General features: G+C 28.6%; 6 protein-coding genes across 6 annotated transcripts; 3 read left to right on the top strand and 3 right to left on the bottom strand.

Annotated features, from left to right (window-relative positions):
* Positions 1-464: 464 nt before the first annotated feature.
* On the bottom strand, positions 465-1,985 carry MKS88_004992 (nucleolar GTP-binding protein 2; the record flags this gene model as incomplete). Its single annotated transcript, XM_067218212.1, has 1 exon — positions 465-1,985. One exon carries the CDS (start codon positions 1,983-1,985, stop codon positions 465-467), a length of 1,521 nt encoding a protein of 506 aa, XP_067071368.1.
* Positions 1,986-6,549: 4,564 nt separating this feature from the next.
* Positions 6,550-9,603, top strand: MKS88_004991 (ankyrin-repeat protein; the record flags this gene model as incomplete). Its single annotated transcript, XM_067218210.1, has 1 exon — positions 6,550-9,603. One exon carries the CDS (start codon positions 6,550-6,552, stop codon positions 9,601-9,603), a length of 3,054 nt encoding a protein of 1,017 aa, XP_067071367.1.
* A 2,114-nt stretch (positions 9,604-11,717) lies between these two features.
* On the top strand, positions 11,718-29,781 carry MKS88_004990 (uncharacterized protein; the record flags this gene model as incomplete). The annotated part of the gene is made up of 28 exons (XM_067218209.1): positions 11,718-11,937; positions 12,167-12,981; positions 13,176-13,241; positions 13,383-13,437; positions 13,626-13,699; positions 14,132-14,161; positions 14,484-14,543; positions 16,118-16,364; positions 16,904-17,042; positions 17,201-17,327; positions 17,745-17,840; positions 18,234-18,359; positions 18,603-18,682; positions 18,970-19,130; positions 19,354-19,434; positions 19,631-20,148; positions 20,570-20,727; positions 20,867-21,174; positions 21,436-21,792; positions 21,979-22,082; positions 22,276-22,380; positions 22,588-22,748; positions 23,158-23,247; positions 23,670-23,751; positions 23,975-24,017; positions 24,183-24,262; positions 24,506-29,656; positions 29,746-29,781. The coding sequence occupies 28 exons, from the start codon at positions 11,718-11,720 to the stop codon at positions 29,779-29,781; spliced, it is 9,570 nt and encodes a 3,189-aa protein (XP_067071366.1).
* An 885-nt stretch (positions 29,782-30,666) lies between these two features.
* MKS88_004989 (uncharacterized protein) lies at positions 30,667-35,342 on the bottom strand (the record flags this gene model as incomplete). The annotated part of the gene is made up of 3 exons (XM_067218208.1): positions 30,667-30,761; positions 31,072-31,348; positions 31,506-35,342. 3 exons carry the CDS (start codon positions 35,340-35,342, stop codon positions 30,667-30,669), a joined length of 4,209 nt encoding a protein of 1,402 aa, XP_067071365.1.
* Positions 35,343-39,944: 4,602 nt separating this feature from the next.
* Positions 39,945-43,443, top strand: MKS88_004988 (calcium-dependent protein kinase; the record flags this gene model as incomplete). The annotated part of the gene is made up of 9 exons (XM_067218207.1): positions 39,945-40,045; positions 40,450-40,738; positions 41,338-41,394; positions 41,929-42,000; positions 42,167-42,231; positions 42,475-42,580; positions 42,820-42,882; positions 43,035-43,098; positions 43,406-43,443. 9 exons carry the CDS (start codon positions 39,945-39,947, stop codon positions 43,441-43,443), a joined length of 855 nt encoding a protein of 284 aa, XP_067071364.1.
* Positions 43,444-44,776: 1,333 nt separating this feature from the next.
* MKS88_004987 (uncharacterized protein) lies at positions 44,777-50,668 on the bottom strand (the record flags this gene model as incomplete). Its single annotated transcript, XM_067218206.1, has 1 exon — positions 44,777-50,668. One exon carries the CDS (start codon positions 50,666-50,668, stop codon positions 44,777-44,779), a length of 5,892 nt encoding a protein of 1,963 aa, XP_067071363.1.
* Between the last annotated feature and the right edge of the window lie 2,616 nt (positions 50,669-53,284).

The raw sequence follows: 53,284 nt of genomic DNA, 5'->3' as shown, positions 1-53,284 counted from the left end.
TTATTTAATTTTAACTTAATTCTTTTGCGTGCCGCTCGAACATGTCAAGTCTCCGTAAGGACCAAACACAAACATAAATATATATGTATACACACACATATACACATATATATATATAAATATATATGTATACTCGTGCGAATTGGCAGTTTTTTTTTTTTTTTTTTTTTTGTTTCTTAATGTGTGCAAATTTAGCCATTTCGACAAAAATCGGAAGAAAAAAAAAATAAAATATTACATGTTAATAATATAACGTGTTTTCCTGAGTGTATTTACCTGACTTAATCATGTAAAAAGCGCATTTTTAAGATTAAAATAAATACGTAAAATTGGAAGATTTATATTTACAAGTTTTTAAAACATCCATTAATCAGATATTAAAAAAAAAGGGAAATGACAAATTTGTCACTGCGAGCAAATAAATAAATGGTCCATTCTCTAAATTGGTCTACAATCTATTTTTCTCATTTGTCCTCCACATATTTCTCCCCGTTACTTTCGTTGCATTTGTCAAATTCCTCCGATTCTCCCTCCTCAACTCCTATCTGCTTTTCTCCACTGCCTTCCCTTAAGTACGTGTCTGGGTTGACGAAGTAGGGGATCTTTCCTTTGATCCAGTCACTTATGATAATTTTCGAAGCAGCGGTGATATCAGGTTGTCCACCCTTTAGAAGCTTTCCCATTTTTTTGGCCAAAATTTCAAGGAACTCCTCTGAATTTTCGAATGTTAAGTCTTGTGGTAGTTTATAAATATTTAATATATATTTTTTGTTAACAATTTTTAAAATATCATCAATATAAAAATGTGGGTTGGTAATTTTTTCAAGTCTCATAGTATTCCTAATAATTTTATCAGAATCTTCAATATTGTATGGTACAATTCCTGGAGAATCAATTAAATATATCTTAGTAGTCAACTTTATGAATTGCCAATATTTAGTTTGACCTGGTACAGAAGCTGACACACAAACAACTTTTTTTTTTAGTGAATTAATTATAGCACTTTTGCCTACATTTGGATAACCTATTAAACCTATATGAATATGCTTCTTTTTTTGATTTTTATAAAATTGAGAAAACTGTCTAATAATATTAAATAAATCATCTTTTCCAAATGGTTTATTAATACTTGCATGATATGCAATAGTGGGATATTCTTTTGAAAGAAGCTTTATCCATTTCTCTGCTACTGATGTAGGTATTAAATCAATTTTGTTAATAAGTAAAATAATATGTTTATTTGATCTATGTTTTTTAATATTTTGTTCTACTCTTTTACATCTTGTTCCAACTGGATCTCTTGCATCTAATACTTCTAATATAATGTCTGAACTGTCTATTACTTTATATAACTCAGTCCATATTCTTTTGGATTGACCTATTTTTAATAATTCATCTCTACTATATTTTTTTTCTCTTTCTTTATTTTTATTTTTTTCTTTTTTTTCAACTAGGGATGTATCTTTTTCTGTTTCGTATTTGCACAATTTCCTTTTAGCATTATTTGCAAATTCTTCCATAGTACATACATTTAATTTTGGTTTTTTTCTTTTTTTTTTTTTACTAAATACATCATTATAATTTTCAATTCTTAACAAATTTTCATTTTTATATTTTTTGGTTACACAATCCTTTTCATCCTTTAACAATTCAAATGGTATTTTTGACCTTTTAATAACAATACTGAATGGGTCATGTGTACATTCTTCTAATTTATTTCGAAAAATTTCCAATTTATTCTGACTAATAATTCGTGAATTGTTAAACCATTTTATATTGGGTTCTATTCTTCTTACTTCGTTAATTTTTTTGTTCATTTTTTTTAAATCCGCTTTCTTCCTATACATTTTTAAGCGTTTCTGCTTTTCCTCCTTTTTCTTTCTTTCATTTTCTTTACTTATCGAACGACTGTCAAGTTTTACGTTGCTCACGTTGCTCCGAGCAAGTTTTAGGTTTTTCAACCTCAGGTTTCCCCTCCTCACCATTTTTCACGCAACTGAATGACTGACACTTCCAATGGGTGGGAGTATATATATGCACATATATATATACACATATATATATACACAATATATATATATATATATATATATATATATATATATATATATATATATATATATATATATATATGTAACATGCTCATACATGGGGGTATTTGTTACATCACAGTAACCACTTACTCCTCTGCGTACTTCGACTGTACAATCTTTCTATCAATATATTAAACTTCGCTTTGAGTTCAAAAGTTATTCAGTTTGTATTTTTGCTATTTTTATGGTATTTTTTTATTATTTTTTTTTTTTATTAGCTCCCAGAGTATTAGCACATTTGCATCATCATAAGGAAGTATATATATGAGTACATACGTACATATATGTACGTATATTCATATATATGTAAATATTGAACGAACTGCTAACTGCTTTAGTGACATAACGTTAAATCAGCGTTTCTAATTGGTAAACTTTTATGTGTTCGACGTTTTAAAATTTTGTTTTTCCTTTTGCCTTTCCACACTTAACATTTTCTTTTTCTTTTTCTTTCTCTTTTTCTTTCTCTTTTTCTTTCTCTTTTTCTTTCTCTTTTTCTTTACTTTTATTTCTTTATTTCTTTCTTTTCTTTTTTTTTTTTTTTCCTTTCTTTTCTATTATTTCCGCTAAATTTTATCTCTTTATTTTTTACTCTTAATTTTTCCACTTTTTATTTGTTAGTTTTACAAAAATGAGGGGTAATGGAGAAGAATTTTGCCTTCTTTTTTTTGTTGAAAAATTGTATTTGCTTATTTTTGAAAGTGATCCTTCTGAATATACATGCATACGTACAAGTATATGTAAATGTAAGTATATTTATGTACATATTTTACATATTTTTTTAACGGAAGCAACGTTCGTTCCAACGACCCAAGGAACCGTTTCCCAAGCTGCCCATTTATTTAAAGTTGTACATATTAAAAATAAAAAATTTGAAAAAGGGTATTACTTACTACTGCTTAAATTTATTAAATATTTAATTCATGAAAAACGGGAAAAATAAAGTCCCACGAAAAAAAAGATTACCACGAAAAAAGAGAACCACGAAAACAAAAGAAAGAAAAACATATCTCCTACTCCTGTGATAATAAAATTTATTTTCTTTCATATCCAAAAGGACAAACTAGTATACACTACTTCACATGTTTGTGCTCGTATAAAATTATGCGAGTCTGTGTGATATAAAGTAGAATGTCCTATGATTATTTTTTTTTATAAACTTGTAAAGCTTCCGAGTGTGAACAAAACAAACATTTTGCTCAGTGAGTTGACCAAGTAATATTCCGCATTTTTACTTTTCTATGTAAACGTGTTTGTTCTTATTTACATGTATATATATAATATAATACATAATGTGCAAAGGCAAAAAAAAAAAAAAAAAAAAAAAAAAGTAAAAAATTTAAAAGTATAGATCCCATTTTTGCTAAAAATTCTTTTTTTTTAATTTCTCTTTTTTTTTTTTTCCGACATATGTAAGCATTTTCAAGATTAATTTAAATTTTGCATAAAATTCTCTTTTGAATAAAAAAATTTATGGCAAGAATGATACAATATATGTTTCTTTTAATTGAGCATATTTTCATTTCATTCGTATTCCTCTTATATAATTTTTTTTTTTAGCTAAAATTTATGAACAGTTCATACAAAAATAAAAAAAAAAAAAAAGGCAAAAAACTGTACAATCATTTTTACCTTACTAATATAAATTTATGATTCGTGGGGCATAAATTATTCTCATTTATGGCTTTTAGAAAGAATGTCTGAATTTTTTTTTTTTCGCAAAAAATTATGAACAGTTCACGTAAAATAAAATAAATACATATATATATTTGTATATGTACGTGCGTAGGTATATAAATATCACCTGTATTGTGGCAGATTTTCTTTTTGTTGCTACTACAGTAAAAGCCCATTTTTGAACGAAATATACATTAACCGTATACTTCATATCCGCATTTCTATTATTTTGAGGTACTTTGAAAAATTCAGATTAAAATTATTGTTGAACACTGTATACTGTTTGCGGATAAAAGGAAAACCTGTGCGCAGTGAAGTTAAGCGTATTTGTGCCATTCATACGTACGGATAAGTATGCATATATACGCATGTGTATGTGCATGTGTATGGTCATGTGTATGTATATATGTGTATGTGTATATATGCATGTGTATGTGTATATATATATATATACGTTTATGAATAAATTCCCTTCTGGACTGGAGCTACCTTTACTTTGTCATATATCATGAGGATAACTTCTCATTTTGTTTGGTTAAATTAGTAACAATGTAACTGCAGATTAGGTTAAAAGTTCCGCCAGAATTATAAACACATGACTAAAATATAGTTGCACAGAAAATGAGAAACTAAAAGAGATTGCAAAAGAGTTGTATGTACGACTTTTATGTATAGAATGGAATAGCTACCTCTAAAATATACAGCAACTACACATATAATAAAATTAAACTGGTAAAATATAAAAAAAGAAGAAAAAGAAAAAAAGATAGATCAAAAAAAGATAGATCAAAAAAAGATAGAACAAAAAAAGATTGAACAAAAAAAGATAGATCAAAAAAAGATAGAACAAAAAAAGATAGAACAAAAAATGAAAGAACAAAAAAAAGGAAAAACAAAAAATGAAAGAATATAAACAAGGAAAAACAATATGCACTTTCAAAGCACGAATCTTGCGAAACAAAACAACTTTTATTTACATTTTTGCAAAAACTGAAAATTCACATACTTCTTGCTTTTACTTTCTCACATAACAATATAATTATAGTGAAAACATTTCGACTAGTTCTGAATAGTTAAGCAAGAATTTTTGTTTATTCATTAGGGAACAAATTCTGTCTTTTTCGCTTTTTTTTTCTAAAAAAAAAAAGCAGCAAACCTTACATGTCCGCATTGACTGCTTAAAGCACCTTAAAATGTAATATCCATGATTTTATTTTCTGTAATTTCACTTGTTCTTTATTGCATAAATATGCAGCACTGAAAGTACATGTGTGTATATGCGTGTATATACGGATATACGTTGTATGCGTGAGTATGTATACATGTACATAAGCGTGCGTATAAAATTACCCATACAATTACAGTGTCTTCTTCTCATTCTACATCGTTCGCATACATTTTTTCTTTTCTTTTACAAAAAAGGAAGAGAAAATTTTTTAATTGTCTCTAGGTAAATTTCCTACTCGTTTAGTGGCAAAAAGGAAAGATTTACGAAAGTCCACGTATTATTTTGATGTACTTTTAATGCATTTTTCTTAATAAAACAAAAAAAGAAAATACACATAGAAATGTGAAAACCTGAAAGAATAAAAAAATTAGTACCACTTCTGCATCACGCACATTCATTTACCGTAAAATATTTTATTTTATTTTTACTTTTTCTTCATTTATTTTTATCGAATTTATGTACTTTCCAATTTTCTATATACGCGTTTTATTCGCTCTGTGTTGAATTGTAAATGATGAACACAAAAAAATAGGTTTTTTGTTTTTAGTTTTTCCTCACGTTTTTTGTTTGTTTGTATACCACTTTGCGCAACTGTTTGCCAGAATATATACTCGAATGTTTGTTTTTAAATTATATGTTATATGGTTATATATATATATATATATATTTTTTTTTTTTTTTTTTTTTCTAGCCAAACTAGCCATTGGGGGGCAGGTCAGAATATTTAAGTTTATATTTTATCATTTTCAGATTAATGCGCATTCAGCTTGTCACTATTTGGTGTTCACCATATGTTCTTTAGCACTTTATTTTTAGCCATAAACATTTAATATATAACTTTGGACATTTCGTATTAATTTAGAAAAAAAAAAAAAAAAAAAGGTACAAATTAAAACGTAGCAGAATATGCGAAATCGAAATGCTTTTTACATATTTAAAACCTATATGTTATTGCCTCTCGCTATAACAGCAGTGTGTGTTAGTAGTCTATGTATATGCACACCCTCGTGCCCATGTATATCCATATAGACACATACATACTTATGAATGTACATATGAATGTACATATGAATGTGTATATATATATTTATATGCTTACTGCTTGTCTTCCATATTATATTTCCGTACTTCCATTTCTTAATTAAGATTTTTTTGTTTTTTTTTCCACATCAAATATATTTTTGTTTTGTTTAAACTTTTATTTACTGTGGACTTATACCACACCCTGGTATTACTGATGACTCACTTGTCTTTATTTTTTTTGTACGTATATATAAATGCAGACAAACTCCAAGGGTTAGGAGAAAACGTGTTATAAATTGTTGTTACGAGTGTGCACGCGCGAATATTAAATACATACACGTACAAGTAAGTGCACATTTACATATAAACGCCCACTTACCCCACCACGCACACATATATATATATGCGCTGCATAATAGGGGAAGCTGACTTGTACAGGCAAAACTTCTCCCATTTTAACTAAAAATAAATACACCCACAATACACACACACACACACACATGTTTAGACGCTCCTGGGTAACAAAAGATGTTTAAAAAAATTCACCTCAGCTTGAAGAAAAAAGAAAAGAAGGACATGCATTTACACAAATTAAAAAAGATATATTCTCAATTAAAAGTTATCCGATATTTTATGTATATACATAATGATGAAATTAAATATATTTTTATTAAGTTGTTATACAAGAAACTTTTTCACTCGAAAACCATTTCTGCTATTATAATAGATGACCTGACCTTGTTCATAAAAAAATGTAGGGACAAAGTTGTAATTGATGGAAATACAATAAGTGAAAAATCTGTTTTAAAAAATTCTCAATGTGATGAAGTATTTAGTATTTTAAATATAAAGACTCAATTAAATAATCATTTAACGTTTTTAATTAAAAAAATTAGAAATTCTTCTTTGGAAAAAGAGGGAAGTTATAAGAAAGATTATGTCTTGAAAAACTATGATACGAAGAGAAACAGACATATTTTGTTAGGTGTAATTAAATGGTTGTTATATAGCTATCGAAAGAGGGAAAGGTCAAAAGTGAAAAGGGATATCAGAGTAACTGAAGAGGAAGATCGAATAAGCGGAAGGCGGCTCATCTGGATGAGTAACAAAAACGACGGTTTTTCTCCGTCATATGGGCATAAAATAAGTGGTAGGAAAAAAATGAGTAAAAATTACCTGAATGGATACAGGATAAATAACAAAATAGGAAATACAAAAATTTTAATGGGAGCGGTAAAAAGTAATTTAAAGGTAAACAAAAAATGTTCAAGAGAAAGGAGTACTACATGTTTAAGAAATAGTAACAAGGATTGCTATTTTTCTATGGAGAAAAAGAATATAACAGCATGCTATCCGTACCTCTCAAAATGTACGGATCATGATGTTTTTTCTGGTAATTTATACCAACATGCTCTTTACCCTGTTAAGGTAAAAAAGGAGTTGAAAAAAGCGAACATCTCCGAGTTTTATACAAACAGTATTAATTTAAAATCTGACAAGTGCTACATTCCAAATGATAATAATTTTTCGAGTAATTCTTTTTTTAAAATTTTACTTTCATGCAATGGTAATGGTTATCTCTTAAATAATAAAAAAAAGCAAAATAATGTGGTTGTCAATGGAGAGAGAAAACACTTCATATATGGTAAGAACTACCTTGACAGAAAAATTAGTACCACAATGAACATAACAAGTAATAAAAAATTTTTTAAAAAAATATTTATAAAAAGCCTAGAATGTACAAGTCATCCATATATATATAACTTGAACTGTCGCACTTGCCACTTTATATGTTCAATCAACAAAACTTACAGTATTATCAAACGTATAAAATGTATAGAGCCATGTTGCAATATTGGCTGTAAAAAGATTTTCAAAGAGTGGGTTAGCAATTCTTTTATTTTAAATTCAGGTAAGGGGAAAAATTGGCATATTCATCCGAGGAGGTACAAGAAAGAGTTGGATAAAAACGGTAAAAAGGGAGGAACAGAAAAAATGAAGGATCATACTGAAGGAAGAAAAATCGATAGAAGTGAATTCCCCGCTGACTGGGCGGATGAAAGAAGCGAAAATAGGGAAGAATACATGGCAGAATATACAAGAAAATATACGATAAAAAAGACGTGTAAAAAGATGAGAAAAAATACTGGAGAATGTGAAAAAGTTCATATAAGCCCACACACCAGCAACAGCAATGATAAGAAGAAAATAAATTGTACGTTGAAGAAAAATGAAAACAATAAGAGGAGCTCAAAGAATGAACACGAAACAGTGGAAGCATATTTAATAAATTTTTGCAGAATTAATAGTAACGACAGCTTAATAGAAGTAAATCAAAGGATAAACGGAAGGGAAATCGACAGAACGAACGAAAGGGAAGTCGACAGAACGAATGAAAGGGAAGTCGACAGAATGAACGAAAGGGCAAACGAATGGACGAACGAAAGGGCAAACGAATGGACGAACGAAAGGGAAGTCGACAGAGCGAATGAAAGGGCAAACGCATGGACGAATGCATATAATGAAGAACTGAGTTATAGCGAATTGGATGTATACATGGGAGAGTACAGAGAAGGTCTAGGGGGGTCCTCTATGATGGATGATATCTCAGATATGCAACCAATACATTTAGCAACAAAAGAAGGTAACATTGAGTTAGTAAAAACATTTATAAAGTCAGGCACATATATAAATAGTAAAACAAGAATAAGAAAATTTACACCATTACATTTATCAGCCTCGAAAGGTGATATCGATTCAGTTAAATTTTTAGTTAGTAATAATGCTGATATAAATGCATTGTCATCTGATAATGAAACTCCCCTATGGTGTGCGTCTATATCAAATCATTTAGAAGTTTGCAAATATTTTCTAGAGAATGGTGCATTAGTTAATTTAAATTTAGGTAAAAAATATGACTCCCCTTTACATGCTGCATGTATGATGGGTAACTTTGATATTGTAAAATTGTTAACTGAAAAAGGAGCAGATATTACATGCTTGGATTTAAATTTATTGGAACCACTTCATTATGCTTCCTTTGAAGGGCATAAAGGTATTGTGAAATATTTAATTTATAAACAAATTGAACAATCATTGAGTAAAAAAATGGAAGAAATTGTTAGCATTATGAAAAAATATAATGTATACATCAAAAATTTAGAAATGCATTATTATTTGAAATATAAATCTATTTTTAAAAAAAGAATAACAAGTAAAGCATTATGTTGTGCAATAACTTCGGGAAATTATAAAATTGTTGATGTTATTTTAAAAAAAGGAGCTGACCCAAATTATTTTGATGCACGCTTGCAACTATTTCCAATTCATGCTGCATCCATAACTGGCAATATCAGAATATTTAAAAGTTTAATACAAAGAGGAGCAAATGTGTTTATGAGAACTACCTGTGATAACTTACCCATAGATCTTACAGAAGATAACGAAATTAGACAATTTACTTTGCAATACTCAAGAAAAATTAATTTAAGAAATGCCTGGATTTTAAGGATAAAAACAAAAACTCACATTTTTTCACTTTTGACGTATGACTCCTTTTACCATCTTTGCACTTTCTTTTAAAAAGCGAAGATACGCCCATCCATCCTCACAAATATAAGCGGACGTGTGCACACACATGTAAGCAAAATTGTATTTGAAAATGCATTTGCATGAGCTGATGAACACATTATTATGAACATTCATACTTATTGTGCAAAAAATGATAAAACATTATGAACAGGTCATAAAATGTTGACAATAACGCAAAAAGGTACATACATTTTTAATTTAATTGTAGCTGCTCGTACATTTTTAATGGAGAATGGAGTACTTTTTAACCATTATTATTGAATTTTAAGCCTTTTATTTTGTTCAAGTATTTTCGTTTTTTACTATTTATTTAGCGTGTTTTACGTATTTAAGGTATGTAAGGTATATAGTTTATATAGTGCATATAATGTGTATAGTACACTTTTTTTTTTTTTTTTTTTTTTTTTAAATAAAAAAATCTAGCTGTTTTTGTTTCCCTTGGTGAGTTTCAATATATATATATTTTAAATACGTGTAGGCAACGTTTTTTTTTTTAGTGTGCTAATTTATTTTTATCTTGTTAATTTGTTTATGCTATTCAACTATTTATGGTTCTATTTGCCGATAATTTTCTCAGTGTTACCACTTTATTTATTTGTGTCTTTGTTTATTATTTTTGTTTTTGTTTATTATTTTTGTTTTTGTTTTTGTTTTTGTTTTAAGTTTTTTCGTTTGCGCTTTTTGCTATGCACGTTTAGCTTTTTTCCGTGTACCTTTCACATGTGACCTTTTATCTTTTTTTTTTTGCTTCTTTTTCACTACTGGCCTAATTACAATTTTTTATGTAAAATTGGAAAAAAGCAAAATTCTTAACTGTTCAGGTTGTTTTTGTCCTTAAAATATTTTTAAAAAAATTGATACTTAAGTTTAAATATAATAATAAAACATATGAGAATAATATTTTGTGTGCCTGCGTTTTTTGTAAAAGTAGCGATTGTGAGTAGAAGTGATTTATATAAAAAATTTGGCTGTAGTGAAATTACCCCCCTTGATGGTGCAAAAAAAAAAAAAAAAAAAAATGCTTAAAATGTATCCACATTACATTATATATATGAGTATTACGAGCGGTATCTAATTTATTATTCAGATTATCTGGTTGGGTGATATATGGCATAATTTCTCTATGATATATGGCATAATTTCTCTATGATATATGGCATAATTTGCTTTTTGACATATGACATAACTTCTTTTCTGCACATAACGTATATATAGAAAGGTGTAAATATGAAAATTATAAAACAATATGACCATTTCTGTAAGATACTTAAAGTTATCAAAACGTGTTACACATGGATAAGCTGCGTACTAATATGTTTTGATCTTAAGAACGTGAGATTTTAAAGGTCAATTAAAATAAGGCATTCTTTGTTTTATATGCACACACATATATATACATGATGCACATATATATATGTATGTATACTTGGGCGTCTGCTTATTTCTTCGATATAAACTTAAAAGGGTAAAATTAAAAAACAGTAAATAATTTCGTTAAAATGTAACTCTAATTTGTAAATAAAAGTACGAATGGACAGTTCCTATTTAACGCAATTTTGTTTTTTTCAATTTTGTTTTGTTTTTTTCAGTTTTGTTTTGTTTTTTTCAATTTTGTTTTGTTTTTTTCAGTTTTGTTTTGTTTTTTTCAATTTTGTTTTGTTTTTTTCAGTTTTGTTTTGTTTTTTTCAATTTTGTTTTATTTTTTTCTGTTTATGTGTTTTTCATTCTTTTTTTCTTTTTTTTTTATCAAAATCGGGTAATTTTTGAAGCACAATTTTTTCTTACAAAATTTATGAAAACAAACCCAAAATGAGCAACTGAAAAAAAATTAAGAACATTACAGGCAATTTTAATTTTGTGAGAATAAAATAAATGGAGTTTTCTATTTTATAAAATTCTAAATAAAATAAAAAAAGAAACATCGCAAAAGTAAAACTACGAACATAAACATATATCACGAAAGTTATATATGTATTTATGTATATATTCCACATGAATACGTTCTGCGTATAAAAATTGCTCTTATATGTGTATAATTCCACGTACAGTTATACATAATTTGAATGTATGAATTTGTCATAATTTAATGTATTTTCAGTGAATAAATGTCAGAAGTTTATAGTATTGAGCCTAAAACATACGGTAAGGTAATTATATGTACAAGTTTAGGTGAGTTAGAAGTTTTACTTTTTAGTAATGAATGCCCAATAGCTTGTCAGAATTTTATTCAGCTATGTTTAAATAATTATTATAATAAAAATAAATTTTTTCGAGTTATCCCAAAATTCTTGATTCAGACAGGGGACCACACAAATACGGGGTTGCGTACGGGAAAAAAATAAATAAATAAAATTAATAAAGCGATGACGTGAGTACGTTATGTATATGTAGATACACAAAAGTGTACGTAAAAAAAATATATATATATATATATATATATATGCGCAACAATGGAGGGGCATGTGTAGTAACGACGTAGACTTGTTCCCCCCACCCCCTGTCCTTCTATTTTGTATCGTAAAATGCTCATACTTCCTACGTGTTCACTTTTTAGACAACGAATACGCATTTAATGAACCTTTTAAAAATGAATATAACAGTAGATTAAAATTTTTATATACGGGTTGTTTATCATTTGCAAATTTAAATATAGACAAACCATCGAATGGAAGTCAGTTTTTCATTACACTAGATAAAGCAGATTACTTAAATAATAAAAGCACGTTATTTGGAAAAATTGCAAAACATAGCATTTATAATTTATTAAAATTTAATAATATAAAAACAAATAAAAATGATGAACCGATAGAAGATGTGCCATATATTGAATATGTAAAAATTATTGAAAACCCTTTTCACCATTTAGTGCCTTATGTTAATTATGATAATAATTCAAAATACGAAAAGGAAAATTTTAAACATGAAACATTAAAAAAAAAGGAGCAAAAAGAACTGAAAAGTAATTTGCTTTCATTCGCATATAGTGACAACGAGTGCGTTGAAGGGGACGCCAGTGAAGGGGACGCCAATGAAGAGGTCGTTGTTGAAGGGGAGGCAGGTGAAGAGAATTCTGTTGAATGTGAGAAAGGTAGCACCACTAGTAACAAATTACGAAAAGATGAAGTTTACATTTTCAAAAATAAGAAAGCGCATTACAATAGCAGCGATAACAACAATTTTGATGAGGCAAATACAAGAATGAAGGAGGAAAAAAAGGATAAAGACAATTCATCATCAATGATCAATAAGAAGGATAACAACTTGAATTTAGAAAAAATTAATATTTTAAAAAAGAGAACAAATGATATAGTAAAATCGAACACTAAGAAAAGTAAAAATGCTTTAATCGTTAAGGATCTAACCGATTTAGTAATACAGATACTGCACGCATAAACGGGTTTAAGATCCCCAAGAAAATAAAATTTCTGTTATTTTGCTTTATTGTGTTTGTTTTTATTGCTTTAACTTGTTTAATTATACGCCGGTTCGTTGTGCCCGATTTTGTCGTATTTTGTCCTTTTCATTCCACGTCGTTCTTTTTTATATTTTTTTTCATTTTTCAGGACGAAGAGTATTTAAAGAAGATGAAAAAGTATAACAAGATGTCCAAAAGGGAGAGGGAAAAACAGGTTATTAACACACACACACACACACGCACACGCACACGTACATGCATGTTAAGCGTTATTTCCTAACCTCAATAATGTAAATGTAAACGTTTGTTTGTTTGCTTCTTTTTTTTTTTTTTTTTTAATTTACGCCTTTTTTAGTCGCTGAAAAAGTTGGAGGAGTTTGATAATCGTCTGAAGGACCTTTTTTCAACGGGTACATTTATCTCCAAATTATTTGTTCATGCTAGCAGTAGGATCCACCTGTGGACTTAGTGCACGCTACATCATCATTACATCATCATATGCAGCGTATTATACGTTATACTTTACACAATGCGTGTTAATAAACATGGTGTGAACACAATTAAGTAAACCCTTTTACAAAATTAATTCTTTAATCAGAAAAAAGCGACGGAGTTATGAAGCACGACTGGTTAAACAGGACGGGTCTGAAGTTTCGCATTGACTCATCCAGTGTAAATTTTGATTTTTGATTTTTATTTATATTTTTTAATTATATTTTATATTTTTATTTTTTATTTTTATTTTTTATTTATATTTATTATTTATACTTATTATTTATATTTTTTATTTATATTTTTTATTTATATTTTTTATTTATATTTTTTATTTATATTTTTTATTTATATTTATATTTTTTATTTATATTTATATTTTTTATTTATATTTATATTTTTTATTTATATTTATATTTTTTATTTTTTTCCTCTATTAAAATATTGATAATTATTAATAGTAATGCATGTGAGTGAATGCCTTTCCAATAGCGTATCTTTCTTAATATAAATTTATCCATTCATTTGTATATTCTTTTGTTTATTTATGTATAATTTTATATTATGTATAAATTTATTGTTAATATATTATTTACTGCTTATTTTTTATAGGCTTATGAGCATGAAGACATTAAAAAAAATGTACGGTTTTTATAAATCAACGTTACTAAACATTGGCATTTAGATCTACCTACTAGTACATGCGTTTAGGCAATTGCCGGCCGACGCATACATATATACATACATACATATATACATACATACATACATATATACATACATATATACATATATACATATATACATATATACATACATATATACATATATACATATATACATACATATATACATATATACATATATACATACATATATACACATATATGCAGATACCTATGCACATGTATTTATTTTAGAACTCCCGTACCTTTGTAAGTATTATATGCCTTTTTCATTTTAGGTAATCGATACAATGGACAATGAAAGAAAAAATTTGTATGATTCCAAATTTAACATGGGGGTAAAACATTCATTTATATGTACATATACATGTGCATATACGCATATACGCTTATATACATATACACATATATACATATACACATATATACATATACACATATATACATATACACATATATACATATACACATATATACATATACAAATATATACATATACACATATATACATATACACATATATACATATACACATATACGCATATATAAATATACGCATATATAAATATACACATATATACATATACGCATATACGCATATATAAATATACACATATACGCATATATGCATGTACACATTTACGTATATATACGTATACCCATTTTATATAAACCTAACTGGAGTAAATAATTGTACAATAAAAAATAAAAAAGTGCAGAAGAAAACAGTGAATTATTGCACTACTGCAGAGTGTTCCTTCCTCTTATTTAGGTTTTATAATTTTTGTTTTTCCTTTTTTTTTTTTTTTATCCATATTAAAGAAATATATAAAACAAAAGGGAGAAAAAAAGGAGAATGATAAGTAGCGATTTGACTTGATAAGAAGAATAAAATTGTATTATCCGTACGCACATATATACGTACACATGTATACATAAGTGTATATATATATATATATATATATATATAATATATATATATACGCAGTATACATAAATACATGTTTATGTATGTATTTATTTGTACACATATGTGTTATGTTTATATATGTTATATATATATATATTTTTTTTTTTTTTTTTTTTTTAATTTTAACGTATTTTTTTAATTTTTTAATCCTCTCTTTTCTTCCTTTTTTTAAACTCAAATAAATTATAACTCATATATATCACGTAAAAAAAAAAAAAATAAAAATGAAATAGCGCTTTTAAATATGTATTTTATTTTAAAGTAAAAAAAAATGGTCTTTCCTTTTTTTGCTTCTTCGCATTTGTTCGTTTTATCCTTTTTCTCATTTTTTCTTCTTCCGTTTTGCTTTTTTTTGTTTTTTATACTTTTTACAAAAATATGCGTACTTTGTAATATGCTTTATTAAAAAATAAAAAATTTACCACCTTGTGCAACTTAAACAGTTCAACGCTTCGACAGAATTGTTCTAAATGAAATAAAAAAAATAAAATAAAATTTTGATATATTTTGTTTTATTTTGTTTTATTCTGTTTTATTCTGTTTTATTTTGTTTTATTTTGTTTTATTTTGTTTTATTTTGTTTTATTTTGTTTTATTTTGTTTTATTTTGTTTTATTTTGTTTTATTTTATTTTATTTTATTTTATTCTGTTTTATTCTGTTTTGCTTTTTTTTTGCTTTATTCCTTTCTGCTTTATTATTTGCTCGAATAACAAATGCTTAAGGCCCAAGTTAGCGTTTTAAAAAATATATAACGCAGAAGCGGTTTTTCTGTTCAATGTGATTGAATCATAGTTCATCTTTTGGGTGAAGCGAAAGTAATATATATGTGCATATGAACACTTGTATACACACACACACATATTTATATATATTTATTTATTTATGTGTACGCACATAGCCACGTTTTCCCTTTTTTCCATTTTTCCTTTTCCTTTAACAGAAAGAAAAAATGGCAAATTATAGTGTCAATGACACTGTTATGATATATGGTCATAAAGCAACTATTGTGGGCATAAAAAATATTATAAATGAAAAATCGAAAGAAGAAACGAGTACAATATATGCAGCAAAATATGCTAATAAAGTAGGCTACACAGGTGGAATATACAGGAAAGAGAAAATATATACACCAGAGGATGGCAGCTTAGTAATATTTTGCTCTTTTAATTCTATAAGACCTTACAGCGGTAATTCATGCTTCCTTTTGCTTTTTAATTAACGGATATTACCGTCATGCATGCTTAACGAAATATGCTTCATGACATGTACATTGTTGCTTTTCTAGTACCACACAAAAATGCATAAAGATTAGTTCTGTTCATCTTAATGAATTTCTTTTTCTCCTTTTTCTCGTTTTTCTTTTTTTTCTCGTTTTTCTTTTTTTTCTCGTTTTTCTCGTTTTTCTTTTTTTTCTCGTTTTTCTCATTTTTCTCATTTTTCTCATTTTTCTCGTTTTTCTCATTTTTCTCATTTTTCTTGTTTTTCTCATTTTTCTCATTTTTCTCGTTTTTCTCATTTTTTTTTTTTTTTTTTTAGTAGTATTCATTTCATTTTATTATTTTACATGACATGTTCATAATTTTTTTTTTCCCCCAATTTTTTTCCTCATTTTTCTTCTCATGTTTTTCCTTATTTTATTTCATTATATATATATATATATATATATATATATATATTTATATTTTTATTTTTTTTTTCCCTCCTGTTCGTTCCTCAAACTCTGTAGAAGAAGAGAGTGCATGTATTTTGATACAAAAAACATTCCGAGGATATCAGTGCAGGAAGGATTTCCACTCCTTCGTCTGTTGCATCGTATGGAGGAAATTCGAACACTTGCATGAAAACATAACCCTGAAAAACCATGAGTATGTACATAAAAAGTATTTATCCATAAGGGGAACATAAAGAAAAGAAGAAAAATAACTCCAAAAGTTTGGGAAATATACTCCATCTTCTTAGTGAACATATATTTATGTGCACATAATACAAACGACCAAAAATAATCTTTTCATTTCTTTCATAGCGGAATTTACAAACCATTAATGAAAACAATAAATGAGGACATAAAAAATGGGAAAATACAATTTACAACAAATTGTCTATCAAGTAATTCCAATCAATTTTCTCGAGTCTCCACAACGTCTTATGAAGTAATTCCACACATACTATTTCAAAAAATTGCCATCTTAAAATATAGAACATATTTATTTCTTGCTTGTTCATGCAAAATCATATTTAAAATACAACTGTTTTTCCTTTGGAAGGGGAAGAAAAATTTATTATTTTATGTATTTAATTGTTTTTTTATGCGCGCATATGTGTGTATATACGTATGTATATATATGTGTATGTATGCGAGTATGCATGTGTGTGTGTATGCGAGTATGCATGTGTGTGTGTATGCGAGTATGCATGTGTGTGTGTATGCGAGTATGCATGTGTGTATGTATGCGAGTATGCATGTGTGTATGCATGCGAGTATGCATGTGTGTGTATTTATTTGTGCACATATATATGCATACTTATGTACACATGCACATGTGCATGCTCGTTGCCTTTTTTTCAAGTCCTCCCAGTGTGATGAGAACGTCCCCAAACTGAAAGACAAAATTGACAAAAATTTTGCTATGAAAATTTTCCACTTTTTCTTAACCACAAAAAATGTAAGAAGCGCAACAAAAAAGTAGAAAAAAAAAAATAAACGAAAAAATAAAAAAAATAAAATATGCATATATATACTCTCGTATACATACATATGTATCTTGTCGTGTTGTGTGTTTCTTCGAAGTTTGAAGGGGACGTGCGTGCCCCTTTTTATGCATTTTATTGTTACAACAATTTTCCCCTCTAATGGTGCATTTCTATGTTTGTTTAATTATGTATTTCTATTATTCTTATTATTACTATTCTTATTATTACTATTTTTATTATTTTTATTATTCTTACTATTCTCATTATTGTTGCTATTTCATTATTGCTGCTATTTCATTATTGCTGCTATTTCATTATTGCTGCTATTTCATTATTGCTGCTATTTCATTATTTAACTTCTTTAGTATGTCCTTCCAAATAGTATGGTGTGTAAGATTTTAAGGAAAACCAAAAAAATGCTTGACGAGAATATAAAGAGTTCAGTTATACACATAGACATGAACACGAAGTCTAAGGACACAAAACTGATTGTAAGATTATAAAAACAAAAGAAAGGAAAGGAAGCGATATGAAAGAATATCTAAAGGAGAGAACGCTAAATTGTTGTGTAACATATTGCACATCCCTTTTTTTGTTTTCCATATGTACATCTCCACTGTTATGCCATGCACTTATGTAATTGCGAACGTTTATTTTTTATTTAATCTTTATTTGTTTTTTATTTATTCTTTATTCGTTTCTATTATTTTATTTAATTTTTTCCATTTTTGAAGATTTTGGGAGATGTCCACGGACAGTTGAACGACGTCCTTTGGTTGTTCAATAGATTTGGTGTACCATCAGCAAATAATATGTTAGCTAGCCAAAAAAAAAAAAATAAATAAATAAAAATAAAATAAGCAAAAAAATAAGTACGTAAAAAAATAAGTACGTAAAAAAAATAAGTACGTAAAAAAAATAAGTACGTAAAAAAATAAGTACGTAAAAAAATAAGTACGTAAAAAAATAAGTACGTAAAAAAATAAGTATGTAAAAAAATAAGTACGTAAAAAAATAAGTACGTAAAAAAATACAAAACAAAATAATGTCCACTTGATTATTTAAATACATCCCCTTTTATTTCATACTTCTTACACGCAGATACGTGTTTAATGGTGATATAGCTGACAGGGGGGAAAACGCTACCGAAATATTTTTGCTTTTGTTTATTTTTAAATTATGTGGTTATGACAGTGTTATAATTAACAGAGGGAACCACGAGTGTTCGTATATGAACGAAGTCTATGGGTTTTATAACGAAGGTATTACTGACTCCAATTATATTTACCTGTCTATTCTATATTACTTATTTGTGCACGTTAGTTTGTGGTGATAAGCGAGCTAGAGGAGGGAATAACTAAAAAGTTTGCAGTGTTGATTTATGCTGATATGTATATATATATATATATATATATATATATACTTATCAACAAATGCGTGCGCATTTATGTGGAAATGTTTTATATCTCGCATATAATTTTTCAGTACTCTCTAAGTATGACAACACAGTATTTGATTTGTTCCAGGAAGTATTCGAATTGTTAGGGCTGGCAGTGAACATTCAAAGTAAAGCATCTTGCATTCTTTTATTTATGTATTCATATAAAGAGCATTTTTGGACCTACGTTCGTTTATCAGTACGTTCATGTAAAATTTTTTTTTTTTTTCCCCTTTTTTATGCTGTTTTTTTCCTTTTTTTTTTTTGTTATTGTCCCATTTCGCTATCGCCCAATTTCTCCAATCACCTTCCTACTCTGTGCAGATCAAATATTCATAGTGCATGGAGGTCTAAGCAGATATCAAGATATAACAGTAAAAGAAATAGATGATCTGGACAGACGAAAACATGAAATTCTCCACCCGGAAAAATATGAAGATACCATAATTTTTGACCTATTATGGTCTGATCCTCAAAAAAAAAATGGAATTGGAGAGAATGCTAGAGGAAATAATTGTATTACTTTCGGACCTGACATAACAGAATTATTTTTAAAAAAAAATAATTTTGATATTTTAATTAGATCTCATCAAGTACCTAAAATGTTAAAAGGTATTGAAAGTCATCATGATGGGAAATGTATTACTTTGTTTTCTGCTTCTAATTATTGTAACAAAATAAAAAATTTAGGTGCTGCAATTATCTTTAATCAAGATTTAACTTTTGAAGTTCAAGAATACATGTCCCCTTCCCTTGACATTATTCGAGAAACGTTTGAACAAAACCAAAAGTTGAGAGAAAAAGTTTTGCATTCTTCTAAAATACTGGAGCTCGAAAAAAACGTAAAATTTAGCCTACCCTAGCTTGTTTCATACTCGCATGCATAAGTGGATACACAAATAGATAAACATATAGATACAACTTTATGCGTGTGTGTTTATATGCGTGTGTGTTTATATGCGTGTGTGTGTATGTATGCGTGTGTGTGTATGTATGCGTGTGTGTGTATGTGTGTGTGTGTATATGTGTGTGTGTGTATGTGTGTGTGTGTGTATTACGTGCACACTGATGTACAAAATGTTTGAGTTCTTTGAACACTGATATCTGCATATAGTTTTTCGCATGTATGTTGTTAAAGCATATATGTGTATGGTTATTTATGTGCATATATTTCTGTTCGTATATTTGTCGTTTTACTATATTTTTTATTTTATTTTATTTTTATGTTTTGTTTTCCTTTTTTTTTTTTGCTCTGTTTCGCAGGAGCAAAGAAAAAATAATAGATTGTCAACTGAAGGTCTCATGAATGATATTTTGAGTTGCTTGAGTACACTAATTTGTCACGAAAAAAATTCCCTATGGAATAATTTATACAAAAAGGATACAGAAAATACAGGGATCGTTCACATAAATATATGGAAGTAATTTATAAAATGAAGAAGTATACTTGTATTTTTATTTTATTTTTTTTGTTATTTTAGAGGTTTTCTTTCTATTTCATCATTTTACTTGACATAATCTTATTTTTTTTTTTTTTTTTTTTTTTTTTTGTCCTCAAAGGGAAGAACTAGAAAAGCTGAGCAAGACGAAAAAAGTCCCATGGTTTTATTTATGTAAAAAATTAAAAATGATAGAAAATGATTATCATGTTAATTATAACAATGTCTTAAGTAGGTTTAAAATAAATTATGCACCGAGCGAAAAATTTATTAATTCTGAGTGGAAGAATGAGTGCTTTGAACATTTATATGAAGCCTTGCTTAAAGCAGACCTGAGTTTGAGGGAAACCTTAATGATCTTTGACAAAAATTTAGATGGAAAGGTATCCTTTTCGGAATTCGAGCAAGTGTTAAAAGATTTAAATATTGGTAAGAATTTTTGCGAACATAATATGCGTGTAGTTTGAAACGTTCCGTTGATGCACTGTTACGTCGTTGCGTCGTTACGTTGTTACGTCGTTACGTCGTTGCATTGTTACGTTTTGCTTTAAGAAGACTCTATCTGCTATTTATGCTGTTCTTTTTTTTTTTTTTTTGCCCTGCTTCATAAGTATCTACGTCGGCGTACATAATTACACACACACACACACACACACACTTAAATACTCATATGATCGCTCCCCCTTACAGATCTCTCAAATGAGCAAATAAGAATTTTGGTTAGACTAATCAACAGTAATTCCCTATGCAACCAAGATAGTGTACAAGAAAATGATAAAATTGATGTAGCTGAGTTTATTGGCAAAATGAGAGTATGTTACCGTTTGTCTATAAATAAGGAATATATAAATAACGATAAGATAAATAAGCTTATTGAAACAATTGGAAAACACATATTATCTGATAGTGCAGACACAGCTAACTTTCATTACAAATTTTACGAAGAACAAGATGAAAGGGACAATTCGGAAAGAAGAAAAAGATCTAGTGTTATTAAATCAGTTGCTTTATTTCAAAAATTTAAAAATTATGACCATTACGGGAATGGTCAGAACTTTGCAACGAAAAAAAAAAAAAAAAAAAAAAAATTATATTGCGAGAACTCTGGGAACAAATGCTCCTTTTATGTCCTGTTTCTTCGTATATGTGTTTATGTGCATATGTGCGTATGTGTATATATAATTTATATATATATAATATATATATATATATTTTTTTTTTTTTTTTTTGTAGGGTATTTGGATTATGATGACTTCGTTAAGGCAATTAAAAGTTTCGGCATGAGCAAGATTAGCAAGGAGGTGGAATTTGAGGTGGACGATGGGATTTTAATGGAAGTAATAAAGAGCAATTAAGTCAAGTCATAAAATGGCCAACATGCAATCATGCGTTTGTATATATGAGTGTGTGTATGCTCATTTGATCACTTATTGCAAATCCAAGAATCCGATTTTAACATTTTTATTTTACATTTTTGCATTGCAGTTTTATTGAAATTTTTTTTTTTTTTTTTTTTTTTTTTTTTTGTAGCTAGCCAAATCCATAGACATAACAAAATCATCAAAGATTAATTTTCTGGAATTTTTGCAAGCCTTTTATGTTGTAAACAAAAGTAAATATAATTACGTGGACGAGGTAAAAATGCTCGTTTATTTTTGTCTCCATAGGGCAGTGTCTATGCTGTCTTCACACGTTCATTTACTCATTTGTATGTTTACTATTTGAACATTTGCTCATTGGTATACTTAATCATTTGTTCATTTACGTATTTGCTTATCTGCTCACCTCTCCATTAGCTCCTCGGTTTTCCCATTTATTCTTTTGTTTACTTTTTTGCTGCAGATATGGTGCCATATATGTACCGTTATTTATGAAAACAAAATTACCTTAAACAAATGCATGAAATATTTAGAAGATACAATGCAAGGGAAAATAACGAGTATACATTTTAGGTATATTCTGTTGGAGCTAAATAAAATTTTAGAGGAACAAAAACATGAAAAGTAATCTTAAATGGCAAAAAAGGAAACATATATATTATGACCTTTTTTTTTTTTTTTTTTTTTTTTTTATTATTATTATTAATATGTTAATGTTTAAATTGTGTTGCTAATGTTTTTTGCAGTTTTTCTGAAATTTTTTCTTTTATAATGCATACATTATACCATCATTCGTATTTTTTTTCCCCACATTTATTTACTTATCTTGTCATTCCTTTGTCATTCCTTTGTCATTCCTTTGTCATTCCTTTGTCATTCTTTTGTTATTCCTTTGTCATTCTTTTGTTATTCCTTTGTTATTCCTTTGTTATTCCTTTGTTATTTTATTTTTTTATTTTTTTACGTCTTCACTTAATTTTTCGAGTTTTCTTTTTCCCATTTTTTCATTTCTTTTCTTTTGTCCACTTTTAAGGAACAAGCCCCTAACGGATGAGCAAATCGATTTATTGGCATACACAGTGGAAACAGATGAAAAAATAGACTATGTCGAATTCTTAAACTCGTTTAAACCTGTTTATTACATATGATTAAAAAGATGATGACATAAATTATTATATAATCTCATTCTCTGTAGTTTTATAAACTTCCTTTTTTTTTTTTTTTTTTTTTTTTCAATGTCTTTTTCCTTTTTACGTGTATCTACAAAGCAAAAACAAAGAAACAAAGCAGAATTTCGGTAGTTGCAAATTTTTTCATTTTTTTTTTTTTTTTTTTGTTTTATAACTGTAAACCTGAGAAAATTTTGAAAAGAAGATGGTCTTATTTGCTTTAAAAAAAAAAATAAAAAAAAAAAATAAATTTAGCTGTTCTGTCTTTTTATTTTCTTTTATCTTCTTTTTTCTCCCTTTTTCTCCCCTTTTTTTTTTTTTTTTTCTTTAAGACCTCAATTTCTTTACTTTTAAATATAAACTTCATTTGAACTAGTAAAATTCTAAATAAACAATTTTTTTTTGCAAACATGTCCAAAGTGGTAGACGAGCTTACGTTGTTCTTAACCAGCTTATCGGTAAAAAGGAAAAGAGAAAGCAAAATCAATAAATAAAAAAATGTAAAAAAAAAAATAAACAAGGAAAATCAATGAGCAAAGCAATCCAATGAAGAAAACAAAATTATTATGCCTTTGCAATAAGCTACAAGGCTATCATTATAAATATTAGAAAAAAAGAGTGCACAAGTATTATTTTAAATATGTGCGCAGAAATGGATATATTTTTTTCTTTTTTTTTAAGAAAGGATCGGATACGGTAGACATAAGTGATTTGCTCGATTCAGGTTAATAAAAAAAAAAAAATAAAATAAAAATAAAGAGTAAAAGGAACGAAATGAAAATGAGTGTAATGTAATTGTAAAGTGATTGCAAAATTACTGCAAAGTGAAAACATAACAAACAGTTTACAGTTGCATGCACAATCCTGCTGATTTTATTTCTTTACAAAGGAATTGCTGACAAATCTGTAATTATAAATATAAAGGAGAAGCTAGGGGATAGTCCGTGGAACATACAGAATTTAATAGACGTAATTGAAAAAAAAAGAATGGAAAAAAAATAAAAAAAAATATAAAAAATGAAATAAAAAGAAGAGTACAATTAGGTTAGAATAACACTGAGAAGAAAGAAAAAGCCAAATTACATTTTGCATTAATGTACTGTGCTTCATCTCCCTCTTTCTTTCGTTGCGGCTATACACCCATATTTTAACTGTCTTTTTTTTTTTTTTTTTTTTTTTTTTGCTGTAATGTATCCCCACCCCCACTAACAGTTAGGCTTAAACATAATTCAAAAAGACAACAACAAAAACGATAATGACGATAATGAAGATAAAGACAACAACGCCAACAACGATAACAACGACAACAACGATAACAACGACAACAACGATAACAACGACAACAACGATAACAACGATAACGAACTAGAGCAGAAACATGACAGCAGTGACAACATCATATCCGAAAGTGAGGAAGCATGTGAGGAAGCATGTGAGGAAGCATGTGAGGAAGCATGTGAGGACGCATATGGTAGTGAACAGAAAGCTACAGGGGAAAATCCAAGCGAAGATGACGAATTTTACAATAAAAAAATAAAATTTAATACTTGTGAAAGTATAGAAGAAACACTCAAGGTCATGATACAGGGAAATTTCATTAGTTTACACCCTATTGTTAAGGAATTTGTCTTGTTATTATCCTTTCTATTTAGCTGTATAAGGGCGGAATGCAGCAAAAATGGGGACGAAAATACACACAGTTATAACAATGGCTATGATATTGGAAGTGGTGATATTGGGGGTGAGGACGTTGATGGCGATGGAACTGATGATAGTGATAAAAGTAAAAGAACATTTTTTCGGAAAAGGGCAATCAAGCAGCACACAGTGGCGGGAGACACAAATGACACAAATTTATGCACAAGTCAGAATAAAAAAAAAAAATTCAAAATAAAATTTATGAACATGCACAGTGAAAATGATAGTACCTTTTATACAAATTTAAGTTCAAAAGAAGAAGATAATATATTAAATAAAGATGCTTCAGATAGCATTTTTACCAAGTACTTTTATAAAAAGTCCAGAAAGAATAATTGCATATGTGAATTGAGCAGTGACAATATTTTTGGCTCAAAGTGCAGGGAAAGGGACCTCACAGGGTGTAATACGCACACCAGCTACAACAGAAACTATTATGAAAAATACAGACAGTCGTACGACAAACCATACCTCGAAGCGCACTGTAAACCATTTAAGACCAAACCGGATAGATACCTCCACCAGTGCTGCTTTAACGAGAGCATGCTGAGGACTGGTGCCACATCCATCCTTTTCAAGTTAAGTAAAAAGGACAAACAAGAATATAACATAGAGGATATTGAGCAGGCGCTAAATCAAGAGAATATAAGCAAAGTTTGTGAGAGCATTTACAAACACCTGCACAAAATAAGAAAAATGAAAAATAGTCAGTTAATAAAAAAAAGCATAAATCTTATAATGATACTGCTATACCTGACATATATATATTTCGGTTTATATTTCCTCAAAACGAAGAATATATACATGAAGTTACACAATTTGTATAAACAGTTCATTGAATATAAGAACAAGAATGATAATATAAAAAATAAATTAAAAAAAAAAATGGAAGAATATTTAGAAGAATTAAAAATTAACGAACAGTACATAGAAGAATGTGAGAAATACAAAGGTGGATACACAGAATTGAAAAAAGAAAATGAAAAACTAAAAAATTGTAATAATGTTATTCAAAGATTAAAAAAAAAGATTACTTTAATGGAAAATGAAAAAATTATGATCATCAAAAAAAAAGAAGAATTAGAATTCATTATTAAACAAAAAAATATATTAATAGAGAGTAAAAATAAAATAAAAGACAGTGAAACAGAAATAAAAAGAAATCATTTTAAAAAGACAAAGTTAGTCCAAAAGAAGGATTGCACTATATCGAATACCTTTAAAAATACTATCACTACCAGTACATGTAGAAACTTCATTAATCATAAGAGAGGGCACTCATCAGAAGAAAAAAGCACAATGCTAATGGGGAAATGCATGGAAAATAGTTATCTACACGTAATGAATACCCACAACACGGGTGGAAGTACATACTACAAGGAAACGCAGGTTGGGAGAAGGATCTCTGTAGCAAGCAAGGCTGTTCAGGCGGTAGAACCAACTTCGTTAGGGTTACATCCACTGGGGAAGGTAGAAGCAGAAGGAGTAAGTAACACGGGTAAGGGAGACACAGAAGGAGAAAACAACACAAAAGGTAAAGCAGAGTACGGGCAAACGAGGGTGAGCAAGAAGGGGAGGGAGGGATCTATCCCCATAGGAGGGAAGAGCAATCCAAAGGAAAATATGACAAAATGTAAAAATGACGATTCAAAAAAATCATGTATATATAAGAATGGAACAGGTGTATATACCTGTAGGGGTAATCCTTTGTTAAATATGCCATCAGGTGAAGAAGCACATGGTAGAAGTATTTTAAGATATAATGATAATTATTTTATGTTGTCCTCTAGATATGAAAGGGAAAATTGGTCAGAAAGATTAACTGAGAGTAGATTTAAAAAGTGCTATCTTCATTATGAAGCAGCAAATATGGAAGGAGCAAATGAATATATTTATAATGAAATAATAAATATGAATAGGAGAATATTCATTGAGGATATATTTCATTACTTAATAAGTGATTCTCACATTTTTAAAGAATTTGTATTCGACAGAATGTTCATTTATGAAAGTTTTAATTTTAATTTTAAAGAGAATCGAACTAATGGGTATAGTATTTTAAATGATAACACCCTATGGAACAGCATTTACTATTTTGTTAATTTACTTGTTCGTCTTTCTCGTACATTTTGTAATATCAAAAGTATTACATACTCGAGTAAGGAATTTATTAGTAGTGATTTCAAACATTTGGACGAGTTTTTTCATTCCATTATTTTTAAGGAGCAATATTTGACCCAAGGAGGGGATGATTATCCCTGTTCTTCGGTGAAATATATGAGACTGATGAGACACATCTTTCATTTAATATGCGAAAGGAATACCTATTTATTAGACTTGAACAGAATGGATGAAAACTTTGATAAAGGTACTGACAAAGAACAGATCAGTGCAACGTTTTTAGTAAATGATGAAATAGATCCATTACCATCCAACACAACTCCTTTTTTTTCTTCATATATTTTTAATCGCAATTATGGTGGAAGTAGGGGTAGAAGCCTTTATATGGTTGATGGCGTTGATATGGTTGATGGCGTTGATATGGTTGATGGCGTTGATATGGTTGATGGCGTTGATATGGTTGATGGCGTTGATATGGTTGATGGTGGTGATATGGTTGATGGTGGTGATATGGTTGATGGTGGTGATATGGTTGATGGTGGCAATTACCATCATGATGATGGCTATTATTGCTGTTATAACAAGGATAGAGGCATCCATGATGAGTTAATTCACAGAGGGAGATCACAAGTAGACATGATTTTAAAAAAAAAAAAAAAAAAAAATTGTATTGGTATCTTCCTTCCTCTACTTAATAAACAATATTTTTTGCGTACTTATAGTATGAAAGAAGAAGAAAAGAACGCTAAAATTTTGTACAATAAAATGGATCAGACATGTAAGAACCTCGACCACATAGGATCAAAAAACACAAACAATAACAACTACTCCTTTTTGTGCACACAGATACAACATCCTAACACCATTGTCAATACAATTGATTACAAAAATATTAAATCAATTGCCAAAGAAATGCATCAATGTAACATGAAGAGATACAACCATACTCAAATGCACTCTAGGAAATGTGTTCTCACACGTTCTGCAAGTGATGGCTGTCTTTACAGTAGCATTACACGTAAAAGGCGCTCTGCACATACACGAAATGCTGCTTATATGTTACATGAATTGCGCGCATCGCCTATTCCGCGCAACTCTGACTACGTACAGTCACACAGAGAACACCTAATCAACATTTCCTTTTTAAAACCCCCCTTTTACAAAAACTTTTCAAATGCCAAGTTTACAAACTTTTACATCAACGCGAACAGTCAAGTTATATATGCTTCTAATCTGTTTGAGTGTGAAAAAGGTTATTTCTATTTACGTAAACATATCAGTCCAATTGTGGCCTGTTCAAGTTGGGCAAGTCCAAGTAGCATCAATTCAAAAGCCAACATGAGTTTCCACGGGGAAATCTTTCAACATGTGAGACACAAACACAAATGGTATGAACACGCAAGGAAGAAAACAAAAACAAATAGCACCATACAAAGCGCAATAAACACTGTAAAGTCAAAAGTACAGGGAAAACCAAAAGAAGGAAGGGATAAATTGCTACCTTATCAGAGTTATCTGCTCCATTTGCCTGAACAAAGCAATAATAAAAATCTCTTCCTAAAAAGAGAGCGTATAAATGATCAGAAAAAGAAAAATGCTAACAAGCGTTTACGTACATTAACAGATATCATAGTGCACGGAAGAGGTAAATATTTAACTAACAAGAAAAAACACACAAGATGGAAAGGATTAAAAAAGAACCTCCATTCTAGAAGGGAAGAAAGGATACAAATACATGCAGATAGTGATATGGCAGAGAAGAGAAGACGTAGATATATTATAAGGAAGCAGATTTGTCAAAAGAATGTACAACAGGTTAAAGGATATGTGTTATGTTCAAGTAAGCAAAACGGGAGAAGAGATCGAAAAGATGGAAAAGGAGAATTAAAAGAAAAGGTAAACCTTAAGAACAAATTAACTATGGTCAATATGTTCAACTTCAACAGAGCATTACACCTGTCCCTGTTCATTAAATTGATAAAAAGAACTAGTCATATATATAAGGAAGTGTTTCTAACGAATATACAAGATGGTAGGTTTTTATCTAGTGATGATAATATTATAGTCATAAGGTATTCTAGTCTTAAAAAAAAAAAATATAGCAATGATTTTCACGATGAAATTAATCCATTTATAAGGAGGATATACTTTACCCCTACGTTACACAATTGCCTCTTCTTCCCATTTTGTTCTACTTTCTCACGTATTTATAGAGCCTTTAGTTTGCTAAAAAGAAAGAAAGAGCATTTTAAAAGGAAGAGTTGTCCTTATATCGTATGTCCTAACGCATCTGGTATTTCTTTGCTCAAGTGGAGTGATGTCAAAAGGAAAAAGAACAAAAAAAAATATAAAAATCGACGTGCAGTAGTGAATACCAACTACGGTACCGTTAAAAAGGAAGAAGCAAAAGAAAGGGAGAAAGAGTGGCAGCAAAACAAAAAGCATCTTCATAAATATGTCAACACAAATTACTCATACCACTTAGCAATAACAAAATCCTTACGCATTTTGGCCTTATCGATATTCGTTCTTTTTCTCTTCTTGGTAGATGCTTATATGCTAAACAGTTATATATTTTCTTCTCTCTTTTATTTCTTATGTTTCTTGCTGTTCCTTTTTATGTCATTATTTAGAACCATGTTATATATAATCATCACTCCTTTAAATAAAAAAATTATAACACAAGAAGTTTTAGACTTTTTTTCCATTCATCTTGTTCAAATGATCAATTACTTACGCCTGTGTCTGTATCGGGATGGTACTTACATAGAATACACATAAAAGGGAATGGCACTTGAAGATACATGTGCATGTGTTACTGTGCATGTGTTACTGTGCATGTGTTACTGTGCATGTGTTACTGTGCATGTGTTACTGTGCATGTGTTACTGTGCATGTGTTACTGTGCATGTGTTACTGTGCATGTGTTACTGTGCATGTGTTACTGTGCATGTGTTACTGTGCATGTGTAACTGTGCATGTGTAACTGTGAATGTGTAACTGTGAATGTGTAACTGTGCATGTGTTACTGTGTGAGTTTTCCCATATTCTTACGCACCTCTCTTATCATTTTTTCTTTTTTTTTACTTCACTCATGTTGAGAACGTTAAATTTTAAGTAAAGACTTTTGCTTTGTGCAAACAGTTCAATATGTAACCACGCGATCGCCTTGTGGATGGGACAATACGAGGTTAAGTCAGACGCATGCAAAAGGAATATGCGCTTGTCCATATATGCATACCCTTTTTGCGGACGGAGGAAAACGAAAAAATAAAAAAATAAAAAAAATAATAAAATAAAAAAAATAATAAAATAAAAAAAATAAAAAATTGTAGCAAGAAGGGGGGAAAGCAAAGAAGTATATCCATGTGAATATATATTACTGATTCACTAATTTACAAACTTATAGAGAAGGAATAATGATTTCAAAAATTCACTCTTAAAAAAATAAAATAAAAAAAAGTTTTCCTTTGCTTTGTAATGTTAGGTTAAAATTATGTAGGAGTGTCCATGCATATGTAAAAGATAGGTCATTAGTATTTCCCTTAACTTGTTCATATTTTCTTTCTCCTTCTAAATATGTTTGCAGTTGCCTTATACTTGATCAGCCTGAGAGAGCGCAAATTTACCTTGTGAATGAAGCCATTTTCTGCATGAAGGGGGAAAAAATAAAATAAAAAAGAATAAAAAATAATAAATAAAATAATAAATAAAATAATAAATAAAATAATAAATAAAATAATAAATAAAATAACAATAATTATGTACTCAGTGATAACAATTATTATAATAAAATGTTCTCCATTCGCATACAGAAAAATATTACATATAAATTTTGAATGCTTATAAAGCAGCCGCACAATGCGCTTGTCTTGACATAAAAACAGGTTTACATTATTACGCATTTACATGTGCCCGATTGAGCAATGGCGTCTGACCGCTCTTCTTTCAGTACTTACTACTAGGATTAGCAATAGGATTACCACTAGGATTAGCAATAGGATTACCACTAGGATTAGCAATAGGATTAGCAATAGGATTAGCAATAGGATTAGCAATAGGATTAGCAATAGGATTAGCAATAGGGTCAACACTACGTGAACTACGACCGAACGAGTGTTTTTTCGCTCCTCGTCTCATAACTCGAGCCGGGGCTCTTATAAAATCCTCCCACTTCTTATTGCTCGAAAAAATATTTGATATAATTTTTATTCTTCCTAACTTTTTGAGTTGCGCCTTAACATTTTGTCGAATAAGAGTAAAGAAATAATAATTCTTAATAAAATTTTTTTTTTTTTTTTTCAATTTTTTTAATCAAAGCATTTGTTTTGTAGATTCGTTTCTTTAAAAACATTAAAACGTTGTTGTATTTGCTGAATACATGTTTTCTCACCTTATCAACGAAATTGCTCTTATCTTTTTTAAGTTTAACAGCGCGTATATTATTTTCTACAAAGCAGTTTCCATCGCACACAAACTTTTTACAGTGTCTTATGGTACAGATTTTGTTGTTCGGATTGTTACCTCGTGTAATGAAGGGCTTCAGAGCGGGGGTGGTAGGAAAAGCGGATGGATCAGCAAAGGTATTTCCACTCGGATTAGTAGCTAGGTCAGTAGGGGGGACAGCTATCATTTTCTCTGATTCCTTATCTGCACTAATACCCCCTCCACTGCTACTACGTCTATTATCTCCACTGCTACTACGTCTATTATCTCCACTGCTACTACGTCTATTATCTCCACTGCTACTACGTCTATTATCTCCACTGCTACTACGTCTATTATCTCCACTGCTACCACGTCTATTATCTCCACTGCTACCACGTCTATTATCTCCACTGCTACCACATCCATTACCTCCAATGGTACCCCCTCCTCTACTAACTTGTGCTCCCCCTTGAGCCAAATAAAAATTGTTGTTCAGTATGCTGTTATGAAATCTATGATTTATTATGCTAATTTTTATATTATCTATATTAGAAAAGTTTATAATATTATTATGGGTATTTACATTACTGTTTAGTTTGTCACATGCATTATAATTTTCATTAAAAGGAAATAAATCTTCTTTACTTCTAATACAATGTGAAGTTTGTTCATCACACGTAGGAATCTCCACTGCGCTGATGGTACATACTGCTTTGTTTAAACAATCATCCGGAGTGTTGTTACTTCTTCGTCTCTCTACATGATTACCACTACTACTACTACCGCTACCACCACTGTAATGCGTGTGCACATTCTTTTCCATTTTTGTAACCGAGCTGCTTAAGTTGTTCCACTTCATTTGAACAATTTTTATCAATGGATACCCCTCTTTTGCTCCGACGTTTGGACTACTATCATGCTTCAACATGTCTTTTATGATGATCCTACCCTGTTCCTCCTCAGTTTTACCATCATGTGTGTCTACAGTGTATATGATGTCCACATTTTCTCTTTTCTTTCTTTTTAATTTACTAATTTCCTGTTTTGTCTCAATTATGTCATATGTGCCAAAATCCCGCCTGTCCTTAGAAGAGGCATGAAGCGGATACTGATTTTTATTCAACTCCGTTAAAGGATTGAACAAACTAGTATTCTCCTTTGAATAGGACCAAGTATTATTCGGAAATCCATTTTTTTTTATTTTATTTTTTGTTCCATTTATGGTGATATCCAAATGCTGCTGTTTCTCTTTTTCGACTGCACTGTTCAGAAATTTCAGAAATTTTTTCTGACTTTTTTTTTTCATCTTGTCATTTGAGGGTATTACTGTAACCCCCTCGTTTTCGTTATTAGATGGGTACGATGTACTAGGACTCTCCTCCATTTTAGTGGAAGATCTGATGACATTCTTTTTTTTTTTTTTATCAGTTTTTTTCATTTCTTCATTTTGGACTAATTGGATTGAATCGGTGCTATTTAGCAGGGTCTTTTTTAATTTGAGCAAAGTCTGATAGTAATTTAAGTTTTGTTCTTTTTCTTTACTATCATTAAGAGTGTAGTAAGTACGTGCATTTTTCTCATATTTAATTATATATTTTCGAAGTTGTTTTGCTAAAATTTTTTTTTTTTTTAAAAATTTTTTTAATAAAAATTTATTTTTCTTACTATGTAAAAATATTTCATAAATATTTTTTTCCTCTTTCTCTACTGTTTTTAATTTTTTTATTTCATCAAAATTGTTGTGAACAAACAATTTTAAATTTTTTAAAAATTGAGCAAAATATTTTTTAGAGTAAAAATTTGGAGGCACCTTTAGATTATTCATTTCTGTAATTCTTTTTATACCTTTCAGCATATTTTTTTTCAATTTCTTTAAAACTTTTTCGTATCTAACTATATGATATATTGTCTTAATTTCCTTCATCTGCACCACATTCCCTTTGTAGCTCTTTGTGTTTCCTTCTGCATGTCTGTTTTCAGTGCAGAACAAGTTGTTCGTCCGTTCTGCGCGAGACTGCCTCGAGTTCCCTCCAGCGTTGCTCCTAGTACTGCTTTTGACGATGCTGCTAACATTGCTCCTGACGATACTAACATTGGTTTTGTTGTGAACCAACCCAGTTTTTCCCTCTTGCATCCCTCCCTCCTCCGCGCTTGCAGTATTTTCTGCTACTGTGCCTTGGCTCATTTTCTCTTTTTCTCCCTTGCCACATGTGCCGCTCGTACCGCTTATGCTTCTCACGTGGATATTATCCTTATCCTTCTGGTCCACTACTGTCAGGTGAACGGTCGAATTTTCCCCCCCTTTTACTTCTTTTGAAGCATATTCTGAGTTATTATCTTTTTTAGTCTTACTCATCATTTCCTTTTTTCCTTTTTTTTCGGTATAATAAGAGGAAACGGAAGAAATTATGTTAGATGAAGAGGAGAGAGTAAGTATTAGCGAGTTGTCGACTGAATTGTCGACTGAATTGTCAACTGAATTGTCGACTGAATTGTCGACTGAATTGCTGAGTGAGTTGTTGAGGAAGCTTGCTACTGAGCTGGTATTTTCGATGAGGATGTTGCTTGCGTGTACGTTTTCTTCAGATGAGGAGGTTCCTTCTCCACTTCTGTTATTCATAATGGGTAAGCGACCTTGCTTTACTTTACAGTAACTGTTACTATTGTTCCCTACTGGGGAGTACTCACCCCAGGAAGCTTCACTATTACTGTTGCGGGGGATTCGAAATATGCGTTCAGATACTCTATTCTCTTTGACAGTCTTTTTCTTGTTTTCTATGTTAAGAGACAGGTGTTTGTTAAAAGTAGTATTCTTGGTTGTTGCATGCAAATTTTCCTTTTTCATTTTATGCGTTTTTATTATATATTCCTTCTTTTTGCCTTCCGAACTGGACATCCGTGTGTCTTTTACCAATATAGCTTCTTTAGAAATTATTTTTTCTTCATATTTACTTCTACGTAAAGGTATTATTAAGTCCATAGTAACAGTTTCTTTTACATGGTCATTGTTCTTTTTACTCTTCCTGTCTATCATATTTAAATATGAATCATTTTTGTTTCTATTTATTGATACTACTTTATTATGTTCTTTAAATATGGTGGTGCCCCTACCCCCTTTGTTTTCATTCGAACAAAAGTTTTTGTTACCCCAATTTTTTATTTTATGTATATTCTTACCATATGTACATTGTGTACTATAGTTTTTATGATAGATATTATTATCCCGAAACTCCTTCTTAGGATTAAATGAATTTATGTCAATCATTTTTTTAGTTTCTTTTAATTTTTCATCTATCTGGTTTGTATTTTTTTGTTCATATAATTTCCCCCGCTTTTCTATTCCTTCTTTTCCCTTTGTACTTACTTCTAATCTTTCTTGAACTAATGTTGTACTTTTCTTTTTTACCTGAACATGATCCTTTTTTGATTTCTCTATCTCTTTTTTTTTTATTGATGATTTTTCTATTTCATTTATGCAAAAAGAGTGGTAAGGAAATAAATTTTTTTTTTTTTTTTTTTTTAAATTTTTCATATTGCTATTTTTGGATAAGTTTGTTCTTAAATTTTCCAGTATGTGCAGCTTTTCTTTTTCCGAAATAAAATTCTTTCTCCCAATTTTTGTTTTCTGCTCGTTGGATTCGTTATTATCCTCTTTACTCTTTTTGTACAACCATTTCTCTTTGCATTTCTCTACTACTTCCTGCCCCTTAGAACTTCTTTGCTTTTTTATTTCTTCATATTTTTTAATCAACTCCAAAACGTTTTGACCCCCATTTAAATTATAGAAAAAGCTGCTCTCCATTTTTGTTTGTCCGGTTGGCACTTTTGCCCATCCGCGCTTGTGCGGCTATATATGTATATAAATGTGGATTTATTTATGTGTTTATTTATTTTTACGCGTGTGTATATGTGCGTAAATGTGTATACGTTTATGCATGTCCGCCGTCCCAATATCTTTAGGAAAAAAAAAAAAAAAAAAAAAAAAAATTGCTACAAGAGAACTGCATTGCTAATTTTCTGTCTATATACATGCATGTGCACGGGAACCATTCCCTTTACATAATTCTTTGTCGATCAGATTAACTCTTCCTTGTTCGGTTTGCTGATGTGTCACTATACTACTACACCCCTATGCTACTAAACTACTATACCTCTATGCTACTAAACTACTATACCTCTATGCTACTAAACTACTATACCACTATGATACTAAACTACTATACCACTATGATACTAAACTACTATACCACTATGATACTGTTTGATTTTTTTTTTTTTTTTAAATGAAAGGAAAAATTCGAGAGAACATGATAAAATATGGACATATCTTTTTTTTATTTTTTTTTTTTATGAACTTGTTCATAATTTTTTTCCCTTTTCGTGAGGGTTTATTGTTAAAGAGAAAAAAAAGCATATGACTGAACGAGAAGGTGAATGTCACTGACAATAACAATGAGAGTAGGATATTAGAATTTGAAAGTAGGGGATATGGTTACTCCCCGTGCTCGTAAGTGCAGTCCTCATGTTAAATTTCTTTGGAGATGATCATGCTGTTTTGTGTTAAATTAAGATAAATTATTTCTGTGTTAAGGGAGTGCCAGCTTTTCTCAATTCGTTATGTTATTATATTTCTACTTTGTCATGTTTGTTATCTTTACTTTTTTTTTTTTTCTTTAAAAAATTAATGTCGCATTGTAAATAGAAAACGAAAAGTTCTGAACAGTTATGTACAATTTTGAACAATTCTGAACTGTTCATAAAAAATGGTAACATTTTTTTTTAAAGAAATAACTGAACTTTTAAAGTCTTCTTTTTTAGCCTAATAAAATTGTGGAAAGGTTAAACTCTGGCATGCGCATAAATAAATGTTTATTCAGGAATGGGTAACTATGCAAGAGGTTAAACGCGTCATTGCGTCGTTACGCTATTACGCCATTACGTCATTACATCTTCCCACATTTACACTTGAACATGTGCAGGTAGTTCACATTTCCTGTTATGCATACATTTACGCTGAGCAGAAATACAAATGTAACTGTACGAAAATTTATATGGACAATTCGTTATGTTGTTGATACAACTGCCATGAGAATGAACAACAGTGGATGAAAATGTTGTTCACTTTTAGGTTGTAATAATATCGGTGAAATTTGTTCATATGTAGATCTTTCTTCCTAAGGCAAATACCATTGTAGCATTATATGATATTTTTGAAAATATTAACAAGGAATTTTTAGAAAATGTGTAAAATATCTTTTTAAAACTTTTATTTTTGTTTTATTTAGACGCTTTTTTTGGTAGCGTCTCGATGTACAAAAAAGAAAAGAAAAGTAAAGAAGAACAGGATATTGATGAAATAAGAATAAGATAAGGACGAAATAACAGAAGTTTTGTGTATGGGATTAACGTTATGCCTTTTTTCAAAGGAATACTCTATTATGCGTAATTTTGTAGTAAAGCCAATGGGTTAAAAGGAATTTCATTCGAATAAACAAATGGATGTAACATACATTTATGTATGTGCATGTACATAAGTTTGTATGAATGTACGTATATTTGTATGCCTCCACTTCTTCGAATCATCGCATCATGCATGTGTGTACGCATGATTGGCATGATTCCCATTAAATTGAAGCAAAAAAAGGAAAAACATGAACATGTACATGCACGAAAAGTAAAAGCCCATTTTCGAACGGTCCATTTTTAAATTTACAAAAGATGGAAGTAAAAAAAATTATTTATCATAATTTTTGTTAACATTACAACCCCGTGATAACAAAATATGAATATATATATATTTATTTATTTTTTTGATTTATTCTCTAGATTTCCGGGTTTTCCTTTTTTTTCAAATGATATGTTGTTATATAACGTAAAGCGGAAATTGCGTTTTTCTATAAAATTTTTTTTTGCTCATTTTTCTCTAACTTCAATATAAGAAAAAAAAAAAAAAAAAATTTGTCACATGTATGTAAACACTTCTTTTGTTAATCTCTTGCGTTACACTAATTGGACTCAGATCATAAGTTGAACTATATTATGCGTATGTAATTATATAATTTGTTAGCAGTCGGTTAATATTTTATTTTACCCCATTTTTACCATTTTTTATTTTATATTCCGTCGTTGTGCATGCACCATATTAATAATTGAGGCAGAAAAATACAAAATTATTACCAAATGAATATTCTCCGTCGTATTTCTTGTATTTTTTATTTTATTTATCATTATCATTATCATTATTATTATTATTATTATTATTATTATTATTATTATTATTTTTTTTTTTTTTTTTTTTTTTTTTTTTTTTTTTTTTTTTTTTTTATTTTTTTTGTTTTTTTTGTAAGTTGTATACATTATTATATATATGTTGACCGAAAAACAGTCGTAACTACCATGGAAGGTTTTTTATATTTCTTTTCCCTACATGCATTCTTTTTTTTTTTTTTTAAAATACGAAAAAAAAAAATTTGTTTACAACAACATGCTGTATACATAAGTATGAAAAGTAATTTATTATTAAAATGTTTATAATACTTTATATATGCTTATTTTCTTTTACCTTACACTTTTATATATATACTTAAATTCTGGCATTTCATGTGAAAAAAAAAAATTTATTCATCCCGTTCCGTGTATGTTTGTACATTATGTATATATATACATACATTAATATATATATATATATTATATGCGCTCCTAACCTACAACTTCGTTTTTTATCGTTTAATTAAATATTATCGTTCTATATCAAGAATATGTACATTAATGTTTGAATGAACATTTTATTAATTTCGTATTTTAGGAAAAAATAATGATAATTCAATGTATAATGAGTAAAAAGCAAAATCATTTTCATTTTACAACTGCTTGCTTTTTTCTTTGCTCTTTTTTTTTTTTTTTTTTTTCTTCTTTAATATTAAGCTTTTTCATATGAATTGAATAATGTTTTCGAATAAAACATACCATATATAAAGATAAAAAAATATATATATTTATATATGCAACATATGTTTATATCTTTTCTTTTTTTTTTTTTTTTACCTTAACAAATATATTTAATATTTATTAAAAAAAAAAAAAAAAAAAAAATGCTCTATTAGATTTTGAATTTTATATGATTTGTTTTTTGTTTTTTTTTTTTTATTTCTTTTCATTTTCTTTGTTTTTCTTATTTTTTTTGTTTTTTCTTTATTTCATTTATTTTGACACGTTTTAATTTCATGTTGTTCTTTGTGTTTTATCATGATTTTTGTATTTAGAAAGTCCAGCTTATCCAACATTGTTTATTTGTGTATTTAAATATTTGTATAATAATATCTACATTACAGTTACAGTATTATATATGTATGCATATACGCGTATATACATACATATACGCGTATATACATACATATACGCGTATATACATACATATACATATATACATACATATACATATATACATACATATACATATATACATACATATACATATATACATACATATACATATATACATACATATACATATATACATACATATACATATATGCATATATATACATGTACGTATATATGTACGTATATATGTATGTATACTTAACTCCGGTTATGAACTGTTCGAGAAGAACGCTTAGATTGTACAAGTATATATAATTGAAGCATTACGTACATTTCTATGTAGCTGTAATCAATGTCTTAAATGTTAGATATAATTAGAAAATTGTGGAGTTGTTTCACATGGAATGTTATAAATATAGATAAATAGATAGTTGTATGTATGTATGTATGTATGCATGTATGTATGTATGTATGCATGTATATATATATATATATATATATATGTATATATTTCTTTATTTACATACTTGTGTACAGTTTTAAGTTGAAAAAAAAAAAAAAAAATTGCAAGCATGTGGTAATAAATGTTGTACGCAGCTTTTTATTCAATATTTCGTGATATCGTAACATATATTCTTAAGGAATAAATTTTTTGTTTCAGTTTGTATTTCTATTTGTGCTTTTTATTTTAGCTCTTTGCATTACTCATTTTGTATTACTCTTTTTAAATTATTCTTTTTGTTTTACTCGTTGTGTTACTCTTTGTTTTACTTTTTTTTTATTCTTCGCTTCACTCGTCTTTATAATTTTTTCATTTTTGTTTTTTTAAAAAATTAATAAACGGAGTTGCATTAAAATAATTTTAATTTACATATAAATATGAGAATAATATTGTGCTTTCCGTAATAAATTATAAATTTTTGGATACTTGAAAAAATTTTAAAATGTCTGAATTGATATAATATAGTTGGAATTATTTAATTGGACATAGGGACCATATATTTTATTTTTTTTTTTTTTTTTTTTTTTTTTTTTTTTTGGAATAATAAAAAAAAGGTCAATGGTAAGATTATGACGAACAATGGGAAATGCTATTAATAAACTGTTACATCATTATAACAATGTAGAAAAAAAAAAAAATGAGTATAAGTTTGGAAAGGTATTGGGTTGTGGCTCCTTCGGGTAATTTATATGAACTTGCATGCACAGATATGTTGTCTATATCTTGCTTGTGTATAGAAATGAAAATGTACATGTAAAGAAGTATTATATACTAGTTAGTATGCAAACACACATGCTAATGGATATATTTATATATATATATATATTTATATATATATGTATGTACAGATGTATACTGTGCACGTGCATGTACAAAAAAATACTTGTGTTGTGTGTGTATTGTTGCGTATGGATGGCATATGTTTATATTATATACCCATGTATTGGTTATATACAGTTATGTACAGTAGTATATATAGTAGTACTACTAGTAATACATCTAGTAGAACATCTAGCACTATATAGTGGTTATGACTGCTGAACATTTGTGCCTTTTTCGTTTTGCAATTTCTGCTTCAATTTAGAGTAGTACGAGAATGCATTAACAAAGAAACAAAAGAAGTATATGCTGTGAAAATTATAAAGAAAAAGAAAAAGCACAAAAAGAATTACAACTTTGAAAAGATGGTCAAAAATGAAATAAAATATTTATCAGTCATGAGTCATGAAAATATTATAAAATTTAAAGATTTTTTTGAAGATAAAAATAAATTTTATATTGTATTAGAAAAATGTGAAGGGGGTGAATTATTTTATAAAGTAGTAAAAAATAAATGTTTATTGGAGAGCGAATCGGTGCTTATTGTCAGGCAGGTAATTATCCCTAACTCTTTTAAATATGAGCAGTAGAGTTGTATATGTATAGAGCAGTTAGCCTGTTCCCACATACACACCGTGTATATATTATATACATAGGTATATATATATATATATATATATATATATATATATGTGGGGAAGGGGGGGCAGTTTTGCCTTTATTATATGACCACGAATAAATACACGTTACTTACAAATGACAGAAATATTTACTTGCGATCAGATTTTTTTTAAGTTACATTTTGCACCTTAACAAATTTGTTACTACGTGTGTGTGTGTGTGTGTGTGTGTGTTTGTATATGTGTGTTATGCATGTATGTATATATGCATGTATGTATATATGCATGTATGTATATATGTATGTATGTATATATGTATGTATATATGTATATATGTATGTATGTATATATGTATGTATGTATATATGTTTGTGTATGTACTTGTATGCATTTATGTGTAAACTGCGCCCTTGTCGTTTTACTTCCTGAGTAAATGCATGTACGTATATAGTACCAGTTTATTCATTTATTTAAATAAACATACGCACATATGAACGTTTTTTTTGACAATTTTTCTCCCCTGATCGATCCAGATCTGTTGCGCCTTGGAATACTTACATTCAAAAAACATTATTCACAGAGACATAAAAGTAAAAAAGGAAAAAAGATGAACAGAGGAATATTTTTTTTATTATTTTTTAAAGGGGAATTAAATGACACGATATTGTTTTTTCTTTATTATTTTTACTTTATTATTTTTACTTTATTATTTTTACTTTATTATTTTTACTTTATTATTTTTACTTTATTATTTTTACTTTATTATTTTTACTTTATTATTTTTACTTTATTATTTTTACTTTATTATTTTTACTTTATTATTTTTACTTTATTATTTTTACTTTATTATTTTTACCTTATTATTTTTACTTTATTATTTTTACTTTATTATTTTTACTTTATTATTTTTACTTTATTATTTTTTCTTTATTATTTTTTCTTTATTATTTTTACCTTATTATTTTTACTTTATTTTTTCTTCTTTTTTTTTTTTCCATTTTTTTTACCCGTTCCCATTCCCCTTGCATTTCCCGTTGCATTCTTTTATTTTCCATTTTTAAATAATACATCAAAATTTTGAAGCATGTTTTGTTCACTCCCTTGTTTTTTAACCCATTTTTAAGGCAGAAAATTTCTTATTTTTAAATAAAAACACAAAGAATATTAAGTTAATAGATTTCGGAATGGCTAAGAAGGTGAGTAATGGGACACGTTCTTGTATGCGTAAATACATAATATTACCTACATGTAATATACGTACACATACAAATAATACACACATTTATGTGTATACACTTGTGTGATATAACGGCGCACAGTTGGAAAAATTCTTAACTGTTCATGTATTTTTTATATTTACAGGTTAACTGTGAGTATTTGACGGAATTATGTGGATCTCCGCATTATATTTCACCTGAACTGATAAGGTAAAACGGAAAAAAATAAAAAAAAAAAAAAAAAAAAAAAAAAAAAAAAAGAAAAAAAAAAAAACGCACATATGGAATTTATTATATATATGTATATCTACATATATATGTATATCTACATATATATATATCTACATATATATATATCTACATATATATATATCTACATATACATGCATCTATTCCTGCACGCGTGAGTAAGACCAATTAATGCTAAATAAACGATCGTTATTTATTTTTTAGAAAAAAGTATACCATATCGTCTGACATTTGGGCCTTGGGTGTAATGGTTTTTTTTATGTTGACTGGAAAATATCCATTTGAAGGAAAAAACACGCCAAATGTTGTAGTAAGAATTTTAAAAACAGAATAAAAGAGGCATGCACAACGAACACATGTAAAAACTGTACATGTAAAACTGCATGTGTGCGGTGTTGCCATACTTTTGTACGTGCATACGCTTACATATATATATATATATATATATATATATATGTATGTATATGTAGCTGCACACGTGTTTTTGTGTAAGAGCCCACCCATATATATAGTTATCCACAAGTTAACGCATTTTTTTAACACCATTAGGACGAAATATTGAACAAGAATATAAACTGGAAGGGCAAAGAATTTTCTTCTTTATCAGTTGAGGTTATTAGAAAAAGGAGCATTAAAATATGATGATAGTTATATTGCATGTCGAATCCTTTATTTAATATGATACAACTTTTTCTTTCGTATATTCAATTATTCGTACATTGTATCCTTCGTTCCTTTTTTTTTCTTTTTTCCCCCCCCTATAGGCAGTAGATTTTTTAAAAAAACTCTTGGAAAGAAATGAAAAGAAAAGACTTACAGCTTATCAAGGTGAGTGGTGTGCGAATGTGCTTGCATTGTTGTAAAATTCTGAACAGTGCATAAAAAATAAAATAAATAAAATAAAATAACGAAAAGAGAAGAAAAGAAATATATACATACATACATATATATACATACTTACATACATATATATATATACATACACATATACATATACATATACATACACATACAAATGCACATACACATACACGTACACATACACAAACACCTCGGTCGTATTTTAATAAAATACATTTTTGCTTTTGTCCTCTTTACGTTTTTTCTTCATTATTACGCTTTTCCCTTTCATTAGCTCTTAATCACCCTTGGATTAAATCGCAAGTGCAGTAATTTTACGTCTTGTGCTTTTCACACGGATGATAAAAAAAAAATAAAAATAAAAAAAAAGGTAACATTTATTTATATGTATATATGTAATTCCTTATGTTGTTTTACTTTGATTAATTTTATTTTGTCTTATTTTTTTAATTAAAATTTTAATGAATTTAACTTGTATATACAGTTTGCTAATCACAATTAAGATTTAATTAGCTCATACAAATTTGTTTCTTAGAAGTATACATATTTTACGTATATATACATATATAATATGTGTACATAATTACGTATGCACACATGTGTGTATTTATACCTGTTTATTTTTTTTTTTTTTTTTTTTTTTTCCCCTTTTTTTTTGTTGTTGTTTCACTTACGTAGATATGACTATATTTATATATTAATAATATGTGCTATTTATTATATGTCATTTCCATTTGTTCAATTTTTTTTACCCTTGTTCCTATTTTGCCTGTTTATCTTTATATGTACATATATATATATATATATATATATAATATATGTATATATATATATGTACATGAACAAATGCACATGTTTATACGTATATATAATATATATGCATATAATACATATTTATATGTATATTTGTGTGCAATTTATGTTCCTCATGTATTCATTCACCCATAAATTAAAAACCTTACAAAATTGTTTGCCTAGTAATAATAATATATATATACCTTATTTTATTTTATTTTATTATTATTTTTTATTTTAATATTATTTTTAATTATACAAGAAAAAGGTTTTTCCCCTTAGGAAGAAAATATAAATTTCTTCAGTCGTTTCTTAATCGTATAATTTTTAATACTGAAATTAAAAGAATAATAAAAAAATGATTATTATATATATTTTACTCATTAACGTTTTACAAAATATAAGGAGGAATGGAAAAGAAGAGCAAAATGAAAATTAAATACAACAACGTAAAAAGCAATAAAATATAAATCAATAAAATATAAAGTAATGGAATAATAATGTGTAATAATAAAATGAATTGTAAATGGGGGCAAAAATTTCTCAAAAAAAAATTTATTTACAATAAAAAATTTGTTTATACAAAAGTATGTGAACTCTTTTGTGGGAGATACGTTCCACTGTCTGTATATATATACACACACACATATATGCGCGCGCATAATGTACGTATGCTGTACATGCATGCGTCTAAAGATATCCCGTGAAGTTTGGTCCCACATAAAATATATGCCCCCCCCTTTGCTTGGATATTTATATATATTATATATCTATTTATTGTTATAAAAAAATAAGAAGAAAAAAAAAAAAAAAAAAAATCTATCTTCCCCACTTGAATCTAATAACTATTTCAAGCATATGCTGCATCTTTTGCTTCAAATCGGAGTTGCCACTGACGTCCCCCCCCTCCTCCTCTATAGAACGAATTTTTAAATTTGTCTTCTTTCAATTTGGACCCATCAAATGACGTACTAAATGTATTATATTTTCTATTATATTTCTTGATATCTGTTTTTTTTTTTTCCTTAAAATTTTCTATGTTTAATTTAATACCATTACAATATAGACCTAAGTCAAGTAAAAGTTGTTGACTTTGACGACAATCTAACTCAGCAATGGCGTAAGAATATTCAGTTCCTTTTACTTTATTATCATAATTATTTGGATAACTATTCTGATAATTATTATACGAATTTGGAAATACTTTTTTTATATTCCTTTGATATATATCAATTTGAACAGCATGCCCATCATTATATTTTTTTAATCGGTCAATAATACAATCATTTATTTTTTTCTTATCCATATTTTTATGTATATTATGAATAATAATTTTTTTATCATTGGCGTTGATTTCTTCCCCTTTCATTTGTTCTCTTTGTTGTTGTTGTTGTTGTTGTTGCTGTTGCTGTTCTAGTTGTTCTTGTTCTTGTTCATCTTCATCATCTTCTTCTTCCTCCTCTTCTTCTTCTATTTCTCTATCTTCATCATCTTTCCCCTTTCCTCCAATTCTATATCCATTTTGTTCTTTTACTTTACTTTTTTCCTTTTTTTTTTTTTTTTTCTTTTTTCTTTTTTCCTGTTCCGTATCCTCCTTTTTATTTCCCTTTTGGTTAAGCTCCTTTTCTTTCTCATTATCATTTAGCTCATTATTTTTATTTTCTCTTTCCATTTTTTTGTTATTTACTACTACCTGCCCATTTTTCTCACCTGGATTTACACTTTGATAATTTTTCATAACTCTAAACACCCAACTATCTGGGTCTACTCTGTTTTTTTCTTTTTTCTTTTTCTTATTATTTTCAAATCCATTCTTTTGTTCTTTCATGATTTTTTCCATTTTTGGCAATTGTTCACTCTCAACATTCCATGCATTTTCAATTTTATTTTTTTTTATTTTTTTCGTGTCTTCCACTATGTTCGTCTTCTTCACGTGTACCCCTCCGCCGTTGCTACTGCAGCTATTATTGCCGTTATTACTGTTAATATTATTGCGGCTATTATTTCCGCTATTACTACCGCTATTACTTCCAATGACATTGCTGCTACTCGGATCATCCGCTTTACCACCACCACTACTATTATATTTGCCGCCAACCCTGTTTGCTCTAATATTATATTCGCTATTCTCTTTATTATTATGGTTGCACCCCTCCCTGCTACTATTATAAAGATCCCTATTCGCACTTGGCACTACTACTACCACTTCTGCTGTGTTTCTTTTTTTTTCATTCTCCTTGTCTTTCCCTTTTTTATTTTCCGCAGTATGGTCCTTACTTGCATAACCGGTACATAAAGAAGCGGCCCCAAGTTTCCCTCTCTTATCGTTGTTGTTTGTCTTTTTCATATTTTTTATCTTACCCATTGATATAAATGCAGATGAGTTATTTGCATCGTCAATACGTGTCCCAACACCAACAACAACACTACCACCACCCCTCACTGCTGAAGGGGCGATGGCATTGGATGATATTCCCCCCTTCTTAATTGCATGTTTGTTACTATTATTGTAATAGCTGCTACTACATGATTCAACTACTACTCCTCCTCCTCCTCCTTTCGTAAGAACCAGAGATTCATTATTTTTCGAAAGACTACATCTTTTCTTTTTTCTCTTTCCATCGTTTATATTATCCGCATAACTTCCTTCATTTTGCACACCCACACCCATATGCATATGCACATCCGCTGCACATTCCTGTCCACGTTCACGTATATGTACATGTTCAAATTCTTGTTCATGCTCCTCCTCATCCACATATGGTCCATATGCTCCTTCAAATTCATCATCTTCCTCTTCAAATCCTTCCTCCTCTTCTACTCCCACTTCTATTACTCCTACGTCATCATAATCATCATCCATGTTGTCCATGTTACTCATGTTGCCCATGTTTCCCATATTATCTTCTAACGCATCTTCATCCTCCATATCCTCTTCTTCTCCTTCCTCTTCCTCTTCTTCCTCATCGTACTCTGCTTCACCGTATTCTGCTTCGACATATTCTTCTTCATCATATTCCTCTTCATTATATCCCTTCTCCTCTTCCTCTTCTGATATATACATCCTCATCATGTTCTCTTGTGCGTACTGTTGTTCTCCTTGCTCCTCTTCATCATGTCCACCATATTCATCATACTGATGATAATATCTTTTATGATCATGAATGTTACTACTATGCTGTAGCCTCACCATGGGATGATGTTGTGTCATAACACTGCCGCTATGGTAGTTTTGTTCATTATCCTCTTCTTTTACTGTAAACTTCGCCTTGCAATATTTGTTATCTACCATTGCCATATTCTTTTCATCCCTTTCATTATTCCTTCTAGGGCCCATCGCACATTTATTACTATTTCTGTTATTGGTACAAGCATTATTATTTACATTTCCACTAACGGTACATGCATTATTATTTACATTTCCACTATCGGTACATGTTACACCTTTTTCGGTACCTTTTCCCCTCATCGTGCCACTTCTAACTGCACCTATGTGTTTCAACGCACTGGAACTATTACTCATAGGGTTGCTACTGATTGCGCTAGTCCTAACTACGTCGCTACTGACCAGGTTATTATTATTACCACTCATGTGGAGCTTACTAATTTTGCTTTTTTTCTTTTTCTCGTCCTCCTTACTCTTAGCATCGCATATATTACTTAACAGTCTACTACTACTGTTATAGTTGAACTGTTCGGCATGTTGATATTGTTGACACTCATCACTATCCATGGAAGTATTATAGTAATGAATAAAATCAACATCTACATAATACTGGTACATACTATATTTATGTAAATGAATATTCTGCACAAAGTAGTAATACACATTCGTATCTTTACATTTCTTCATTTTTCCATATATATATATATATATTTCATCATGCAAGTTGACTACTTCAATTGAGTTTATATGAACAGTACATTCATTCACATCAAGCTTTCTATAATACTCACTAATCATTTTTCGATTTTTCAATTTCATCATATACTCGCTTTTCTGGCTTCCCTCAATAACCATATCACTCAAATTGAAGAAATGCTCCCTATCATCGTATAATACGTTTCCACTTCCAGCTGCACGATTCGCACTTCTACCGCTACCACTACCAATACCGCTACCAATACCGCTACCACTACCACTACCAATACCGCTACCAATACCACTACCAATACCGCTACCAATACCACTACCAATACCACCACCATTTGTTGTTATTCCACCTCTTCCATGAGCATACTGTTTACCACCCTCCGAAACATTCATACTATTCTTTAAATCATTCTGAACACAGTTATAATTTCCCTTTTCATCCTGTCTATTTTGATTATTGAAACTTATTAGCAAAATAGCGTTATCCGAGTAAAAGTTATGCATCATTTCTTTTTTTGTGTGTAGCACGTAGTAGTACTGATAAATGAACATGTACGATATATTGTACGCATTTCCGCTCGCGGAGTTTGCATTCTTTCCACTCATGTCGTTCGGATTGTTCATGTTGCTACAACTGCCAACGGGGTTTATATCATTTACTTCGTCTACACTGTTTACACTGTTCACACCGCTAGCTCCGTTAACCCCATCAACGCCGCTAATTATGTTAGCCGCGCCAAAATTGTTCATGCTGTTTTTTGTTAACACCTCCTTGTGTACACTGTAACTACTTCGATTGCATGTACTTGTGCTTCTATCATTATTGTTTCCTTTTATGTACTTATCCTCTTCTTCTTTCTTTTCTATTTTTCTCACTTCATTATTTGTACTATTATTTTTATTTCTTGTGTTACTCATCATGTTTAGCAACGCCTTTTTGTTATCACCCCTTGATAGCATATTGTTCTCTAGTACACTCTTTTCTTTTGCTACGTCAATCATCTTTTCATTAACTGAACTATAATTATTCAAATCATCTCCATTCAGTTCGCTTCCTTTGCGATGATCGTTGCTTGGACCGCTATGATGAATGTTGTTATGACTGTTAAGGTGATGTCCATTATTGTTATTATTATTACTAGCGAAGTTAATATAACTCATTTTTTTTTGTACTGACATGTTCATACATGATACATTATCACTAACTTCGTAACACCTATTGGCGTTCTTAGAACTGGTAAGGTTCATGTAATTTTCATTATCTTCTACATTATAATTTTTATAACTCCTTGGTCCATAGTTAAACGAATGATTGCTATGATTACCGTGTACATTACCATTGATACTTCCGTTAACGTTTCCGTTAACATTGTTGTTACTGTTACTGTTACTGCTACTATTACTGCTACTATTATTGTTATTGTTACTGCTACTATTACTGATACTATTATTGTTATTGTTATTGTTATTACTACTGATGCTTATACTATTACTGTTACTATTGTTGTTATTGGCATTGTTGTTATTGGCATTGTTGTTATTGGCATTGTTGTTATTGGCATTGTTGTTATTGGCATTGTTGTTATTGGCACTATTGTTATTGGCACTGTTAGTACTGTTATTAATCTTATTACTATGATTACCATTGTTGTTACTACTACCACTGTTGTTACTATTACCACTGTTGTTACTATTACCATTGTTGTTACTATTACCATTACTATTACAATTTTTACTGTGGTTAATATGATTGTTACCTCTTGAATGATTACCACTTAAGTTGTTACCCACGTTATTTCCCCTACTATTTTCCCCTTCCGGCATATTACCCAAGTACTCTTCGTAGCTGTGCTTTCCTTCCTTTTTTTGATGAAAATTGTAAGAATTTTTATTGTTTTGTAGTTTTCCTAATGGAGCATGGTTATTACTGTTGTACTCATGGCTACTATGACTGTTACTGTTATTGCCATTATGATGATTATTATGATGATTATTATGATGACTATTATGATGACTATTATGATGACTACTATGATGACCACTGTTATTACCGTCAATGTTATAGGCATGATATCTGGATCCACCCGCATTCAGTACCTTCTGCTTATCGCAGTTATACATGTCTTCATTGTACGCTAACATGTTTCCACAACTACTCGGATGTTCTTCACTGTCGTTATTATTTATGCGGTAGTTACCACTACTACTCACACTGTACTTACCCGTACCCGTATTTGCGTGCACGTTAAGACTACCCTTCTTCTTGTAAAGGAGGTTTGTGTTGCTATTATCACAGATGCGATTTCCGCTGCTACTACTACTCTTGTTAATGTTGTTCTTGTCTAATGATTTGTTTACTGTACCGTTGACAATATAGCTAAGGCCCTCACCCCTTTGCTGATGGCTAATGCAGCTATTATTACTGTTATTACTTTTGTTGTTACTGTTGTTGTTACTGTTGTTGTTACTGTTGTTATTACTTTTGTTGTTACTGTTGTTGTTACTGTTGTTATTACTTTTGTTGTTATTGTTGTTGTTGTTGTTACTGTTGTTACTGTTGTTGTTACTGTTGTTGTTACTGTTGTTATTACTGTTGTTGTTACTGTTGTTACTGTTGTTGTTACTGTTGTTGTTACTGTTGTTGTTACTGTTGTTGTTACTGTTGTTATTACTGTTGTTGTTACTGTTGTTGTTACTGTTGTTGTTACTGTTGTTGTTACTGTTGTTGTTATTGATGTTATTACCGTTGGTATTACTGTTATAATTGCTATTACTCTGCTTAAGGTTTGTATATTTATTTTTGTAAAAAATTAAAGGAAGTTTATTCTTGCTCTTGTAGTACTGCTTCGTGTCTGAACTCCTGTACATTGTTAAATATATTACATTGAATGCACGATTTTAAATTCAGCTTTTTTGCACAAATTACTTTTTGGAAAGAAGAGAGGATTGGGGGGGGGGGAAGATGTCATACAAGAGTAAAGAGAAGCACGGAAATAATGGGAAAAAATAAAAAAAATAAAATAAAACAATATGATCAAGTATCGAAATGACCAAGTAACTTAATATAGTAAAATAAAAGGGGAAGAACTCGTATAATATAGCAATTTTGCAATTATATACTACATTTACAACGTAAAATACATATAAGCATATGTTGGCATCACTTCCACTTGAATTAATTTATAAGTGTCGCTGATATCAAGTGTGCTCAAGTTACATACGCATATGTATATGTATATATATATGTATATGTATATGTATATATATATGTATATGTATATGTATATGTATATGTATATGTATATATATATGTATATGTATATGTATATGTATATGTATATGTATATGTATATGTATATGTATATGTATATGTATATGTATATGTATATGTATATGTATATGTATATGTATATGTATATGTATATGTATATGTATATGTATATGTATATGTATATGTATATGTATATGTATATGTATATGTATATGTATATGTATATGTATATGTATATGTAGATGTATATGTATATGTATATGTATATGTATATGTATATGTATATGTATATGTATATGTATATGTATATGTAGATGTATGTATGTATGTATATGTATATGTATATGTATATGTATATGTATATGTATATGTATATGTATATGTATATGTATATGTATATGTATATGTATATGTATATGTATATGTATATGTATATGTATATGTATATATATATATATATATATACATGTATGTACGCTCAAAGTTTTCCTTTCCTACTACATGTATAACTACGTTTCGCTTTAAATGAATTTATTGTAAAAAAAAATAAACGGCATAAAAACATACCTTTTACTTTGTATACGCATGAGCACATATGCACGTGCTTTTACGCAATTCAAACGTATGTATATATATATATATGTATATATATATATATATATGCTCATACGTACGTATGTTCAATATATATACTTGTTTATACTGCGAATGTACATATGCTTGTGCATACAATTATGATTTAGCACAAACGTTACGTTCTTTCTTTTTCAAAAAAAAAAAATAAAATACGTACTGCTCTCGGTATATTTGACTATCTACGCAGGGTTTTTAAAAAAGCAAGTATTATTATACATATACAAATGCATACATACATATATATATGTATATACATACGTGCAAATACGTACGTACTCAAAGCATATATACATATAAAATATATAATACGTATGCATATATGTAATTATATATATATATATATATATATATATATATATATAATACGTGTAATTAGATACACTTGCGTACTTGTATGACTTATTTCACAGTAATGCTCCTTGTATTTGAGGAAATTAAAAGTAAAAAAATTTTATTACAGTATACATACATTCATATAATATGTATATAATTCATATAATATGTATATAATTCATATAATATGTATATAATTCATATAATATGTATATAATTCATATAATATGTATATAATTCATATAATATGTATATAATTCATATTTATATGTACATATTCATATTTATGCGTATATATTCATATTTATATGTAAATTTATATATTATATATATTTATATATATATACAATATTATCTTACGATTTTGCAATTTATTTAAATTATAAAAAAATTCGAAATTTAAAAAATGCCTTTTTTTTTTTTTTATTGTAAAATATTGTAAAATTTGTTTTATTTTATATTTAATTTTTATTTTTTTAATAATGCGAATTTATTATATATACAGTTAAAAATGAATAAAGCACAAGGGTATTTTATATACACGTATAATTTTTTTTTCATATTTATAACGTGTTTTACATGTACAAATATATAAATATATAATATATAAATAATAATATATACATATATAAACAGATGCATATATAAACATATGCATATATAAACATATGCATATATAAACATATGCATATATAAACTTATACATATATAAACAACATATACATATAAAAACATATAAACATATTATAAACATATAAACATATAAACTTATAAATATATAAACGTATTATAAACATATAAACATATAAATATATAAACATATTATAAACATACAAACATATACATATAAATATATAAACATATATATATATAAACATAAATGTACGGTACAGTAAATACCTCAATTTATTTTATTTTATTGTGTTTTATTTCTTTATATTTTATTTTCCCCATCTTACTACTTTATGCCGATATTACATTACTCAATGTAGTACGCAAATAACATATATAATTATGCTTTTGGTATGGCGGTTATATGTTTACCTTTTTTATAAACCTCTAATAATGAAATTTACCTAAATATAATAAAATATATGTATATATATATATATATATATATTAAATGTATAACCATTCTTTTTCGTAATAGTATATACAAACATATTAGTAACATTCATGTATATGTTTGTAAATACATGTCAATAACGTATAAATATATAAATAGAAATATAAACATAAATATA

The sequence above is a fragment of the Plasmodium brasilianum genome, chromosome 13, assembly GCF_023973825.1.
Source record: "Plasmodium brasilianum strain Bolivian I chromosome 13, whole genome shotgun sequence".
Classification (NCBI taxonomy): Eukaryota; Apicomplexa; class Aconoidasida; order Haemosporida; family Plasmodiidae; genus Plasmodium; species Plasmodium brasilianum.
The sequence above is the reverse complement of the archived record's forward strand: the minus strand, read 5'-3'. Positions and strand labels throughout refer to the sequence as shown.